Source organism: Pan troglodytes, chromosome 7, assembly GCF_028858775.2.
Source record: "Pan troglodytes isolate AG18354 chromosome 7, NHGRI_mPanTro3-v2.0_pri, whole genome shotgun sequence".
Taxonomy (NCBI): domain Eukaryota; kingdom Metazoa; phylum Chordata; class Mammalia; order Primates; family Hominidae; genus Pan; species Pan troglodytes.
Window position 1 is genome coordinate 18,738,480 of NC_072405.2, and position 72,089 is coordinate 18,810,568.

At 41.7% G+C, this 72,089-nt stretch overlaps 2 protein-coding genes and 2 pseudogenes across 2 annotated transcripts; 2 read left to right on the top strand and 2 right to left on the bottom strand.

Annotated features, from left to right (window-relative positions):
• The first annotated feature begins 10,156 nt into the window (after positions 1–10,156).
• On the top strand, positions 10,157–11,597 carry LOC129388394 (beta-defensin 103A). The gene is made up of 2 exons (XM_055078609.2): positions 10,157–10,432; positions 11,365–11,597. The coding sequence occupies exons 1-2, from the start codon at positions 10,375–10,377 to the stop codon at positions 11,508–11,510; spliced, it is 204 nt and encodes a 67-aa protein (XP_054934584.1). The 5' UTR covers positions 10,157–10,374; the 3' UTR covers positions 11,511–11,597.
• An 8,344-nt stretch (positions 11,598–19,941) lies between these two features.
• LOC129135842 (60 kDa heat shock protein, mitochondrial-like) lies at positions 19,942–21,643 on the bottom strand (annotated as a pseudogene).
• A 1,913-nt stretch (positions 21,644–23,556) lies between these two features.
• Positions 23,557–25,635, top strand: LOC129388399 (defensin beta 4A). Its single transcript, XM_055078608.2, has 2 exons — positions 23,557–23,727; positions 25,393–25,635. The coding sequence occupies exons 1-2, from the start codon at positions 23,670–23,672 to the stop codon at positions 25,527–25,529; spliced, it is 195 nt and encodes a 64-aa protein (XP_054934583.1). The 5' UTR covers positions 23,557–23,669; the 3' UTR covers positions 25,530–25,635.
• A 37,441-nt stretch (positions 25,636–63,076) lies between these two features.
• On the bottom strand, positions 63,077–67,464 carry LOC129135851 (beta-defensin 108B-like; annotated as a pseudogene).
• Between the last annotated feature and the right edge of the window lie 4,625 nt (positions 67,465–72,089).

A 72,089-nucleotide genomic window follows, 5' to 3' on the forward strand; every position in this document is an offset into this window, starting at 1 on the left:
TATCTCAGGAGGTGTTGAACTTGGATTCTTCAAGTTAGGATCAAATTAAATATTTTTTTTCTTCCTGGAAAAAAGGAAAAAAAGGTAAGAAGAAGTTGGAACCTTGAAAAAAGAACAAATAGATTGCAGGGTAGGGAAAGAAACAGCTGTCTCATTTATTTGGCTGAGTAGCCTTTATGGAAATAAAAATAGAGAAAAAGACTTCCTTTTCAAAGAAGCTGTCCCCAGGAAATGGAGAAATGCCAAAAACCACCTCTGTGCACATGCTCGTATCAGAGATGAATAGAGAAGAGGAGGGTACTGATTTCCACTCCTATAATCTTCCGTCTCCAAAAACTAGATAAAGAGATTTCATTGTGTTTTTGAGAAAAACTAAAACACATTTTTGGTTTGCCATTGCACAGAATGGCATGAGGAACTCAAAGTCTGACTTAAAGAAGATGCTCAGTTTTGAGATTGAATTAATGGGCAACTGCTCAAAGATGTGATATTCTTAAATACACTCTGAGATCTGAAGTTAACAAAGAGAAAAAAAATAGTGCATTGATTTTATAAGCAAAGTAACTACAAACACTAAAGAAAAACAATTAACAACATGACAATAGTAAGTCATTACCTATCACTTTGAATGTAAATGGATTAAATTTTCTAATCAAAACATGTAAAGTGGTTGAATGTATCAAAAAGCAAGGTCCAACTATATGCTGTCTACAACAGACTCACTTTAGCTAGAAGGCCTCACATTGGCTGAAAGTAAAGGGATGGGAAAAATATTCCATGCCAGTGGTAATCAAAAAGAGCAAGAGTGGCTGTTCCTACATCAGATAAAAGAGACTTTAAGTCAAAAACTGTAACAAGAGACAAATAAAGTTATTATATAATGATAAAGTGGTCAATTCATCAAGAAAATAAAACAATTATAAATATATAAAGCAAAGATTTAGAGAACTGAAAGGAGTAACAGCAATTCAGTAATATCAGAGACTTCAACACCCCACTTTCAACATTGGATAAGTCATCTAGAAAGAAACACAATAAAGAAACAGTGGACTTGAACAACACTAAAGACCAAACGGACCTGACAGACATATACTGAACATTCTATTCAACAGCAGAATACACATTCTTCTCAATGGCACGTAGAATATTCTCCAGAGTAGATAACATGTGAGGCCACAAAACAAGTTAACAAATTTAAGAAGATTAACATCATATGAAGTATGTTTTACCAACCACAATGGTATGAAACTAGAAATGTCTGTGTGTATGTAGAAGTGTGTGTCTTTTTCTGTAAAGAGGGAGGGATAAGATGTATTCTAGATGTAAGGAAGAGAGAGAAGAACATAAGAGCTCTAATGTTCTAACATAAGAATATGTGGCTCTGATCTGGGATTTCCCTGAAGTTTGCGTGAGCGGGACTTGTGGATCTAGATGTTATCACATCACAGAACTTTGCAAAGGCCATATTGAACTAAAAATTGGCCAGTGTCCTGGACCCAAGATACAAGCAGATGGTAAAAGAACATAATTTCTCTGTTTTAGGGAAGATCTCAAAATAAGCATCATTCAAGTGGTTCCCCAAAGTCCATCAGAGCCAGGCCAGTGAGAGATATTAAGGAATTGGCTACTGCAGTGCATTGGAGCACTCATGTACTATGTAAAGAAGCTGTCCCCAACCTTTTTGGCACCAGGGACTAGCTTTGTAGAAGACAATTTTTCCATGGACCAAGGTGGGGGAGATGGTTTTGGAATGATTCAAGTGCATTACATTTATTGTGCACTTTATTTCTATTATTACATTGTAACATACAGTGAAATAATTATACAACTCATCATAGTGTAGAATCAGTGGGAGCCCTGAGCTTGTTTTCCTGCAACTAAAGAGCTCTATCTGGGGGTGATAGGAGAGAGTGACAGATCATCAGGCATTAGATTCTTATAAGAAACATGCAACCTAGATCCCTGGCACGCACAGTTCACAATAGGGTCCGCACTCCTATGAGAATCTAATGCTGCCACTTATCTGACAGGAGGTGGGGCTCAGGTGGTAATGCAAGTGATGAGGAGCAGCTTTAAATACAGATGAAGCTTCGCTCACTTGCCTGTCACCCACCTCATGCTGTGTGGCACAGTTCCTAACAGTCCAGGGACTGGTACTGGTCCATGGCCCAGAGGTTGGGGACCTGTGATGTAACGGGACAAGAGATTTTTGGATAAATCTTAGTGTTACATGTAGAAACGTGGGCCCTGGTGGTTTAATCATTGAATTTTTCTGAGGAAGTCAGAAAACTGAATTTTTATACAAAATTTTTAGTTTTTTAAATGTTGACACCTAATATCAAAATACGTCGATGGACTATATTTTACTCATGGGCTTCCAATTCAAGACTCTGGTTTAGACGCAGGAATCAGCTTGACTCAATTCAATGAACCATGAAGACTTAGACCTGTAATGACCTCAGAAATCCATGATTCCTTTCCCTTTTGTAGGCAGAATAAAAAATGGAAGGGCTAGACTTGGTCAACAGTTAGTCTAAATTTACGTAGTAAATTTGTAAAAAAACTGGGATTGAAACATAGGTCTCTAAATCTCTTCCATTCTTTGCACTATACCTCACTATATTTGTTATCCATTGCTACATAACAAATTATCCCAAAAATTAGTGGATGAAAACGAGAAACATTGTTATCTCACACATTCTGTGGATTGTAGAAACCAGGCATGGCCCAGCTGGGTGCTTCTAGATCAAGCTCAGTCATGAAGTCGCAGTTAAGCTGTCAGCCAGGGCTGCAGTTGTATCTGAAGCCTACACAGGGAAGGATCTACTTCCATAAACTCACTCACATGGTTATTGGAGGGAGTTAGTTCCCTGTGGGCTGGTATATTAAGAGCCTTAGTGACTGCCTAGCTGTTGGCCAGAGAAGCCCCTCAGTTCATTGCCTTGTAGGTCTCTCCATAGGGCGACTCAAAACATGGAAGCAGGCTTCCACAAGAGCAAGAAGAGTGAGAAGGCATCCAAAACTGAACCCACAGCCTTTTTATAGCTTACTCTCATGACTTCTGAGATTAGGTTATAATCTATTGCTTCATAGACTTATAATCTATTTATTAGAAATGAGTGAATGAGGCCAGCTCATAATCAAAAGGAGCGGCTTACACCAGAGCATGAATAACAGCATTTCACAAAGACAGGAATCCTTGGCAGCAATCGTAGAGGCTTCCTGCCACACTCAGTGTCTCATAAATTTATGCCAGGGATCAGAAAACTATGGACTACTGGCTAAATCCAGTTGCCACCCAGTTTTATAAATACATTTTTATTGGAACAAAGCCACGGCCATTTGTTTATGTATTGTTTATGACTGCTTCTGTACTATAGCTGCAGAATTAAGTAGTTGCAACAGAAGCCACATGGCCAGCAATGCCTAGAAATATTTACTGTCTAGCCCTTTACAGAAAAGGTTTGCTGGCCCCTAATATACGCAATCATAAAACCTCTTGAAAAATAGGGAAGAGGAGATTGAGTCAGAGATGTCAAATTCATCATTTTATTGAATTTTTCTTGGTGCTCTAGCACCATAAATACCATGCTATGTAATTTTATAAGGCAGTTAGCTGGAAATTCTCAAAACAGGAGTAGCCTTGTGGTCTGAGCCAAGTGGGTGAGGTGTAGCTTCCATTCCCCAAGCCCTCTCTCATTTATTCTCCACCACATATAATCATTTACCTTTCCACTGGGAAACCCCACACCAAAAACCTTTGACAGAAACATTGATATAAAATATAACTACAATAACCTGAATAATAAAGCAAGTAGTTAGCATAATCTGTGAGCCTGATGGTCCTGGGCTTCAAATTTTAGAAAGTTATTTCATTTGTCTTAGCCTTAGTTTCCTAATCTTTTTTTTTTTTTTGAAACAGAGTTTTGCTGTCACCCAGGCTGGAGTGCAATGGTGTGATCTGGGCTCACTGCAACCTCCACCTCCCAGGTTCAAGCAACTTTTCTGCCTCAGCCTCCCAAGTAGCTAAGATTACAGGTGCCCACCACCACTTCCAGCTAATTTTTGTATTTTCAATAGACACAGGGTTTCACCATGTTGGCCAGGCTTGTCTCAAACTCTTGACCTCAGGTGATCCACCCACCTTGACCTCCCAAAGTGCTAGGATTACAGGTGTGAGCCACTGTGCCTCCTCCTTCTCCTTAAGTAAAAATTCTGATACCTACTTTATGCCTTTTTTTGTCAGAGAAATGCATTAAAGCACCAATTGCCATGCCAGGTACGTAATAACAGCTCCATAGATACTAGCCACCATGTGCAAATCATTTAATAGTCATCCATGGCCTATTACCACATCAGTCAATAGGCTCATCTCAATTACCAGTTCTGAAGAAAGGATAGTGGCAGATGACCTGTTTTAACAAAAAAGTCCCCTGGGTCACACCTTTTGCCTTGGATGCATCACTTCCCCACCTCTGCTGCCAGCCCATTGATGAGTTGACCTCATGATTGTTTTGTAAGAGCCATCTGTCCCCTAAAAGTCCTCCCTGAGGAAGCAGCCATCAGAACTGTGTAGGCTGGTGGCCAGAGGTAGTATAGGGTGTGTTTTTACTGGGACAGGGCCATGATTAAATAGAAAGAACCTGGTTGGAGTTACACAGGCTAAACAGAAGGTGAGGTACTATTACGCACTTCATTCTATTTGTGGCGAAAATATTGCTGCCAAATGGGTAGAAAAATGTCTTTAGGGTAGCTTTATATGAATTTCTCATACACTTATCCCCTCCTTGATTTTGCCTATAGGAATTAGGAGAGTCAGTCCCCATCTTGTCAAGCATGATTTTAGAAACTCTGGGAAAGGCATGCAACCCCACATCACTGCTAAGCCTATAAATTCCTAAACTAGTTTGAGCCTGTTTTAAAAAGATGCCATATGTTAAGCCTGGCTCTCTCTCCATAGCATGTCTCCCTCAGTGCCTGCTGGCATCACCACTTTAATTCTAATTGATGGGACCGCCACCTACCCTGTCCCCTGAACAGTATCCCTAGGCTGCCTCCTCTCTTAATTCCTTCTCTCATGCTCAACCATTGTATTAACTCTTGATTGCTTCTTCTAGATGGCTCTGGCACTCAGGTCTGCCTTTCTCCCACTGGCATCCAAAACACAGCAGCCCTGAGTTCAGCTCTTGGTCTTCTGGCCTTCAGTCTCGTAAGCCTCTGCTCCACCCTCCATATCATATCTGCACCAAAGCATGATACCAGCATTCCCTAAAGGCAAGGGTTACTGGGGGCCATTGCAGTGGCTGCCTGCCACACTCAGTATCTCACGAATTTATTTATGTTTTGTTAAACCATAAGTGTGTTCAGATTGTTCTCATGTTGTAAATCATTTGTTGTCTTTGCATTAGCTGCTAGTGTTCTCTCCCTATTTCCTTGCTCTTCTGGAAGTATTTCTTCTTTGTGATATTCATCCTGAGCATCCTAGGAGATACTCTAGGATTTGAAAATAATTCTTATTATCTAAAGGGTGAAAGCAACATAGGACTTGAGTATGTACTTTCTCATTAACATAAGGACATAAATGAAAAGACACCATCTATTAAAGATAATAAGAAATGTTCACAAATAGTATATGGCATTCATTATGGAACTTGGTAGAAGCTCCAAGTGTCATGCAAAATGCGCTCTGCAGAACTGCAGAGGAGGGAGGGATCACTTTCAACTGGGGTGACTGTGATCATGAGGAACTGGTATTTGCGTTGGTCCCTGAAAATTATGCAAACCACTTTGTAGAAAGAATTGGCTGATGCCTGTAAACCCAGCACTTTGGGAGCCCGAGGAGGGCAGGTCCCTGGAGATCAGGAGTTCAAGACCAGCCTGGCCAATGTGGTGCAACCCTGTCTCTACTAAAAATACAAAAATTAGCTGGGCATGGAGGCACAAACTTATAGTCCCAGCTATTTGGGAGGCTGAGGTGGGAGAATCGCTTGAACCCGGGAGGTGAAGGTTGCAGTGAGCCAAGACTGCGCCACTTCACTCCAGCCTGGGAGACGGGGTGAGATTCTGTCTCAAAAAAAAAAAAAAAAAAGAAAGAAGAGTCAGAAAGAATCTAGTTTCCAGCATCTATCACCAAGCAATCTGGAGAGTGAAGTTGATATTTACAGAAAAAGTGATGTAAAGATTGGTTGAGAACATTGGGGAAATGGTCCAGACTAGAGATGAAGATGGAAGGTAGCTGCATGCAGGCATAGATAACCACATCCCAAAGATCATATGAAGCCAGCAGAGGCCCACGAGTAAGCATCTGGAATACAGTTAGGAGCATGGGAGCATCAACAGGCCTTTCCCCATTTGGGAAATGCAGATAAGTGTATCAACATTATTAAATTACTGCATGATTCAAATGAAATAAATGCAAGTAAATTGCTTAGCACAGTGTCTAGAACATAATATGTACTCAATAAATCTGTTACAATGACTTGACGATGATCATGAGGAGGAGGATCATTATCATCATCATCATTATGATTGCCATGAAAATGTTAAATTCTTGAAGATGCTCCCTTTTGGGGACTTCAGGGACAGGAGAAGGAGGAAAAGTTCCATGATGAATCAAAGGCAGTAATGGGAAGGATAGGAGGAGACAATGGAAAGCGGATGTCTGTTATATCGTGTTACTGTCAGCTTGTATCTTTTTCCATTAGACTGGGAAATAGTGAAAATTCAGAGCCTAGAGGGTGAATATTGTTTATCTTTCTTTCCTGCACAGCACCAGGTCCTAAGACCCTAATACAGAGCAGATGTCCATGAAGTTCTCTGGACGTTGAATTGAAATCGAGGGATAGGTTTCTGAAAGTGGCCTTATGAGGCACATGTTGCAAAATGGTCAGGTTGGAAGATTACAGACAAAAAACTCACTGAGCTGGGGATGTAAAAGGCTTGGCTGGACTTAGGAAGAGTAGTTTGGACAGATTTCTTGAGACGCTAGGATGCAAAGAATTTAGGGACAATGGGGTGATGGAAAAGGGTACACACCTAAGTATAGACCACTACACATGAGTGTAGACTACCAGTAGTCAAGGGATGACTCTGAGAGCAGGCAGAGAAATGACTGGACATCCTGGCTTCAGGTCACAATGCTGCCATTCACTACAGCATGTCATTCAACCTCTCTGAGCCTCAGTGTCCTCATCTATAAAATTGGAAAAATGTCTGCCTTTATTTGTATAACTTATATAATGGTGGTTGTGACAAGATTAATGGCTGCAAAGGAGAATGGCTCAGCCAAACTTCATCTTAGACTATGTCAAGATGAAGAAGAGTTGACATCCTGGATTCCCGTGCTGGGAGCCCATGCCAGAGTCTTGATATCGTTAACCGAGGGTCACGTGGGTGATACTTGGGTGATACATGGGTCACATGGTAATTTGCAATGTACAAGTCAATTTCACACCATTAACTCATAGGGCTTTCACTGTGACCTAAACAGGAAATGTACTGCTCTCTGTGCTTTGTTGCTGAGTTACAGATGCTCACAGAGCTTAGGTAATTTATTCAGGTAAACCCACGCCATACACAGTAGGGCTGAGTGATGGCCCAGTGACGCCTCACTTCAGACCTGGTGTTTGTCTTCTACATAGCTCTGCCCTTCAGCCACAAACTTGGACCAATCACATCTCGGCTCCACATTTTAAGAACAGGATTTAAAAAATAATAATTAAAGGAAAGTCTGACATGAACAAAGGTGATAAATAACTAAATTTTCTCTTCCTCGCTCAACCTAATCAAAATTGTCGAAATGCTGGCTGTGAGAGCTACAAGGAAACCAAGCACATGGGTACAAAAATTTGCAGGATCTGCAGTTCCAAGCGCTGTGACTCAGAGCCCAGGGGCAGGGAGTGACAAGACCCAGCTCTCGTTAGTGTTGTGAGGCTTCAGACACATGAATCTATTCACCCAACTATTAGACAGCACACGTGTACTTGTTATCATTTGAGAGGCTAAAAGTATTTATGACATGAAAAGGATTATAATAAGCCAAAAAGAGGGCAATTCACAGTTATCAGTGGCTCCCTGGAGTAGAGAAGTAAATTACACAGTCTCTCTCTTCTATTGTTTGAAATTTTACCATAAAAATGCATTACTTTTATAATTTTCTTAAAACACGTAAGTCCCTCTCAAAACGGATTTTGTGTGTCTGGAGTATGTCCAAACTTGAAAAGGCTGATTGTCACAGCCCAATCTCCAATTTCCAGCTCCCAAATTAGTTGACAAGAAAAAGTGGCACTTTTTCCTCCCCAAGGAACCTTTATGAAATAGTGGTGTTGCCATAAAAATGCCTCCCAGTCTATGAAGGAACAGGTTAGACCAGGGGTTCACCTGTGGAAGTCTATTCTCCATGTGGAAAAGCAAGTCATCTCCAGCGTCTGACTGTCTTCACCCCAGGCTGAGGGCTGGTGCTAATCCTCTACAACACCCAATGCCATCGTTATCTCTGACATAGTAAGACTGTGAAGTCAGCACCCATCCCACCCACACTCACCTCCTTCCCCCATTTATAAATATCTCCAATTGCTTCGTCTGAAATCATGAACTTGAGAGGAAAGTTAGATTTTAAAAAGAAGCATCTACATATCTAAAGTCTTAAATCTGCTGATTGAGCTCCACTCTTGGCTCAAAGAGTTATCTTTGAGTTATGATGAGTTATCTTTCTTCTACGTTTCTGCAGCCCTGTGCTTGAAATCTTCCTATGACTCCCATTAGAATCCATCCTAAATTTATCATTTGACTGTCTGCCCATCTACCTGGCCCTACATGGAGCTTCTGGAGAGAAAGAACCAAGACTGGTCCCTCTTGGTATCTCATCCACTTCACCCTCACCTATGCTGAAAACATGATACTTGTCCCTTCCTATAGTATGTGTTCAGAGTTTTCTTACTGAATCTGACAGGTGTGGTGCACCCAAATTCTGAACACACACTCCCAGAACTAACACACCCTTGATCCTTAGTGGATCCGTTATAATTGCATTCACACGAAGCAGCAGCTAGGAGACATCACGGTGACTTCAGCTCCCAATTGAATTGTCATTGACTTACTTAGTTCCCAATTGATAGTCAACCAAATACAACCCATCCATTGGATTCCTGAACATTTAAGTTTAATAGCTGTTTTTTTTTTTTTCTTTTTTAGCATTTTTCCCTCTAAACGTTGAATCTATATGCAGGGGAAATCATCTGGCCCCTGGACTGCCTTGAATGCTCCTGAGTCAAGAGTAACTTGAGGTCTTAAATGTCTATTCTGAAGCCCCTCTTTTGCACAGGGACAGTCATTGACTAGGAGGAGATGCCAGTCTATTAAATCTATCATCCCAGCATCCTCTTTCTCTGATGAAGTAAAATTAAACACCTTCTTTACTCATAAATTTGGTAGGTTTTAGACAATGATGAAGAATCGGACATGGGCCGCACACAGTGGCTCATACCAGTAATCCCAGCAATTTAGGAGGCTGAAGCAGGAGGATTGCTTGAGCCCAGGAGTTCACATCTGGGCTTGAAACCAGTCTGGGCAGCATAGTGAGACCCCATTTTATTTTCTACAGAAAATTTAAAATCTAGCCATGTGTGGAGGTATGCGTTTGTGGTCCCAGCTACTCAGGGGGCTGAAGTGGGAGGACCTCTTAAGCCTGACAGCTCAAGCTGCTGTGAGCTGTAATCATGCCACTGCACTCCAGCCTGCACAACAAAGTGAGACTCTGTCTCTCAAAAAAAAAAAAAAATGAAAGAATGAGACATGTTTCACTCAAATTATAGCACCCCATCATAGGCCAAGGGCCAGGCGGTCAGCTAACCTTGAATGTAGCCCATTTTCCTCCCTTACCTCACTACCAAAAAGCCAGTCCTATTGCCAGGTATTGAATATGTCCAGGGCTGGATTTATTTGGTCCCCAGGAGGGTCTTAGACTCTCCCAGCATTTTAGGAAGAGGAAAAAAGCTCCAAAGTAGCAAAGTACAGACAAGTCAGCCCCTAGTCACATGCCCTGAGACTATTCTCCAAAGGGGGCATTCTTGCCCATGCCAGCCCTATCTGTACCCACACCCCAATCCGACCCACACCCAGACAAGCCCCTGGAGTCCAGAGAGCACCCGGACAGCCACAAATCCATAGGGAGCTCTGCCTTACCATTGGGTTCCTAATTAACTGAGTGAGTGGGTGTGTTCTGCATGGCGAGAGGCATTGGAATGATGCATCAGAAAACATGTCATAATGTCATCACTGTAATATGACAAGAATTGCAGCCGTGGCTGGAACCTTTATAAAGTGACCAAGCACACCTTTTCATCCAGTCTCAGCGTGGGGTGAAGCCTGGCAGCTATGAGGATCCATTATCTTCTGTTTGCTTTGCTCTTCCTGTTTTTGGTGCCTGTTCCAGGTAAGATGGGCTGGGAAATCTAAAGATTGAGCTAATTGAGAATATATAATTCAGAGTCAGTATTTCTCCATCCGTCAGAGTGCTTTGGACCAAGCAGATTTGTTATATGGGAACTAGGCATCACCATTTTTTTTTCAGACAAGAATCATTAAGAGGCCAAGTGCGGCGGCTCATGCCTGTAATCTCAACATTTTGGGAGGCCGAGGTGGGCAGATCACGAGGTCAGGAGTTCAAGACCAGCCTGGCCAAGATGGTGAAACCCCGTCTCTACTAAAAATACAAAAATTATCTGGGCACGGTGGCAGGCACCTGTAATCCCAGCTACTCGGGAGGCTGAGGCAGAGAATTGCTTAAACCTGGCAGGCGGAGGTTGCAGTAAGCCGAGATCATGCCACTGAACTCCAGACTGGGTGACAGGGTGAGAGTACACCTCAAAAAAAAAAAATCATTAAGAAACTAAATAGCTCCCCAAAGGTATCTCTTTCCCCAACTCTTCAAGGGAAGATTATTATACCAGCTGATGAGACATGAATCAGACATAAAATTTTAATATAGCAGGAAAGATTGATTTACTCTGAGAATAGAAGCACAGGCTCCTGTTTTACTAAGTGCGGTGGTTGGAGGTGGAATGTTTGTGCTACCTCTGAGGACACCACAGCCTCAGCACCCCCACTGTTCCTGCGGCAGTCACAGGGTCACACCACTTCCCCGGTGCCACTGTGGGTCCACAGCTGAGCTGCAGCCTTAGAAACATTGTCTATGGGTTGTTTAGTCATACCTTTATTTTCCTCCTGATTTTATAGAAAAAGGAAAAAGAAACAAAAGAATACAAGAAAAGCAAGAGATGAGTTATTTGAGGAATTCCAGAAGCCTTGTATGTGTACTAAAAGCCTTCCTAAAACCTTTCTGTGTGTGCTATTTTGTCATTGCAGGTCATGGAGGAATCATAAACACATTGCAGAAATATTATTGCAGAGTCAGAGGCGGCCGGTGTGCTGTGCTCACCTGCCTTCCAAAGGAGGAACAGATCGGCAAGTGCTCGACGCGTGGCCGAAAATGCTGCCGAAGAAAGAAATAAGAACCCTGAAACATGACGAGAGTGTTGTAAAGTGTGGAAATGCCTTCTTAAAGTTTATAAAAGTAAAATCAAATTACATTCTTTTTTAAAAAAAAATTAGGAGCTTGATTTTTTTTTTTTTAAATCTGGATATTTTGGTACTTGTTTCCAAACAGACAACTCAGAAAATCTTAAGGACTCACCTGTCATTCAAAGAAAGTAGAATCTCTGGAGAAATCTATAAGGGAGCCCGACCTTATTATCCAAGGGTTACCAGGTTCTATTCCTCCTTTGTGAATGTTATGCCCCAGTGAAGTTGGACTATTCACTCTCTTGGAATATGCCCTTTGCTTTCATGTCATCCAAGCCTTGGGCCTTTTCAGTCCCTCTACCCCAAATGGCATCTCTCCACCAAATCTATCTCTAAGGTTTTCATGCATCCCTCAGGGGCTATCCCAATTCCTTCCAAAAACTTTGTCTTCAGAGAAATAAGGAAACTGGCTCTTCCTCAGATATTCACTTTGCTTTCTCTCACCGATGCCTCTGCTCTGGTTGACCTCATGTCTGCCTCACTCCTCCAACTTCATCTCTAAACTTTAAACTGTCCTTCAGGGACTGTCTCACATTTTATCTCCACCTTAAAAACACAGGTGATTTCCCAAATGCTTACAGTCTTTCCTCTGGTTCACCACAGGGTTCTGACTTGAGTCCTCCATCTACAACCCTTGCTTGGTTTTTACATTGTGTACACTGACATATTGCCAATCTCCATATTAGATTTTGTGAGCCTTAAAAGCAAGGAGTTTGTCTTAATTCTTCCTGTAGTGCTTGTAAAGTGCCCTGAGCATGAAGGCTGCTCAACAAGTATTTATTGAATTGAAGTACATTCAAATGATTTATTGATTGAATTATCTTTAATCATTCAAATGATTTGGAGGTACTGCAGTTTAACTATCTAGTGCTCTCTCAACGTTGACACAGAAGGATTCCAGCAAATGGAGTGTGTGGTTTTTCATACCTGACACCAGACCCCAGTTATGGCTCCATGTATGGAGAAAAGACAATACAACAAGGCTCTTAGGAAGAAAGGCTCAAGGGCCCAAAAAGATGAGACTGCTCCTCACTTTCCATCCAAAATGGACTCACTGCTATGGGAATCTCCCTCTGACAGCAGACAAAAGGGAACCTGTCAAGATGCGTGACAGCTGTGTTCAGACATCGGATAATAAGCAGTGCAACAGACCAATTAAGTGAGACTTTCGATTGCCCCCAGCTCACTACAGCAGCAGGGTGCAGACCACAGCACACAGAAGAAGACTCAAACGAAGTCCAGCAATCCTGAAGCATTGAAGAGACTGAAATCAAACTTCCCAAAGCACAGAACACCCCCACTTCCAGGGCAGAATAGCAGAGAGAGGGTACCTAGAAGGAAGCAAGGCCCCGAAGTGTTGGTGGTGGGGGCAGGGACACATGGTAAATCTTCAGTCCTGGGCTGTGTTTTCATGTGAGCACGCTTGGGGTAAGACTTCACAAGGCTAGAGGCAAACAAAAACACCCAAAAGGGATTGGATAACAATTTTAGGAGCACTAAAGGCTGGAAAAATTTTCATTCCCACTAGCAAAGTGGAGAGACTGCAGAGTCCTTGGGCAACTAACACATTAGTAGTAGTGCTATTTGGCTCTAGATTAAATTGTTCTGCAACCACTCTAACAAATTTTTTTCTAAACCATTCTTGAAAGGACCAGACTGATCTATAAGACACTTAAATGTGGGACAGAATAAAGCCTAACATTCTTCAAAGAAAAACAACTAAATCCATCACTCAACAATTTGTGCTTTATAGCACACTGAATCTAATAAAAAATTAGCTGCTATGCAGGAAAATATGGTCATAATCAAGAGAAAAATCATTCAGTAAAAACAGATCCAGAAATGACAAGGATACTAGGATCAGCAAAAAAAGATATAAATGAGCTATTATAAATGTTATAAATATGTCCAAGTTTGAAGAGAAAAACTGTTCATGATGAGTGAGAGATATAAAGAAACAAATGGAATTTCCAGAGATTAAAAATAAACATCTGAGTAAAAGATACTATGAATTGGATTGTGGCATATATTCCAAAATAAAGATCAGTAAACCTGAGTTTATATTACTACAAATGAATGAAGAAATAGTGCAAAGAGAGGAGAAAAGGGCTGGAAAATAATAAGCAGTGACCTGTGCAGAAACATCAAGCAATCTAGCAACTATGTGTGTTTAGACAGCCAGGCGCGGTGGCTCACGCCTGTAATCCCAACACTTTGAGAGGCTGAGGAGGGTGGATCACAAGGTCAGGAGTTCAAGACCAGTCTGGCCAATATGGTGAAACCCCATCTCTACTAAAAATACAAAAATTAGCTGGGTGTGGTGGCGTGCACCTGTAATCCCAGCTACTCTGGAGGCTGAGGCAGGAGAATCGCTTAAACCTGGGAGGCAGAGGTTGCAGTAAGCCGAGATCATGCCACTGCACTCCAGCCTGGGTGACAGAGCAAGACTCCATCTCGAATTAAAAAAAAAAAGTTTTGAGAGAGAGGATAGAGCTAAGGAAGGAATGGCCTATTGTTTTCCAAATTTGGTGAGACTATAAACACACAAATTTACCACATGAAGACATCCAAGTTGAAACATGAAACATGAAGAAAACCACATGAAACATATCATAATCAAATTATTTTAAAACAGTAATAAAAATAAAATTTTAAAAGCAGCCTGAGGGCGGGCACAGCGGCTCATGCCTGTAATCCCAGCACTTTGGGAGGCCAAGGCGAGCGGATCACCTGAGGTCAGCAGTTTGAGACCAGCCTGGCCAACATGGTGAAACCCTGTCTCTACTAAAAAAAAAATACAAAAATTAGCCAGGCATGGTGGCATGCACCTATAATCCTAGGTTACTCGAGAAGCTGAGGCAGGAGAATTTCTTGAACCCAGGAGGCGGAGATGGCAGTGAGCCGAGATCACCCTACTGTACTCCAGCCTGAGTAACAGAGAGAGACTGCATCTCAAAAACAAAAATAAAACTAAAAAGCAGTCTGAAAGGAGACATATTACTTACAGAAGAACAAAACATAAGTGATATCTTCAAAAGCCGAAAGAAAAAAAATGTCCTTTTAGAAATCCACCCCAGCAAAAGTATATTTCTAAAAAAAGGGTAAACACATAATCAAATAATAAGTAAAGGCATTTTCCAGTAACAACAATAAAAGCTAAGAGAATTCCTCACCAGCCAGTCTGTACTATAAAATGCAAAGATAAGTTTTTTGGCAGAAAGGGAAGATGCTAGGTAGAAATTTGATTCCATATGATGAAAAGAGCATGCTGTGAACATTCTAGAAGCTCCTTAAAGAGAGAGATTGTCAGTTCAGTAAAAAGCAAGACCCAACTACATGCTGTCTATAAAAACCCACTTTATATATAAACTTTAAGAACAAACTTAGAGTAAAAATAAAAGGATGGAAAGAGATATAGTATGAAAACATTAGTATAAAGAAAATAGGATTGGCTATACTGGCTCATTGACATAAATTAGGGTAGATTTTAGAGCAAGGGGTATTATCAGTAATAGGGAGAGATATTTTTCCTAATGATAAAGTGGTTACATCACCAAGAACAGATATTAATATTAAATCAGTGTGTGCCCCTAATAACAGAATTTTGAAATTCTTAAAGAAAAATCAATAGACATTAAAGAAATAGACAAATTAGCAATTGCAATTAGACAATTCAACACTTCTCTTCCTGTAAGAGATTTTTTAAAGCAGACAAAATATTAGTAAAGGTAGAGAAGACTTGAGCAACGCTACCATCCAGCACAATCTATTTGAGATTTATAGAACACTCTACCAAATAACAGCAGAATGCATTAAAATATTACCCAATAGAGCTCATACTAATCTATGAAACGTCTCAAAAAATCAACATAGTTTAAAGTTATACAAAAGACAGTGTCTATCTACAGTGGAATTTACAAAACTATCAATACAGAAAGTCATCTGGAAAAATCTCCATATATTGGGACATCAATGAACATGTCTCTAAGTGGTCCAGAGGAGAAATCACAAGATACTTTAGAAAATATGTTGAACTGATAGAAAATGAAACCATAACATACCAAAATTTGTGGAAGTGCCACTAAAGTGGCTCTTGGAGACAAATTTATAATTAAATGCTATTATGATAGAAAGCAGAAAAGCTCACAAATAAACAATTTAAGATTCCACTGTAAGAAACAGTAAGGGAAAAGGGAACAAACTAAACCCAAAGTAAATAAGAAAAAGAAAAAAAAGAGAAAAAGAAAAAGTGAATAAAAAGAAACTGGACATGAAAAACATTAAAAATTAGTAAATAAAAGCTGATTCTTTGAGAGGATCCGTACAATTGTGAGAACTCTCAATAGGTTCGTTAAGGGGTAAAGAAATTACTGTAAGTCTCAGGTGCACACCCAGGCTTCAGGCAGGCAGGAAACAGATTACATCTGCGTTTTAGGGTCATATAGACGAGCCGCCACGAGGTGGCAGTAACTGCGCACTCATTCCCTCACCTCCTGCAACAACAGGCCAGGCCAGGCTCTGGACTCACCACTCAGCTCAGAAGATGGGAGAGGGTGACAGTAGCTCCATGGACTTTGGCTTTAGGCAGAGCGTTACTGTAGCTTTGGGGTTGTAGGAGGTTGAAGAGGGGAGGTTATCAGGACACCATGATGATTGTGTGGCGCTGGTTAGGAACATGGGCTTTGAAGAGAGGGGGATTTTATTTCAAATTGCATCTTTGCCACTTAGTAGCCAGGTGACCTTGAACGTGTCCTCCAACCTTTCCATGCCCCAGGACCTGCCTCTGTAAACTTGTGTAATACCTACCTGGCAGGCTTGTTTCTGAGGATTTAATAAGATAACTAATATAAAAATGGCCATAGCAGGGCTGGCTGCAAAATTCCTAAGTTTCAGTGCGAAATGGAAATGCAGGGTACCATGGTTTAAAGAGCAGAAAAAGAAAGTGTAATGAAAGGCAGTAGGATATTAAGCTTTTTCAAACAAATATTTTTCATTGTTTGAAAAATGTAATAGTTATACAGGAGTAATGACAGAATCTTACAAATCTCCACCAGAAATTAATTTCATAGTTTTAATAGAATAAAAATACTACTTTATTAATTGGATTTAGATGAATCATACAATTTTTCTGGCCCACTTTTCTGTCAAATAATATATTAAGACAACAAACTTTATACCTTGAGCAACTTCATTTTATCTTTTGGGAAGAATCTGCTGAAGCAACTGTTTCTGGAATATATTCCAAGCTGTGACAACATGTGGATAAATTATTTTGAAACAGATTTTAGTATATCTGGAGCTGGTGATTCTTGTGAAACAATTTGTCTCAAAAGATTTAACTCTTTAAACAAATCAGTTTCATGTAAATTTGAATCTAATTTTAAGTGTCAATTTCTCCAGCGGAATTTTGATGCATCTTCTGACATGTTCTGTAAGTTGCAGAGGCCCACAGCAGACCAATATGGCATCATGATTTGTAACTTATTCAAAACCCCTGTTTATGAATTCTATTGCTATGTATATATTAACAAGAAAAACTTAATTTTTAAAATTGCCCTGCTTGTTAATAATTGATTAATCAGAAGGGTTTTTTTGTTTGTTTGTTTTTTGTTTTTTGACAAGGTCTGTATTTTTCAGGCTGGAGTGCAGTGGTATGATCATTGCTCACTACAGCCTCAAACTCCTGGACTCATGTAATCCTCATACCTCAGCCTCCCAAGAAGCTAAGGCTACGATCATGTGACACTGTGGCCAGCTAATCTTTATTATCTTTATTATCATTATTTGTAGAGATGGTGTCTGGTTATACTGCCCAAGCTAGTATCCAACACCTGGCCTCAAGGAATCCTCTGACCTGAACCTCACAACGTGCTGGGATAACAGGCGTGAACCACCATGCCTGGCCCATCAGAAGTTTTATACAAATATAGCATCCTTCTCTGTTGAATCTGACTATTATTACATGTTTAATTTCCATTTCTGAGCCTTGGATAATGCCTTAAAGAATTCTAAACTCTCTGAAGAATTCCAAGAACTTCCTGGTATACTTTATTGCAATGTCCATGGGCACACTTTTGTTTTGTGCTTCTCTCCTCCCAGTTTGCTATCTGAGCACCTATGGTTCCTGTCTCAGTGCTCAGGTCAGGGGGTAAATCTTTGTGCAGAAGCTCCAAGGATGACTCTGAGAATGCACAGGCACAGAGGTGTCAGTGCTGCCTCCACACAGAGACCCTCCATTCACCCCAGGGCTGAGGACACCTGCTGCTGCTGCTGCTGCTGCCACCTCCCATCCCAGTCCAGATGTGCCTGGGCTGCTCCAAGATTGCCTATGCTCAGGACAGCAAAGCTCTAGAACGTCCCTGGGCCTGAGCCTGCCCACCTTGTCTTCCCTCATAGCCACTCTGCCCATGTGCCTGCTCCATTGTCCTCAGTAAGCTTCACTTACAAAACACAAGTTCAAAGAAAAAACTAAGAAAGTCAGGGAGCTATCAGCAGAGCCTGACACCAGGTACCGGCCCTTCTCAGAGCAGATTCCTGTGTCACTGCCCTGCCTTCAAGCCCATGAAGCTGGCTCTGCCTCCAGAATTGAGAACCAGTAAAACTGCTTCTGTTACTTAACATTGAGGATATAATGCAGAGAAACTTTGTTTTCTAAATCATAGAGATGAGAGAGTTTGCTTTCTGGGAGCCTATCTATAAGAATGAGGCTTCCCACTCTTGCCTGGGGAACTGAACCATTTTGCCACAAAGAAACAGCCTGAAATTCTCTCCCCAGTTATAGAGAGAGGTTTGGGGACACAGCACAGGTCATGTTTCATTAAAAGACAGCATAGTGAGTCTATTTGTCAGTTAGACTTGATGGTTCCCATTTTACACACAACCTGGCTTTGCTTTTAGCTCATTAAGAAAAAGAAAAGTCATGTATATTTTACCAAATCTTGACATGTCCCCAAATCCTAGAATTGCTGCATCTCTGGTTTTGGTGAAGAGCCCCATGGTTCTGCCAGTGGATGGTCTTCCTTGCTGAAGCAAGATCATAACCCTACCTTTAAAACAAAGATGACCCTCTATTGGTCCTTATCAAACACACTTCATCACTAGGATGAACACAGCTGTGAAGGAGTCACACTGGGCTGTGCCAGGAGAAAAGAAGCAGCTGCAACCATAGGAATCTTCATGGGAACAGTCAGCCCAGCTGTCCTTGAACAACCAGGCACATATTCCCTAAGCCTTGGTGGCTTCTTCCCCAGGGACATAGGTGCTGCATTTCACAGTGACTTTCCTATTTCAGAGTAATTTCACCTCCTTCTCTAACAAGGCCTCACAAATGTACTGAGATCTAGAGAGGACAACAAGTGAAAAACCACAGTGCTATCGGTGGTTCCTGGGATTGGAACCAGTGTGTAGGAAAAATTCACTCTCTTTTATGGGTGAGTTTTTAAATGTGAGTGTATTACTTTTATAATAATAATGTTAAGCATAGTAGTCATTAAGAATGTATCGATCAGGAATGAAGTCACACGTGAAAAAGATGGCAACCAGTCCCTTAATTCAAACTCTAAGCCCCAATAAGGTTCTTCTCATAGTACCATGACATTTCCTTAAGAATATTTGCTCAACAAATTAAGAGACATGACAACCTGATTTGATGTGCAAATCTAGATTAAACATGTATCCAGAAACATCAACAGCCATGAATCCATGGTTGGAACAATTGGAGAAATGTGAAATATTGACAAGATAATAAATAACATTGAGGAACTAGTTTTCTTAATGTGTGTAAATTGTATTGTGTTTGATGTGGGAATGTCTGCTCATATGTAAGAGATTCTGCTGAGATAATTACAGTGAAGTGTCATGATGTTTGCGTCTTTCTTTTTTAACTTTAAACAAATTTTTAGTACACAAAGGTTGTCACATAATTGGAAGTTTCTCTACTTTGTACACAATTATTCTCACTCTGCACAGAAAGGCTGCTTAACTTCTCATTTGGTGGTTGCAAGCACTAAAATCCTGATTTTAACAGAATAGACTACTATTCATTTTTACTAAAAAATGCCTCAGTGATTTAAGTTGAAAACAGTACATCAGTACATGGCTCTTGTACTCAGTGTCAGGAATGTACAAGATCTTTCTATTCAAAAATACAAACTAAATTATCTGTAGGCATGGATGACAGCTGTAAACCATTATGTATTTTGTCAGTTGAAACCAGTAACTGATGGTTATAGTGGTTTCTTAAACATCAGCCAGCCTTTTCTTCATTTTCTCCAACTGACTTCTCTGAAGTTATTGGTGAGGAACACTGCCTTGGGCTTCCTATCACAATTCATTAATAAAGGTAAAGCACTATTCTAGGAATTAGAACAGGCCACCTCCCATTCCACACATTGCACCCATTCCAGGGCTGTTCCCTTCTTTAGGAATTTCTGTGACTACAACAGCTGCTGTAGTTAGTAGAGAGGCCATGCCAGCAGCATCCAATAAAGCAGTTCTCACAACCTTTGTTGGGTCAATAATGTCTTTTTCCACCATATTCATGACATCTCCTAACACAGTATCATAACCAACTTCTGAGGAACTTTGCATAATTTTCTCAGCTATCAAAAATCCATCAATACCTGCATTCTTAGCAATTGTCATTGCTGGAATTTTGAGTGTTCTTTTAATAATTTCTACACCAATTATTTTATCTTCATTAGCTGGAGTGAATGAGTCCAAGGCTGGAATGCATCGAAGCAGGGCACAACCCCGTCCCTAAACAATGCCTTCTTCAACAGCAGCTCTTGTAGCATTAAGTGCACCTGTAACTCTGTCTTTCTCTTCATTCACTTCAACATCACTTGTCCCACCAACCTTCAGCACAGCTACTCCATCTGAAAGTTTCTCCATTCAGTTTTTCCTTTTCGTATTCACTAGTTGTGACATCTGACTGGTCAATGATTTCTTGAACACATTTTTCAATTTGAGACTTGTTACCTTTTCCTTTTAAGAGCATGGCATCATCTTTGATCACAGTGACCTCTCCAACTTCTCCTACGTCACGAGGCTGAACGTCTTCAAGATTTAGTGTCAGCCCTCTTCTCCAAACACTGTACCACCAGTAGCAATAACCGTATCTTTAAGCTGGTTCTTTCTATTGTCACCAAACCCTGGAGCTTTGACTGCCACAACCTGAAGACCAACCTTTATCCTATTCAGGATGAGTGTAGTTACAGCTTCTCCATCAATGTCTTCAGCAATTATGACCAAAGGCTTACAGTAAGCATTGGCAATTTCAAGAGCAGGTACAATGGACTGGACACTAGAAATTTTCTTTTCATGCAACAGAACATAGGCATCCTGGAATTCACATTTCTCACCTTTTGATGTATTAATAAAGTATGGAGAAATATATCCTCGGTCAAATTTTCATGCCTTCAATAATTTCTAATTCACCAGTCAGTGTTTTTCCATCCTTTACTGTGATGATGCCCTTTCTTCCAAACTTTTTCATTGCATCAGAGATGATGTTACCAATTTCTTTGTCTCCATTTGCAGAAATTGTAGCAACCTGCGCAATTTCTTCAGGTTTGGTCACCGGTTTAGACTGCTTTTTAAGTTCTGCAATTATAGCATCAACAGCTAACATCATACCTCTCTTGATTTCCACTGGATTAGCACATTTGCTAACCTTCTGGAAGCCTTATTTGGAAATAGAGCATACCAGTACATCAGCAGTGATAGTGCCATCCCCCAGTCTCTTCATTTGTGTTATTGGCAACATCTTGGACAAGTTTAGCTCCAATGCTTTTATATTTATCCTTTAAGTCAATTGACTTTGCATCAGTCACACCATCTTTTGTTACTTTGGGACTTCCCCAGCTATGTTCAATAATTACTGTTCTTCCCTTTGGCCCCATTGTAATGGCTACAGCATCGACAAAAAGTCTACACTTTGAAGCATTAAGGCTCGGACATCAGCACCAAATTTTACATCTTTACCATCACTTCAAGTGAGGTGAGGAGCCAGTAGCCTGGACACTGGTCTCATCTGGTGAAAGACTGTGGGTAATGGAAGCATTTTTGTGGGGTGGTGGCAGGACATGCGCATGGCGAGGCAGGTCATTAGCAGCAAGTGAGAGCTGCCTCTTACGTTCTAAAGGTGACATAGAAAATATACAAAAATAAATAAATAAATTATTAATTTAGGCAGAGCACATAAAGGCTTTATTGCATATTCCATTTCTCTGTATGCTTTCTTCACCAGGAAGAAATAGTTTTAGTGTCAGGAATGAATGAGTCTGCCCCTCAATTCCAGCCTGCTCAACACACAAGGAAACAAAGCCCTGACAATCAGAGTGACTCCCTGGTGACTAAGCTCCAGTCCTGGATGCATATTTGTTTAGCAGTTCTGACAGCATCTGACCCAGCCCTCTCTTTGCATACCCCATCAGAGCCTTCTTCTTTTTTTTTTTCTTTGAGACTGAGTCTTGCTCTGTCGGAAGCGATTCCCGTGCCTCAGCCTCCCAAATACCTGGAATTATAGACGTAAGCCATCATGCCTGGCTAATTTTTGTATTCTTCATGGAAATGGGGTTTTGCCATGTTGGTCAAATTGGTCTCACACTCCTGACCTCATGTGATCCACCTGCCTCAGCCTCCCAAAGTGCTGGGATGACAGGTGTAAGCCACCATGCTAGGCTCAGAAATTTCCTTTTATAAAAATGTCATTAAGGATCTTGGCTGCACAATATTGTTACCAGCTTCCTTTAAATCCACCTCTGGCCTGCCAGGAATCAGGTTTCTTCAGAACCTGATATTTTAAATGAAGAGGTCAGGCAGGTCATGAGGAAAGCCTCATTGTCCCCATGTCTCTGTCACTGCTGTACCCCTGAGACATCACAGACATGGACACTGGGGCCTGCTTGTTTCTCAAACTGCCCTTAGATTGAAAGAGCGAGGAACCAGGATGAATGCCACTCATTTTCCCGAGAAAGGCCCTCTCCTGAATGCCCGGGATGGGGCTCTGTCCATTGCCTGGGGCCGCCAATTGCTACTCTGGGTTACGGAGGAAGGACAGGGTCCTGAGAGACACCAGAGACCTCACACAGCCCTGAAAACATGGGGCTCCTTCAAAAGTGTTTCCCATCACCAACAGGGAGACCACGTGGAGGCCTTGCAGCCCCACTCGGTGCTTCTCCACCAAATCCCAATGGCAGTGAGCTCCCTTCACGCTGACGTCTGTGGAAAGCAGAGAAAGCCCTGGCTCCCAAAGCCCTGAAGTCCTGTGGAGCTGACATTCCCTGAGTGACGGTGTGAATGGAAGGAACTCAAGTGCGGGTGGTAGGCCACCTCCTGGCCCAGGCCTGGGTGAACTCTGAGGGGACACATGTAGTCACAATCCCACCCTCCCATTCTCCTTCTCAGAGGAAGGAAGTGGGCATCCATCTGCCTCATCTCTCTCCCGTGGGGAAGATGGGGAGTTTCAGGGGAACTTTCACATAAATTTCACCAGCTCAGATCTCCTGTGAGGATGGGGCCCACCATGCTCCCGGTGCTGCCAGAGGCCCTGAGCCCCTCCAGGGTCCCTGGGTTTGAGCCAGCCCTGTATCATCCCCAGGAGCTGAATGTCTGAGAAATGGATAGAATTAGATGGAAAGAGCTCTCAATTTGGCCTGAGACTGTCCCCAGATACTCAGGAAAAACAGGACGTCCCACAGAGTGGGCAGCAGGTGAGTGGCAGGTTATAGGTCCTGAGGTTGAGTTTGTTCTCACGTGAGACAGACCCAGCCCCTCACTCCATTCACACACTGGGTTTTAAATGGTTCAAGATAAGATGAATTTTCTGGTCCCAAGAGCAGGAGGAAGGGATTTTCTGGGGTTTCCTGAGTCCAGATTTGCATAAGATCTCCTGAGTGTGCATTGTTCTTTGAGGACCATTCTCTGACTCACCAGGTAAGTGGCTGAATCCTAATCTCTGTAATGAGCATTGCACCCAATACCAGTTCTGAACTCTACCTGGTGACCAGGGACCAGGACCTTTATAAAGTGGAAGGCTTGATGTCCTCCCCAGACTCAGCTCCTGGTGAAGCTCCCAGCCATCAGCCATGAGGGTCTTGTATCTCCTCTTCTCGTTCCTCTTCATATTCCTGATGCCTCTTCCAGGTGAGATGGGCCAGGGAAATAGGAGGGTTAGCCAAATGGAAGAATGGCGTAGAAGTTCTCTGTCTCCTCTCATTCCCCTCCACCTATCTCTCCCTCATCCCTCTCTCTCCTTCCTCTCTCTCTGTGTCCCCTCTATCCTTTTCTCCTGCTTCTCTCTCTTCTTCCCTCTCTCTCTTTTTTTCTGTCTTTCTTTTTCCTCTCTCCCTAGAGCATGTCTTTCTTTCTTTCTCTTTCCTTTCTTCTACCCACACTTTTAGACTGAGTAGACTGAATGCCCTATTTAATTGAACCAAGCATTGCTTCCTTCAATAGAAAAGGAGTTTGAGAACCCAATGGACACCTCACTCGTTCTTCTAAGCCAATATGAAGGAGCCCAATAGCTTGTAAATCTCATCTATTCACTGCTTTCCATGCTACAACTGCTAAGACTATGGTTGAAACCTGTTAGGTGACTTTTTAAACAAAAGGCAGAAATTTTTATTTTATCTAAAAAAAGTAGTATAGAATGCCATTTTCTAAATTTTTATATTTAAAGGGTAGATACTGCAACCTAGAGAATTCTAGATAATCTTAAGGCCCAAACTATACTGTGAGAACTACTGCAGCAGACACTCTGCCCCCAGGACTTTTCTGATCAGAGGCCCTGAGAACAGTCCCTGCCACTAGGCCACTGCAGGTTCACAGGACAGGGACAGCCCATTGAAACCAACTTTTAAACCTGGATGCCTAACCTTCATTTTCTCCTTGATATTATGAAAATAAAATAAAAACCATGAAAGGATAAAAGAGGGAGAGTGGAAGGGAAGGATGGAGAAAGGGAAAAAGAAAATTTGAGAATAAATCCTAAAACAATTAATCTAATAGATATCATATTGTGAAATCCTCATTTTACCAATCTTATTTATGAGTCCTGGGTTTTGTGAGAACAATGGGGTTCTGAGAGGCACCACAGACCTCATATTTTCCAAAACCTAGAACAGTATAATGAAGGAAGGCAGGGAGGCAGGGAGGCAGGGAGGCAGGGAGGCAGGCAGGCGGGGAGGGAGGGAGGGAAGGAGGGAAGGAGGGAGGGATAAAAAAAGAAGAATGAGGTTGAAACCAGGACTTAGATATTAGAAACAAGCCATTACAAAATTTATTTCTATGGTTAATTGTGGTTTTCAACTGTAAGTTACTTGGTGTTAATTTCCTATTAAACAATTTCAGTAAGTTGCATCTTTTTATCCCATCTCAGATCAAATACTTAACAGACTAAATGATTTGAAAAAGCAAAAGTTTACTGGCTTGTGTGTGTTAAAATGGAGGTATGGTGGCTTTGATATTATCTTCTTGTGGTGGAGCTGAATTCACAAGAGATCGTTGCTGAGCTCCTACCAGACCCCACCTGGAGGCCCCAGTCACTCAGGAGAGATCAGGGTCTTTCACAATCAGGTTCTACAAAAATAAACATCCCCCAAACCACAGCAGTGCCAGTTTCCATGACAGAAACTTAGATCCAAATGACTGACTCACGTCTCATTATCATGATGGAAAAGCCCAGGCTTGAGAAAGAAGCCCGCTGCGGATTTACTCAAGGCGATACTGACACAGGGTTTGTGTTTTTCCAACATGAGTTTTGAGTTCTTACACGCTGTTTGCTCTTTTTGTGTGTTTTTTCCCTGTTAGGTGTTTTTGGTGGTATAAGCGATCCTGTTACCTGCCTTAAGAGTGGAGCCATATGTCATCCAGTCTTTTGCCCTAGAAGATATAAACAAATTGGCACCTGTGGTCTCCCTGGAACAAAATGCTGCAAAAAGCCATGAGGAGACCAAGAAACTGCTGTGGCTGATGCGGATTCAGAAAGGGCTCCCTCATCAGAGACGTGCGACATGTAAACCAAATTAAACTATGGTGTCCAAAGATACGGAATCTTTATCCTAGTAATTTTGGTCATTGGGTGATGTTGGTTTGGGCAGGCCATCTCTAATATCCTTGAAACACCTTTTTCTGCTCTCCAGGCAGGGGTCAGAGATGCCACAGTGGGGCTTGGAGTGCTTTCCAGGGTCACAGGCATCTGTATTCTTTGGATTCCTTGACCTTCCCCATTTATTCCCGGCATTTTCCTAAAACGTGTGCTTTGCTCCTCCTGCATCCTCCCCTTGCATGCCCTCACCTACCCCACATCTTCCCTAAAAAAAGCAAGCCCAACTCAAAGACCAGTTCCCTCATGGAATCATAGTGGATCTGCCAAGGGAGGGGATGCCCAGTCCTCTGTTCTTCACAAGGACTCCCTTCTCCTGGCTAAGGTTTCTTATGCAATTATGCCTCCTACGGAGGTGCGTGAATTTTCAATTCTCCATTTAGCTATGAGATTTCTACTAGTGTGGACTTTGTCTTATTCATTTATGTGCTGGCCATTCATAAACTATTTCATTAATTGGATGGCAAAATGCAGTTGTACAAGGGTTTCCTTACATACAAACTTAATAGGATCCAAGTAAATGCTGTTAAAAACAAGTCTCTTTGAGGGCACAATTAAATGAGGACAATATGGCATGGGACACAAGCAGAGGGGAGCAAACCTCAAGAAGAAAGACGCATCGACTCTAAGGGGGAGCATCAAGATAGCTCCCTGGCCCTGCTCTCTCTCCTTGGGAGGGTTTGGTCCTTAAATCATGAACTCTGTGGGTGTATCCTAGACGCATAAGAAGCTCTCTATTTCTTCACATTAGCTCTGCACTGAATGTGCATATCATCTACGTCTGGGAAAATGCACCTTAGTTCCAAAATAATCCATTGTCTTTCCTAATCTCAAGATTGAAAAAAGTAACCAGACCTTGTTAGAGTAAAAGCATTTTTATCTGGATATAGATTTTATCCAGACGTGATGACAGAGCCAGGACTAGGGCGAAGCGAGGGAGGCTCTGGCCTCAGGTATAAAATGTAAGCACTAAGATATCCTGTACTTAAGATAGATGATCTTATAATGCGATAGATTTTTAAAAAATAATATTCATGAAAAAATCACCATAATTAACAAACTCTCCAAAATTTAAATCAAGACAGGGTCTAATCCTGTGATTGTCCAACTCAGTCGCACTCACCTACCTTGATGCCAGGATAGTCAGACCCTGCCTTTATTTAGTCATTTAATATTCATCGTGTATACATTGTTATTTTGAATAAATTAGTGGATTTCTTGATTCCTGGAAGCATATATCATTTGACTGTATAAAAGAAGTGAAGCTTCACACACACACAAAAAGTAAAAGTCACCATGACAATGACATTCATTCCTATGTTCTAGGGGAAACAGCACAACTCTCTTAGGAAGAAACTCTCCTTTTATTTAAGAAGGCCCTTTAATGGCTGTTTAGGTCTTGGAAGATAGGACACCTGACTGCATCTGTGAAATAGAGATACAATTCATAAGCGCTAAATCATTCTACAATTCTAAAAATAAAATGTTAAAGGTTTCTTGGCCCTCAGAGATTAACAATGAAAGGAATTCTGGGTTCCAAAAGAGCAGGTATACCTGTAACATCAGGGCACAAAGTAGTCTGTAGAGGTTATTACCAAGAGTGGCTGAACTCTTTAGCTAGAATGCACTCTGATTTCTATTCTTATTTTTAACAGTTCTGTGCATTAACCACCGTCATTATCCTTATGTTTTTGCAAAACTGTGTCTCAATCAATGGCTGTGTATTTGAAAATTCTTGGAAAAGGGGGAAAGCCTCAGTAATTCTTAATGCGAAGCTACAAAGAAAATGGGTAGTTGGTTGTAGGAGTGAGGTGGAGGTGGCCAGAGAATGTCACACAGAAGACAGAAATAAGAATTTGCACAAGATATTAGGAGCATAAGCACCTGTAGGGAGTTCTGAGAAACATTTGGCTGTCTACACTAATGAGGAATGGGAGCTGGAGCTGTTTAATTTGGATGGTCAAAAATAGGATAACTCCGGGAGTTTACAGAATTCACAGAATCCATTCCAAACAAGTGAGCTTGCAAGTCATACTCTAAGTCCCTGAACCTGTGAACTCATGACATAACAGAATAAAATTGTTCCCATTTCATCGTGCCTGAAGACTCATAAGAAAAAAAAAAGGTATTAATTTTAAATACTGAAGCTCATTCATCATTTTATTGAATTCACCTGGCTACAAAATTAGCAACTGATCTTGTTCCAACTATATTTAAAGCAGATGAAGAAACTCTCCAAAGAACAGGGTTTGTCTGTGACTAGTCTAGGTAGAGTTTACTTTCGACACATCCTCTTGGTGTTTTCAGAGCTTTTTGAATATGTGGAATAATATCATTGCTTTGAGCAGATTTTCAGCCATTAGTTCTTCAGTTATTGCTGCTGTCCCTCTCTCCTTTCTCTTCCTGGAAATAGAATTGTCTAGATAGATAGAGAATTGGTCCAAAAGTAATTGTGGTTTTTGCCTTTAAAGGTAATGGCAAAAACTGCAATTACTTTTGCACCAACCATACGTATGTACACAAACACATATGCAATATGTGTGTATTGCATATATATTCAATACAAACACACAGACACACATATACAAAGCATCCTTTTACTGTGTCTTCACATATACATTTATGCCATTTTTTGTATTTTTCATTATTTTATATCTCTGCACTTCAACCTGAAAATTTTCCACTGACTTGTATTCTTACTTTTTTTTTTTTTTTTTTTTTGAAACAGAGCCTTGCTCTGTCACCCAGGCTGGAGTAAAGTGGTGTGATCTCAACTCAACTGCAACCTCTGCTTCCCAGGTTCAAGCAATTCTCCTGCCTCAGCCTTCTGAGTAACTGGGATTACAGGTGCCCTCTACCACATCCAGTTAATTTTTTTTTTTTTTTTGTATTTTTGGTAGAGATAGAATATCACCATGTTGGCCAGCCTGGTCTTGAACTCCTGGCCTCAAGTGATTCGCCTGCCTTGGCCTCTCAAAGTGTTGGGATTACAGGCATGAGCCACCGCGCCCAGCCCACTGACCTGTGTTTTAATTCTTGGATCCTCTACTCTGCTCTGGTCACTTTGCTATTAATCCCATCTATTTTGATATTGACTTCACATATTGTATCAAGTACTAGAATTCAATTATTTAATATTTTTACATAAGACAGGAGAGTCTATTCAAAAATGAAAAGGGTCAGACATGTTTCAGATGCCCCAGCCTTCTTGGGATATGGGCTTTTTCATGCTAACATCTGTCTCTTAATGAATCCAAAATGGAGGAGTGTTTGCTTTTAAAAGAATACATTTCAGTGAAGGTCTTGATCAAAGAGAGATAATTAAAAAAACACTAAAGAAACATCAAAAAGATCTAATTGTAGGGTATCTGGGGAATGATAACACATCCAGGAAACTTTTTCTGAGAGACCTGTGATAGAACCTTAAATGTACTTTTCTTTGTTTTGCTCTCATATGTGAGCAACTTAGAAGAAACATGTATTTGTTTGTATTAATCCTACATGACTAGGGTTGACAGATTTAGCAAATAAAAGTATAGGGACACTCAGTTAAATGTGAGTTTTAGATAAACAACATCCAGTTTATTGTGGCATTATCTATCTCATACTATTTGGGATTAAATACACTAAAAAGTTCTTCATGGTTTTTCTGAAAGCCAAATTGAACTTGGCCTCCTATATTCATCTAATAACACTATGAATCACTGAAAACATTTTTTCTTTAAAGATATTTTTCTTGGCGAAAGTATTTATTACGTCACTGAATTTTATTTTACTAGGTGTAGCAGGCGTAATAACGGCATCCCAAAGATGTCCATGTCCTTATCCCTAGAACCTGGGATTATGTTACACTTTATGGCAAATAAGAACTAAGACAGCAGATAGAATAGTTGGCTAATATGCTGACTTTAAAACCGGGAGATTAACTTAGATCATGTGAATGAGACCAACGTAATCCAAGAATCCTTAAATGTGGAAAAGAAAGGCAGAACAGTCAGTGTCTGGGTGATGCGATGTGGGAAAGACTCAACAGCCATTGCTGGATTTGAAGATGAAGGAAGGATCCACAAACCAAGGAACATGGGCAGCCTCTCAGATTTGAAAAGGCAAAGAAGAAAAAAAAAAAAAAAAAGGAAAGCAAACAGCTTCTTAGAACCTCTGGAAAGGAACAAGGTCCTACGGACACTTTGATTTTTCATGTTTGATCCCCCAAACAGCAAGATAATTTGTGTTGGTTTAGGTCACTAAGCTTATGACAATTTGCTTAGAAACAGAACACAAATACAATTGCTCCTCAGTATCCATGGGGGATTGGTTCCAGGACCCCCTGTGTATACCAAATGCCTCAGATGCTCAAGTCCCTGATATAAAAGAGTAGTAATTTCATATAATCTTCACACTCCTTGCATATACTTTAAATCATTCCTAGATTTCTTGTAACACTGAACACAATGTAAATGCTAAGTAAGTAGGAGTTATGCTGTATTTCCTAGAAAATAATGGCAAGAGAAAAAGGCCTGTGCATGCTCAATTCAGACACAATGTTTTCGTAGAATGTTTCCTGATGTGGAACACACGAACAGGAAGGGCCTACTGGTTTCAAGTTATAAACTGAGCACAAAATTAGTAACACAAAAAAGCTAAGGCTACATTTCTGTAATGGAGAACAAAGATGAAAACCTACCAACATTTTACGGAATTTTATGTATATCTTTCTCAAATTCTGAAGGCTTATATGAAAAGACAATGAGGCTCTCGGGAAGAAGGGACAAAGACTGAAAAAGTTGAGCCTGTTCCTCAGTTTCCATCCAAACGGACTCACTGCTATGGGAATTGCCCTCCTACAGTAGACAAGATGGAACTAGTCAGCAGGTGTGAGACAGCTGTGTTCACATATTGGATAATAAGCAGTGCAACAAACAAATAAAGTAGGATGTCCTTTTGCCCCTAGCTCTCTATAGGGCCAGGTTACAGGCCACAGCACAGGGAGGAAGACTCACATGGAGACCAGCACGCTGTAGCATTGAGGAGACCAAGGTCAAAGCTCACACAGCACGATACGCCCTGTGTCAGTCTGTGTGTGTTGCTCTAAAGGAATACCTGAGGTGGGATAATACTTCAGGAAAGGAAGTTATTTGGCTCACTATTTTTGGCTGTGTGAGAAGCATGGTGCCTGCATCCGCTCCTTGTTAGGACTCCATAAGCCTTCAGTCATAGTGGAAAGACAAGTGGGAGCAGGAATATCACGTGGTAAGAGTGGAGCGAGAGGGTGCAAGGAGGTCCCAGACTCTTTTAAACAACTACATGTTGTATGAACTCGGAGCAAGAACTCACTCATTTTTGTGATGAAAGCAGTTAGTCATTCATTAGGGTTTCACCCCCACAACCCAAACACTTCCCACCAGATTCCACTTCCAACACTGAGGATTAGATTTCAGCAGGAGGTTTCGAGGGGACTAACATCTGAAAAATATTATTCTTCCTCTGGCCCCTCAAATCTCATGTCCTTCTCACATTGCAAAATGCAATCATCCCTTCCCAATCACTCCCCAAAGTTTTAACTACTTCCAGCATTAACTTAATCAAAAGTCCAAAGTTCAAAATCTCATCCCCTGAGACTCAAATTCCTTCCGCCTTTTAGCCTGTACTATCAAAAACAAGTTATGTACTTCCACGTTACAATGATGGTACAGGCATTGGCTAAACACTACCATTCTAAAAGGCAGAAATTGGCCAATAAAAGGGATTACAGGCCCCACACATGTCAGAAACTCAGCAGGGCAGCTATTAAACCTCAAAGTTCCAAAATAATTCCTGATTCCATGTCCTTTATTCTGCTGTGAGGGTGGGCTCTGAAGACCTTGGGCTGCTCTGCCCCTGTGGCTTTACAGGGTGCAGCCCACATGGCTCCTGTCACAGGTCAGAATCTGATGCCCATGGCTCTTCCATGCTGAGGGTACAAGCTGTCAACGGTGCTACTATTCTCAGGTCTGGAGGGCAGTGTTCCCCTTCCCTCAGCTCCACTAGGCAATGCCCCACTGGGGACACTGTGTGGGGAATCCAACCCCACGTTTCCCCTTAGCACTGCCCTGGTAGAGTTTTTCTCTTGGTACTCTCCCTCGGCAGCAGTTTTCTGCCTGGAGAACCAGACTTTGCCACACATCCTCTGAAATCTCAGTGGAAGCTGCCAAGCCTCCTTCCTTTTTGCACTCTGCAGACTTGCAGGCTTAGCACCACATGAACGCTGCCAAGACGTTCTGGCTTTCACCCACTGAAGCAGTGGCCAATCTGTACATTAGGCCCTTTGAGCTGAGGCTGGAGGCTGGGCAGCCAGGATGTGTCTTGAGGCTGAGCAGGGCAGCTGTGCCTGGGTCTGGCCACTGAAACCATTCTTTCCTCCTAGGCCTGTGGGCTGTGGTGGGAGGGAATGCCTCAAAGTTTTCAAAAATGCCTTGTAAGCCTTTTCCCCATTGTCTTGGCTATTAGCACTTGGCTCCTTCTCAGTCATGCACATCTCTCTAGCAAGTGGTTTCTCCACAGCCCCTTACAGTCCTCTTCTGAAAATGCTTTTTCTTTCTCTACTAAATTTCTAGGCTGCAAATTTTCCACATTTTTATGCTTTGCTTCTTTCATGCGCGTCCGTGTGAAGAGACCACCAAACAGGCTTTGTGTGAGCAACATGGCTGTTTATTTCACCTGGGTGCAGGCGGGCTGAGTCTGAAAAGAGAGTCAGCAAAGGGAGATAAGGATGGGGCCATTTTATAGGATTTGGGTAGGTAAAGGAAAATTACAGTCAAAGGGGTTTTGTTCTCTGGTGGGCAGGAGTGGGGGTTGCAAGGTGCTCAGTGGGATTGCTTTTTGAGCCAGGATGAGCCAGGAAAAGGACTTTCACAAGGTAATGTCATCACTAAAGGCAAGGACCGGCCATTCACACTTCTTTTGTGGTGGAATGTCATCCGTTAAGTTGGGGCAGGGCATATTCACTTCTTTTGTGATTCTTCAGTTACTTCAGGCCATCTGGGCATGTACGTGCAAGTCACAGGGGATGCGATGGCTTGGCTTGGGCTAAGAGGCCTGACATTCCTGCCTTCTTATATTAATAAGGAAAATAAAACAAAATAGTGTTGAAGTGTTGGGGCGGTGAAAATTTTTGGGGGGTGGTATGGAGAGAGAATGGGCGATGTTTCTCAGGGCTGCTTCAAGCGGGATTAGGGGCGGCGTGGGAATCTAGAGTGGGAGAGATTAAGCTGAAGGGAGGTCTTGTGGTAAGGCGTGATATTGTGGTGATGTAAGAAGAAACATTTGTCATGTAGAATTATTGGTGATGGCCTGGATACGCTTTTGGATGAATTGAGAAACTAAATGGAATAACAGAAGGAGAAAAACAGGTATAAAAGGTCTAAGAATTGGGACGACTCAGGATATCTGATTAGAGAGTGCCTAAGGAGACTCATCATAGTCCTCCCAGCAAAGATTATTTATTTACTTCAAGAGTTAAAAGCGGCAGTTTGGGGATAGCAGCAGGAGATATCAGCTGTGATGGCTTGGAAAAACTGTGTAAAACGGCAGTGTAAACAAGAGCAGGGCATGTATGAGTAGTTGAGAACGGTGAATAGGAGTATGACTAGACAGAAGATAGTAGGGATGACAAGTTTTTTGGGGCACAGTTTAAGTTGGTCTGGTGTCTGGAATGAGACTGGGGCCTAATAAAAAGGAGCATCTATACAGGAGCTTAAATGGGCTGTACCCTGTAGCATTCCGAGGACAGGCCTGAATTCTGAGATGGGAAAGTGCTAAAAGTATTGTCCAGTCCTTTTTGGTGGCTGAGCTTGGTGAGGTGTGTTTTAAAAAGACTTTTAGTCCGTTCTACTTTTCTTGAAGATGGAGGACTGTAAGGGATATAAAGGTTTCACTGAATACTAAGAGCCTGAAAAACTGCTTGGCTGATTTGACTAATAAAGGCTCATCTGTTATCAGACTGTATGGAGGTGGGAAGGCTAAACTGAGAAATTATGTCTGACAGAACCAAAGAAATGACTGTGGTGGCCTTCTCAGACCCTGTAGGAAAGGTCTCTACCTATCCAGTGAAAGTATCTACCTAGACTAAGAGGTATTTTAGTTATCTGACTCAGGGAATGTTGAGTAAAGCTAACTTGCCAGTCCCGGGTGGGGCAAATCCTCGAGCTTGATGTGTAGGGAAGGGAGGGGGCCTGAATAATCCCTGAGGAGTAGTAGAATAGCAGATGGAACACTGAGAAGTTATTTCCTTCCTTGAGGATAGATTTCCACGATGGAAAGGAAATAACAGGTTCTAAGAGGCGGGCTAGTGGCTTGTACTATAGTATAACCTGCTTTTGCTGGTGTGTGGCAATTAGGCCTGGTGGAACTGCCATCAATAAATAAAGCGTGATCAGGGTGAGGAACAGGAAAGAAGCAAATATGGGGAAATGGGGTGAATATCAGGTGGATCAGAGAGATACAGTCATGGGGGTCAGGTGTGGTATCAGGAATAATGTGGGAGGCCAGATTGAAGTCCGGGCCAGGAACAATGGTAACTGTGGGACTTAAAGAGTGAGTACAGCTGAAGGAGCCGGGGAGCAGAAAGTATATAAGTCAGGTATGAGGAAGAAAATAGATTTTGGAAGTTATGAGAACTGTAGAGAGGGAGTTGAGCATAGTTTGTGATTTTGAGGGCCTCTATAACTATTAAAGCAGTGGCAGCCACTGCACACAGACATGAGGGCTAGACTAAAACAGTAAGGTCAAGTTGTTTGCACAGAAAGGCTACAGGGTGCTGTCCTGGCTCTTGTGTAAGAATTCTGACTGCACTAACTATGCCTAGGAAGGAAAGGAGTTGTTTTGTAAGGGATTGTGGTTTGGGAGATTAATCGGACATGATCAGCAGGGAAAGAACATATGTTTTCATGAGAACTATGCTGAGATAGGTAACAGATGAGGATGACATTTGGGCTTGACTGAAGTAATGGGGGCTGTCTATGAAGCCTTGCGGCAGTACAGCCTAGGTAATTTGCTGAGCCTGATGGGTGTCAGGGTCAGTCTAAGTGAAAGCGAAGAGAGGTTGAGACAAGGGGTGCAGGGGAATAGTGAAAAAGCATCTTTAAGATCAAGCACAGAATAGTGAGTTGTGGAGGAAGGTATTGAGGACAAAAGAGTGTACGGGTTGGACACCACAGGGGGGATAGGCAAACCAATTTGGTTCATAAGGTGCAGATCCTGAACTAACTTGTAAGGCTTGTCTGGTTTTAGGACAGGTAAAATGGGGGAATTGTGAGGAGAGTTTATAGGATTTAAAAGGCCATGCTGTAGCAGGTGAGTGATAACAGGCTTTAATCTTTTTAAAGCATGCTGCGGGATGGGATATTGGTGTTGAGTGGGGTAAGGGTGATTAGGTTTTAATGAGATGGTAAGGGGTGCATGATCGGTCGCCAAGGAGGGAGTAGAGGTAGCTTATACTTGTGGGTTAAGGTCGGGGGTTACAAGAGGACGCAAAGGAGACTTTGGATTGGGAAGAAGGGCGGCCATGAGATATAGCTGTAGTCCAGGAATAGTCAGGGAAGCAGATAATTTAGTTAAATTGTCTCGGCCTAATAAGGGAACTGGGCAGGTGGGGATAACTAAAAAGGAGTGCTTAAAAGAGTATTGTCTAAGTTGGCACCAGAGTTGGGGAGTTTTAAGAGGTTTAGAAGCCTGGCCATCAATACTCACAAGAGTTATGGAGTCAAGAGAAGCAGGCCCTTGAAAAGAAGGTAATGTGGAGTGGGTAGCCACCGTAATGATTAAGAAGGGGACGGAATTACCCGCCACTGTGAGAGTTACTCGAAGTTCGGCGTCCGTGATGGTCTAGGGGGCTTCCGAGGCGATCGGGCAGTGTCAGTCTTCAGCCACTAAGCGGAGAAGATCTCTGAAGGAGTCAGTCAGAGAGCCTTGGGCCAGAGTTCCAGGGGCTGTGGGAATGGCTGCCAGGTGAGTTGAACAGTCCGGTTTTCAGTGGGGTCCCACACAGATGGGACGCGGCTTAGGAGGAATCCCGGGCTGTGGGCATTCCTTGGCCCAGTGGCCAGATTTTGGCCTATGTAGCAAGCTCCTGGGGGAGGAGGTTCTGGAGGACTGCCTGGCTGCTGTGATTCAGGCATTTGGAAGTTCTTGTGTGCTGGAGATGTGGCTGGGGTTTGTCTCACAGTGGAGGCAACGAATTGCAACTTTTTTCTGTTATTGTACACCTTGAAGGTGAGGTTAATTAAGTCCTGTTGTGGGGTTTGAGGGCCAGATTCCAATTTTTGGAGTTTTATTTAATGTTGGGAGCAGATTGGGTAATAAAATGTATATTGAGAATAAGACGGCCTTTTGACATTTTAGGGTCTAGGGCTGTAAAGCATCTCAGGGTTGCTGCCAAATGAGCCATGAACTGGGCTGGGTTTTTATATTTGATGAAAAAGAGCCTAAACGCTTCTGATTTGGGATAAAGAAAAAGGAGCATTAACCTTGACTATGTCTTTGGCTCCAGCCACCTTTTTAAGAGTAAATTGCTGGGCAGGTGGAGGAGGGCTAGTCACGGAAGGAAACTGTAAGCCGGACCAGGTGTGAGGAGGGGAGGTGATAAAAAGATTATAGGGTGGAGGAGCAGAGGCTGAGGAAGAATTGGGATGTAGCTTGGCCTGGTGAGGAGCAGCCTGGGGAGGAAGGGAGATGTCAGATTGGTCTGTAGAAAAGGAAGATTAGAAAGACTCAGCGGCACTTGGGGTTGGTACTGAGGGGACAGGCGGGAGGGAAAGAATGAAGATTTGGTATGAGTTGCACTGGGCACAGAGACTAGGAGGGACTGATGTGTAAAAGAATGCCTGGACATCAGGCACCTGAGACCATTTGCCTATTTTACAACAAGAATTATTTAGATCTTGTAGGATGGAAAAATTCAAAGTGCCATTTTCTGGCTATTTGGAACTACTGTCGAGTTTGTATTGGGGTCAAGTGGCATTGCAGAAGAACATAAGGCATTTAGGTTTTAGGTCAGGTGTGACTTGAAGAGGTTTTAAGTTTTTGAGAACACAGGCCAAGGGAGTAGAAGGAAGAATGGAGCATGGAAGGTTGCCCATAGTGAAGGAAGCAAGCCTAGAGAAAAGAGAGAGTAGAGAAATGGAAGGAAGGGGTTTGGGGGTTCTTACCTTCCAGAAAAGTGGGAAAAGGGGTTGGGGCACAGAGATAAGAGGTCACGGCATGGAAATAAGGGATTGGGGTGCAGAGATATGAGGTTGAGGCACTGAAATAAGGGATTGGGGCACAGAGATAAGAGGTTAGGGTGCAGAGATAAGGGATTGAGGCACAGAGATAAGAGGTCGGAGTGCAGAAATAAGGGATTGGGGTGTAGAGATAAGAGGTTGGGGCATGGAAATAAGGGATTGGGGTGCAGAGATAAGGGGCTGGGGCGTGGAAATAAGGGATTGGGTGTTCTTGCCCCATAGAAAAGCGGGACTTGCCGCCAAGGGTGAAGAAGAAGGGGTTGAGGGGTACTTGCCCCTCTCCCAGAAAAGCAGAGAAGGGGTAGAGACAAGGCGAGAAGGAGTTGAGGTACTTGCCCCTTCCCCAGAAAAGCGGGAATTGCCGCTAAGGGTGAAGGACCAAGGCAGGTGTTCCTGCATGGTCAGACACCCTTGAAACGTGGGTGTATAATCAGAGAGGCATCCCTGCAATGATTAAACACCAAGGGAAGGCTGCCTTCCCAGTCCGTGACCAGTGCCGGAGTTTTGGGTCCATGGAAAAAATGTGTCTCCTTTGTCTCTTCCAGAAAATGAAAGGAATTGAAATTAAGAGAAGGGAGAGATTGAAGAGTGGAAAGGAGAAAGTGGTTGAGGGACAGTGAGAGAGGTTGCAGGAGAGAGTAAGAAGAGGCCGCTTACCTGATTTAAAATTGGTGAGATGTTCCTTGGGCTGGTCGGTCTGAGGACCTGAGGTCATAGGTGGATCTTCTCACAGAGCAAAAAACAGGAGTACAGGGGATTGATCTCCCAAGGGAGGTCCCCCAATCCAAGTCACGGCACCAAATTTCATGTGCGTCCGTGTGAAGAGACCACCAAACAGGCTTTGTGTGAGCAACATGGCTGTTTATTTCACCTGAGTGCAGGCGGGCTGAGTCCAAAAAGGGAGTCAGTGAAGGGAGAAAAGGGTGGGGCTGTTTTATAGGATTTGGGTAGGTAAAGGAAAAATACAGTCAAAAGGGGTTTGTTCTCTGGCGGGCAGGAGTAGGGGTTGCAAGGTGCTCAGTGGGGGTGCTTTTTGAGACAGGATGAGCCAGGAAAAGGACTTTCACAAGGTAATGTCATCACTTAAGGCAAGGACCGGCCATTTACACTTCTTTTGTGGTGGAATGTCATCTGTTAAGGTGGGGCAGGGCATATTCACTTCTTTTGTGATTCTTCAGTTACTTCAGGCCATCTGGGCGTATACGTGCAAGTCACAGGGGATGCGATGGCTTGGCTTGGGCTGAGACGCCTGACAGCTTCTCCTTTAAGTATAAGTTCCAAATTTAAAGCATTTCTTTGCTCCTGTATCTTATTGCAAGCTTGTAGAAGCAGCTACATATCTTGAATACTTTGCTCCTTGGAAATTACTTAGACCAGATGCTCTGGCTAATCACTCTAAAGTTCAACTTTCCACAAATCCCTAGGACGTGAACACAATGCAGCCAAGCTCTTGACTGGGGTGTAACAATGGGGACCCTTGCTCTAATTCCCAGTAACTTCCACTTTTCCATCTAACAACTTGATAGCCTGGACTTCACTGTCCATATCTCTGTGAGCATTTTGGTCACGTACATTTAACAAGTTTCTAAAGAGTTCCAAACTTTCCCTCATCTTCCTATCTTTTGCTGGGCCCTACAAACTCTTTCAACCTCTGCCAGTACCCAGTGACAAAGCCACTTCCATATTTTCAGCTGTCTTTACAGCAATGCCCCCTGCACTGTACCAATTTTCTGTGTCAGTTTGTTTTTACTCCTATAAAGGAATACCTAATGCTGGGTAATTCATAAGGAAAAGAAGTTTATTTTGGCTCCTTATTCTGTAGGCTGTATGAGTAGCATGGTGACATCATCTGCTCCTTTTGAGGCCTCAGAAGGCTTCCTTTTGTGTAGCAAGGGGAAGGGGGAGCAGGAGTATCACAAGCCAGGAGAAGGAGCCAGAGTTGGGGAGGTGCCACACTGTGTGAAACAACCAGATCTCCCATGACTCAAAGAAGGAACTCACAGATTATCTCCAGGACAGCACCAAGCCATTCATGAGGGATCCACCCCAATGACCCCAACACCTCCTGCCAGGTCCCACCTCCAAGACTGGGGATTACATTTCAACATAGTATTTGGAAAGTACAAACATCCAACCTGTATCAGACCCCAATTTCCAGTGCATATATCAGAGAGTGGGCTACTGAAAGGAAGCATTGATCTTGAGTGTTGGAGAAGAGAAGAATGCCTTCACTCTTGGGCTATGTTATGATGTGTGCACACTTGGGCTAAGACTTCCCCAGGCCAGAAAAAAGTAAAAACTCCATAAGGGAGTGAACGGCATTTTCAGGAGGACAGACAAGTCTTGAAAACTTTGCATCCCCACAGCAAAGTGGAGAGAACTCGGAACCTCAGAAAGCCATCAGCAAGTAGTGGTGCTAGTTAGCTCTAGATTAAACTGCTCTGCAACTGCTTCAAGAAATTTTCAAGCCATTCCTGAAAAAACCAAATGAACGTATAGAACCCCCAAAATGAACCAGATGATGTCTAGCATTCTTTGGGGAAAAAAAACAACCAAAACTGTTACTCAACAATTCAAGCTGTCCAGGCGTGGCAGTTCATGACTGTAATCTCAGCACTTTTGGAAGCCAAGACAGGTGAATCACTTGAGGGCATGAGCTCGAGACCAGCCAGGCCAACCTATGCCTACTAAAAATAGAAAAATTATCTGGGCATGGTGGCACAGGCCTGTAGTCCCAGGTACTCAGGAGGCTGAGGCAAGAGAATTGCTTAAACCAGGGAGGCAGAGGTTGCAGTGATCTGAGATTGCACCACTGCATTCCAGCCTGGGCAACAGAGCAAGACCCTGTTTCCAAATTAAAAAAAAAAAAATAGGCTTTATAATATACTGAATCCAATCAAAAATTTCCAAGCATGAAAAGAAGTAGGAAAATACAGCCCATAACTAGGAGAAAAGTCATTCAGTAAAAACAGACCCAATAATGACAAAGGTACTAGGATCAGAAAAGGGAACGTAAAGGAGCTATTATAAAAGTTATAAATATGTCAAAGGCTGAAGAGAAAACCTTTTTGATGAGGAGGAACACATAAAAAGAACCAAATGGGCCTTCCAGCAATAAAACAAAATGATCATGAGAACAAAAAATTTTCTGAATTGGATTAATGACATATGACAGTATAGAAGAAAGGATCAGTAAGCCTGAGTCTACATTAACACAAACAAATGAAAAAAATGAAGCAAAGGGAGAAAAAAAAAACTCTGGATGAAAAATAAACAGTGCACTTCGTAGAAATATCAAGCAATCTAGCACCTATGTGTGTTTGAAGGCAGAAAGAAGTTCCAGGAGAAAGCATAAAGTTAATGAAATAATAGCCTATTTTTATAAATTTGGTGAGACTGGAAACATACAAATTCGCTATTGAAAGACATCCAAGAAGAATAATTATTTAAAAAAAAACAGAACAAGAATATCATAATTATACAAGTTCATTTTCACACTGCTATAAAGAACTACCTGAGACTGGATAATTATAAATAAAAGAGGTTTCATTGACTCCCAGTTATGCAGGATTAACAGAAAGCATGGCTAGGAGGCCTCAGGAATCTCACAATCGCGATGGAAGGTGAAGCAGAAGCAAGCAAGTCTTCCACAGTGTCAGACGAAAGAGAGAGGGAGAGAGAGAGAGAGGAAGAGAGACAGAGCACAAGAGTAAGCACAGAAGGAAACTGCCATTTATAAAACCATCACATCTCTTGAGAATTCACTCACTATCATGAGAACAGCAAGGCAGAAATCACCTCCCCATGATCCAATCACCTCCCACCAGGTCCCGCCCCCCCGACACTGGGGATTATGGGATTATAATTCCAGATGAGATTTGAGTAGGGACACAGAGCCAAACCATATCAATAATCAAATTGTTTTGAATCAAAAATAATGAGAAAATCTTAAAAGCATGCTGAGAGAAGACACTGCTTACAGAAGTAGAAAAAATAAAGTGACATATTTAAGTACCAAAAGAAGAAAAATAAGTCAACATAGGACCCTGACAAACAAAAATACATTTCTAGATTAATGCTAAACACATATTCCAGTAATAAGTAAAGGCATTTTCTTTTCCTTTTTTTTTTTTTTTTTTTGAGACGGAGTCTCGCTGTCACGCAGACTGGAGTGCAATGGTGTGATCTCGGCTCACTGCAAGCTCCGCCTCCCGGTTTCATGCCATTCTCCTGCCTCAGCCTCCCGAGTAGCTGGGACTACAGGCGCCCGCCACCATGCCCGGTTAATTTTTTTCGTATTTGTAGTAGAGATAGGGTTTCACCGTATTAGCCAGGATGGTCTGGATCTCCTGACCTCGTGATCCGCCCACCTCGGACTCCCAAAGTGCTGGGATTACAGGCGTGACCCACCGCGTAAAGGCATTTTCTAATGACAATAACAAAAACTAAGAGAATTCCTCACTAGCAAACTTGTAGTATAAAACAAGACCCAAATACACGCTGTCTATAAAAACCCAATGTCTTTATCAAATATAAGGACAAAGATAGGTTGATAGTAAAGGGACAGAAAGAGTTATAGTATGGAAACATTAATCTAATGAAAACAGAATTAGCTGTATCGGCTAACTGACTATAAATCAAAGTAGATTTTACAGCAAGGTGTATTATTACTGATAAAGAGCCTATGTTTTCCAGTGATAAAGTTGTTAAATCACCAAGAACACATATCATTATTATTAAATTAGTATGCACCTAATAAGAGAATCTCAGAATTTTTAAAAAGAAATTGATAGAACTAAGAGAAGAAGTTGAAAAATTAAGAATTACCATTGAATATTTCAACACTTTTTTCTTTGAAATAGTTTTTTTTAGCAGCAAAGTATAAATAAAGATAGAGAGAACTTGAACAACAGTATCATCCATTATGACCTATATAAGCTTTACAGGACACTCCTCCCAATAACAGTAAAATGCATTAAAATATTATCTAAGAGAGCTCATATTGGACTAAGAAACAAAAAAATCAAAACAATTTAAAGTCATATGAAGCATAATGTCTATCCACAGTGGAATGTATGAAGTTGTGACTAAAGGAAAATAGCTGGAAAATTCCTCACATATTTGGACATTACTCAACATATTTCTAATGAGTCAAAGGAGAAATTTAAAAATATTTTCACATGACAGCAAATGGAAACATAACATACCAAAATTTGTGGCAATACAACAAAAGCAGTGCTTGGAGGGAAATTGATAACATTAACTGCTATTATGATGGGAAGTCGAAAGCTCAGAAATAGACAATCTAATATTCCATTGTAAAAAACCTGGGGAAAAAAGAACTAATTAAGCTGAAAGTAAATAGGAAAACGAGTGAATAAAAAAGAATGTGGACACAAAAGAGAATATTAAAAATAAATAAATGAAAGCTACTTGCTTGAGAGAATGCATAAAATTGTGAGAACTCTCGATAGGTTCCTTAAGGGGAAAAAGGAAATTACTGGAAGTCTCAGGTGCACACCCAGGCTTCAGGCAGGCAGGAAACAGATTAGATCTCCGTTTCAGGGTCATGTAGTCAAGCCGCCACGAGGTGGCAGTAACTGCGCGCTCATTCCCTCACCTCCTGCAAGGCCAGGCCAGGCTGTGGACTCACCGCTCAGCTCAGGAGATGGGAGAGGGTGACAGTAGCCCCGTGGACTCTGGCCTTAGGCAGAGCGTTACTGTAGCTTTGGGGTTGTAAGAGGATGAAGAGGGGAGGTTATCAGGACACCATGGTGATTGTGTAGTGCTGGTTAGGAACATGGGCTTTGAAGAGAGAGGGATTTTATTTCAAATTCCATCTCTGCCACTTAGTAGTCAGATGACCTTGAACATGTCCTCTAACCTTTCTAGGCCCCAGGACCTGCCTCTGTAAACTTGGGTAATAACCCCCTGGCATGTTTGCTTCTGAGGATTAAATGAGATAACTTGTATAAAAATGGCCACGGCAGGGCTGGCTGCAAAATTCCCAAGGCTCAGTGCAAAATGGAAATGCAGGGTGCCTTGTTCAAAGAGCAGCAGAAGAAAGTGTCATGAAAGGCAGGAGGATATTCAGCTTTCTCAAGCCAGTATTTTTTATCGTTTGAAAAATGTAATAGGGATAATACTTCTAGAAGAGTAAGAACAGAATCATATAAATCCCCACCAGAAACCAGTGTCACAGTTTTAATAGAATAAATAATAATACTTTATTAATTGGATCTAGATGAATGAAACAATTTTTCTGGCCAACTTTTCTATCAATTAGTTTATTAGGTCATCAAACTTTATACCTTGAGCAACTTCATTTTTTCTTCTGAAAAGAATCTGCTGAAGCAATTGTTTCTGGAATATTATCTAAACTCTGACAATATTGGGATAAACTATTTTGACACAAATTTTAGTATATCTGTAGCTGGTGGTTCTTGTGGAGCTATTTTTTTCAAAGGATTTAACTGTTTAAGCAAATCAGTTTTATGGAAGTTTGAATTTAATTTTAAGTGTAAATTTCTCCAATGGAATTTTGATGCATCTTCTGACATGTTCTGTAAGTTGCAGAGGCCCACAGCAGACCAAATGTGGCATCATGATTTGTAACTTACTCAAAACTCCTTTTTATGAATTCTATTGTTGTATCTTTAACAAGAAGAACTGAAGTTTTAAAATTGCTCTACTTGTTAATAATTGATTGATCAGAAGTGTTCTTTTCTTTTCTTTTCTTTTTGAGGTAGGGTCTCCATCTGTTGACATGATCATGGCTCACTGCAGCCTCAGACTCCTGAACTCGTATGATCCTCCTACCTCAGCCTCCCAAGTAGCTAGGACTACGGGCATGTGCCACTGTGCTCAGCTAATCTTTTTTTTTTTTTTTTTTTTTTTTTTAATGTTGGGGTCTAACTATACTGCCCACTGTAGTGCCTATGGTGGTCTCCAACAACTGGCTTCAAACAGTCCTCTAACCAGAGCTTCACAATGTGCTGGGATAACAGGTGTGACCCACCGTGCCTGTCCCATCAGAAGTTTTGTGACTATCATTATATATTTAATTTATATTTCTGAGCCTTGGATAACTCCTTGAAGAACTCTAAACTCTCTGAGGAATTCCAAGAACTCCCTGGCATACTATTTCACAATGTCCATGGGCACACTTTTGTTTTGTGATTCTCTCCTCCCAATTTGCTATCTGAGCACCTATGATTCCTGTCCCGGTGCTCAGGTCAGGGGGTAAATATTCGTGCAGAAGCTCCAAGGATGACTCTGAGAATGCACAGGCACAGAGGTGTCAGTGCTGCCTCCACACAGAGACCCTCCTTTCACCCCAGGGCTGAGGACACCTGCTGCTGCTGCTGCCACCTCCCATCCTGGTCCGTTGCCATCTTCCTTCCCAGTCGAGATGTGCCTGGGCCGCTCCAAGGCACCCGTGCTCAGGGCAGCAAGCTCCAGCATGTGGCCTTCATGTCACTGGGCCTGAGCCTGCCCACCTTGTCCCCCCTCATAGCCACTCTGCTCATGTGCCTGCTCCATTGTCTCAGTGGGCTTCACTTACAAAATGAAGTTCAAAGAAAAAAAACTAAGGTCAAGAGGGTGTCGGCAGAGCCTGCTACCAGGCACTGGCCCTTCCGAGGGCAGGTCCCTGTGTCACTGCCCAGCCCTCAAGCCCATGAAGCTGGTCCTGGCTCCAGAATTGAGAGCCAGTAACACTGCTTCTGTTATTTATCATTGAGGACACAATGCAGAGAAACTTTGCTTTCTAAACTTATAGATATGAGAGACTTTGCTTTCTGGGAGCCTATCTAAAGGAATGCCCACTCTTGCCTGGGGAAATGAACCACTTTGCCACAGAAAACAGCCCCTGGTTTGGGAAAAAAACCCATATCTGTGCTGGTGGATAGTCTTCCTTGCTGAAGCAAGATAATAACCCTACCTTTAAGACAAAAGTGCTCCTCCCTTGATCTTTATCAAACACACTTTATCACCAGGATGAACACTGCTCTGAAGGAGTCACATCGGGCTGTGCCAGGAAAAAAGAAATAGCTGCAACCATAGGAATCTTCATGGGAACAGTCAGCCCAGCTGTCCTTGAGCAACCAGGCCCATGTTCCCTAAGCCTTGGTGGCTTCTTCCCCAGGGACACAGAGGTGCTGCATTTCACAGTGACTTTCCTATTTCAGAGCAATTTCACCTCCTTCTCTAACAAGGCCTCACAAATGTCCTGAGAGCTAGAAAGGACAACAAGTGTAAAACCACAGTGCTATCGGTGGTTCCTGGGATTGCAACGGGATTGTAGGAGAAATTCACTCTCTTCTATGGGTTAGTTTTTAAATGCAAGTGTATTACTTTTATAATAATCATGTTAAGTACAGCAGTCATTAAGGACATATCAATCAGGAGTGATGCCACACATGAAAAAGATGGGAACCACTCTCTTAACTCAAACTCTTATTTACATATAAGAGTTATGTAATAACTCCAGTAAGGCCCCTTGCCACGTACCATGGCATTTCCTTAAGAACGTTTACTCAACAAGGAAAGAGGCGTGAGAACCTAATTCGATGTGTGAATCTGGATTGAACATGTACCCAGAAAACTCAACAGCCACGAAGCTATTCTTGGAACAATTTCAATGTCTATGCACTGACTTCTGTTTTGCAATAATTTACTGACACTTTGCTTCCTGAGCACCTACGGCTGCTGTCCCAGTGTTCAGGCCAGGGAAATTTTCTTGTTAATGTGCATAAATGATAGTGTGATTGATGCAGGAATTTTTTTCTTATTTATAAGAGATCCATGCTGAGATAATTAGGGTGAAATGTCATGACATTTTCCTGTTACTTTCAAAAGGTGACAGCGACATAGAAAGTATATTTTTAAAATTATTTATTAATTTAGACAGAGCACATATGTGCTTTTTTTTTTTTTTTCATTCAGTTTTTCTATTTGGCTTCCTTGGCCAGGAATAGTTTTAGTGTCAGGAAATGAATGAGTCTGCCCCTCAATTCCAGCCTGCTCAGCACAGAGGAAAACAAAGTTCTGACAAAGGGAGTGACTCCCTGCTGAGTCAGCTGCAGCCCCGGATTCAGATTCCTTTAGCAGTTCTAAGGGCACCCAACCCAGCCCTCTCTTTGCCTACCCCATCGGAAACTTCCTTTCATGATAAGAAAGACATTAAAGATCTTGTTCATAGAATCCATTGCAGCTTTCTTTAAAAACACCCCTGGCCTGCCTCAAACTGTGAATTCTTAAAGTGTGACATTTAAAATGTAGACCATGGCTCAAGGCTCATTGTCCCCATGGCTGTCACCGCTAAACCTCGGTGTCATCGCTACACCTGACACTGGGGCCTGCTTGTCTCTCAAACTTCCCTTGGATCCAAAGAGGGAGGAACCAGGATGAATGCCACTTATTTTCCCTTGAAAAGCCCCACCCCTGAGCATCTGACACCAGGGGCTCTGTCCATTGCCTGTGGCCACCAATTGCTACTCTGGGTTATGGAGGAAGGACAGGGTCCTGAGAGTCCCCAGAGACCTTGCACAGCTCTGAAAACACAGGGCTTCTGCAGAAGTGGGTCCCATCACCAACAGGGAGACTGTCAGACCTCTGAGCCCAAGCTAAGCCATCATATCCCCTGTGACCTGCACGTATACATCCAGATGGCCTGAAGTAACTGAAGAATCACAAAAGAAGTGAAAATGGACTGTTCATGCCTTAACTGATGACATTACCTTATGAAATTCCTTGGCCTGGCTCATCCTGGCTCAAAAGCTCCCTCACTGAGCAACTTGTGACCTCCACCCCTGCCAGCCAGAGAACAACCCCCTTTGACTGTAATTTTCCATTACCTACTCAAATCCTGTAAAACGGCCCCACCCCTATCTCCCTTCGCTGACTCAGCCCACCTGCACCCAGGTGATTAAAAAGCTTTATTGCTCACATAAAGCCTGTTTGGTGGTCTCTTCACATGGATGCACGTGAAAGAGACCACGTGGAGGCCTTGCACCCCCACTCCGTGCTTCTCTACCAAATCCCAACAGCATTGAGCTCACTTAGCACTGACATCTGTGGAAAGCAGGGAAAGCCCTGGCTCCCAAAGCCCTGAGGTCCTGTGGAGCTGACATTCCCTGAGTGATGGTGTGAACGGAGGGAACTCAAGTGTGGGTGGTAGGCCACCTCCTGGCCTGGGCCTGGGTGGACTCTGAGGGGACACATGTAGTCACAATCCCACCCTCCCATTCTCCTTCTCAGAGGAAGGAAGTGGGCACCCATCTGCCTCATCTCTGTCCCATGGTGATGACAGAGAATTTCAGGGGACCTTTCACATGAATTTCACCAGCTCAGATCTGTGAGGATGGGGCCCACCATGCTCCTGGTGCTGCCAGAAGCCGTGAGCCCCTCCCAGGTCCCTGGGTTTGAGCCAGCCCTGTATCATCCCCAGGAGCTGAATGTCCCAGCAATGGATAGAACTAGATGGAACTGGCTCCCAGTTTGGCCTGAGACTGTCCCTAGACATTCAGGAAAAACAGGACATCCCACAGAGCAGGCAGGTGATCTCCAGTTCACAGACCCTGAGTCTGTTCCCCTGTAAGAAAGACCTTGCCCCTCATTCCATTCACATCCCAGGTCCCAAATGGTACAAGACAGAAAGAAGCCCTGGTCATATGAGCAGAACGAGGGGATGTTCTGGGGTTTCTTGTGTCCAAATTTGCATAAGAGCTCCTGGGTATACTTTTTTCTCAGAGGGCCATTTGTCTGATGCCCCCAGTAAGGTGGTCAGTTTCAATCACTGTAATTACTGACGTGGTAGGCAATACCTGTTCCAAATTCTGCCCAGTGACCAGGGGCCAAGACCTGTTTAGATGGAAGGCTTGGTGTCCTCCCCAGCCTCAGCTCATGGTGAAGCTCCCAGCCATCACCCATAAGGGTCCTTATCTTCTCTTCTCATTCCGCTTCATATTCCTGATGCCTCTTCCACATGAGATGAGTCAGGGAAATAGGAGGCTTGGAAAAGTGGAAAAATGGGGTAGAGGCTCTCTCTTGCCTCTCTCTCACCTCTTTCTCTCTCATCCAAGTACTAATTAGGCCCACTCCTGCTTAGCTTACAAGATCAGAGGAGGTCAAACATGTTCAAGGTGCTATGGCCGTAGACACTCTCTCTCTTTTTCTCTGTCTCTCATGTCTATATCTCTCCTTTGTCTCCTTTCTCTGCCTCTTGTATTTCTCTCAGTGTCAGGGCACTCCCTCTCTCCCTGTCTCCCCTACAGCTTGACTCCCTTTGTCCCTTTCTCTCTTTCTTCTACTATCACTTCTAGACTGAGTAGATTGCATGCCTTGCTTTGTTGAACCAAACTCCATTTCCTTCAATATGAAAGGAGTTTAAGAGCTTCATGGCTGCCTCACTCCCTCTTCTAAGCCAGAGGGGCCCAGTAGCCTGTAAATCTCATCTCCTCCCTGATCTTCACTCTATGACTGCTAAAACTATGGTTGAAAACTGTCAGGTGACTTTTATTTTTCAATAAAAGTGAGAAATTTTGATTTTATCCAAAGAAGTAAGTACAGAATGTCATTTTTTAAATTTTTATATTTAAAGTGTAGATTTGAGTGACCTAGAGAATTTCAGGTAGTGATAAGGCGCAGCCTGTACTTTGGGAAGTTGTGTTTGGGACACTGGCCCTTCGTCTTTTCAGATGGAAGGCCCCGGAAAACACTTGCCCTCTGTGGCTGCTCTAGGTTCACAGAACAAAAATGCCTATTGAAAGCCACTTTTAAAATGGAATGCCTAATTTTATTTTCTCCTTGATATTATAAGAATAAAACAAAACGGTGAAGGAAGAAAAGGAGAGTGGAAGGGAGGAAGGGAGAGAGAAAGATACTTTGAGACTAAGACCTGAGATATCTAATCTGATAGAAATTACATAGAAAAAGCCTCATTTTATCCATATTGTTTATGGGTTTTGGGTTACAGAGGAGCAGCAGGGCTCCTGGAGGCACAGACACTGGGCGATATTCCACCACTTAGGAGAGTATGAAGGAAGAGACAAAAGGGAGGATAGGAGGAAAGGAAGGAGGGAGGACAAATGGAAGGGTGAGCTTGAGAACAGAATTTAGAGATTAGAAACAATTCATTACAAAGGTTTATTTCTACTGTTAATTATTGTTTTTAATTGTAATCTACTTTCTTTTATTTGTCTTTTTTTATTCAGAGCTCCCCTCCCCCTGCCCCTCCTTGCCCCTCCTTGCCCCTCCTTTTTTTTTTTTTTTTTTCTTTTTTTTTTCTGAGACAGAGGCTTGCTCTGTCACCCAGGCTGGAGTGCAATGGCATGATCTCAGCTCACTGCAACCTCTGCCTCCCAGGTTCAAGTGATTCTCCTGCCTCAGCCTCCTGAGTAGCTGGGATTACAGGTACCCACCACCATGCCCAGTTAATTTTTGTATTTTTAGTAGAGACAGGGTTTCACCAGGTTGGCCAGGCTGGTCTCAAACTCCTGACCTCAGGTGATCCCCCCACCTAGGCCTCCCAAAGTACTGGGATTAGAGGCGTGAGCCACTGGGCCCGGCCCTAAGTTACTTTCATATTAAATTCACATTAAACAATTTCCACCATTTGAGCCACATCTTTTTCTTCCATCTCATTTTAAAAACTTAACGGACTTCATGATTTGGAAAGCAGAGGTTACTGGCCTGTGTGTGTAAATGGAGGTAGGGTAGCTTTGAGGTTATTTTTGTGTGGTGGAGCTGAATTCTCAAGAAATCCTTGTTGAGCTGCTACCTGAGCCCATCTGGAGGCCCCAGTCACTTAGCAGAGATCGGTCTTTCACATTCTGGTTCCAGGAACTAAACATTCCCAAACCACGGCAGGGCCAGCCTCCTTTTAAGAAACTTAGGTTCACGTCATCATTCACTCATGTCTCATGATCATGATGGAAAATCCCAGGCTTGGAAAAGAAACTCACCAGAGATTTATTCAAGACAACACCAACACAGGCTTTGTGCTTTTCTGACATGGGGTTTTGAATTCTAACACCCTATCACTCCTATTGTCCTTTGATTTGCTTATTGTTTATTGCTTCTGGGATTTTTTTCTTTTTTTTCTTTTCCTTTCTTTAGGTTTTTCTAAAGATATAAGAAATCCTGCCAGCTGACACAGGAATAAAGGTGTGTGTGTGTTCTGAATATTTGCTCTAGAAGCTTGAAACAGATTGGCACCTATGGCCATGACAGAATAAAATGCTGCAAAAAGTAACGAGGAGTCCAAGAAGCTTCTGTGACTAATGTGGATTCAGAAAGGGCTCACTCAGCAGAGACGTGCCACATGTAAACCAAATTAAGCTACGGTGTTCGAAGACATGGAATCTTTATCCTAGTAATTGTAATTGTGATTGTGTAATGTTGGTTTCGGACAAGCGAATCTCTGACATCCTGGGAATGTCCTTCCCAGCTCTCCAGACCAGGGGTCAGGGATGGCACAGGAGGAGTTTTTTGGGTTGCTCCTCCAGTAACCCAAAACCAACAGGAGCAACGGGATGTTAGAATTCAAAACCCCATGTCAGAAAGGCACAAAGTCTGTGTCAATATCATCTTGAATAAATCCACGGTGAGTTTCTTTTCCAAACCTGAGCTTTTCCATCATGATCATGAGATGTGAGTGAATAATTATGAGTCATAAGTTTCTGACAAGGAGACTGGCACTGCTGTGATTTGGGGGAGGCTTAGTGACAGCTGTTCCCTTTAGGTCCCTTCACCTTCCCCAATTATTCCCATTGTTTTCCTATAACTGTGCTTTGCTCCTCCTACTTCCTCTCTTTGCGTGCCCTCACCTACCCCACATCTTCCTGGAAGACTGTGCCTCATTAATGTCCCAACTCAGAGACCTCTTTCCTCCTGGAATCAGGGTGATCCACTAAGGAGGGAACGCCCTATCCTCCTGTTCTTCACAAGCACTCCCTCCTTCTGGTTTAGCCTGCTTATGCAATTGTGCTTCCTGCTCATGTGGATAATTTTTTACTTCTCCAATAGTCTATGAGCTCTCTACAGGTATAGACTTTCTCTTATTCATGTATGTAGTGGTCATTGAGGAAGAGGTGTTACTTCATAAATTATTATACATTTAATGGCAAAATTGAGTTGCACAAAGCATTTCCTCACATCTAGACATAATTTTAATTCATGTAATAGCTCTTAAAAACAGGTCCTTTTTGAAGGTACAGTTAAATGAGGGCAATATAGCACAGAACACAATGAGAGGAGAGCAAACCTCAAGAAGAAAGACAGTATAGACTCTGAGGGGAAGCATCAAGATGTCTGCCTAGCCCTGCCCTCTCTCGTTGGGCAGTTTAACTCGTTTGATAGTTAAATCGTGAACTCTGCAGGTATACCCTACATGTCTATGAAGCTCTCTGCTTCTTGATATTAACTTTTCTCTTAATGTGCATACCATCAACCTCTAGCTAAATGCATTTTTGTCTAAAATAATCCATTGGATTTCCTAGAGTATCAAGATTGGAAAAAAAAAATCAGACCTAGAGATTTTTTGTAGATCCTTTAACCAGGCCAAGAGGTGAGGGAGGCACTGGATGCAGGTGCAGAATTTGGGGATCAAAAAATTCTGCACTCAAGATAAGTGATCTTATAATGCATGTTTTTTTTTTTTTTTTGTAAAAAAAAAATTGATTCAAAAGTAACACATGATCTAGAAAATATTCAAGTTTTCAATAAGGACAGAATCTAATCCTGCTATTGTCCAACTCAAACTTACCCACCTCACCTTGGTCCCAGGCCTGTCCGATAGTCTTATTTATTTAATCATTTCATTTAGTTTTTATAATATGTGACATTTTTAGTTTGAATGAATTTGTTGCTCTCCTGGTGCCTTGAAGTTTAAGTAGAGTTTACATTATATATCCCATGATATTTGCAATGTCCATATACTAAAAAGTTATTCACAGACATTTTTCTCCTTAAAGACAATTTTTGTGGCCAAAGTATTTATTTGCTACACTGAGTTTTATTTTACTAGGTGTAGTAGGCATACTAATGGCCTCCCAAAGATGTCCATGTCCCAATTCCTAGAACCTATGATTATGCTTCTTTACATAGCAGATAAGAATTAATGTCAGCAGACAGAATTAAAGTTGCTAATCAGCTGACTTTCAAATAGGGAGGTTATCTTAGATTAGGTGAATGAGACCAATGTAATCAAAAGGATCATTAAATTTGGAAAGAGACAGAACAGTCAGTGTCTTCATGATGTGATGTTAGAATGACTTGACAGGCATTGCTGGCTTTGAGATGAAGAAGCCACAGGCCAAGGAAGTTGGGCAGCTTCTAAAGCTTGAAAATGCAAAACAAAACAAAAAAGCAAACAAAGATTCTCACTTAGAGACTCTAGGAAGGAACACAGTCTTGCTGACACCTTGATTTTGGATATTTTATTCCCCCAAACTGTAAGATAATTAATTAGCATTGTTTAAAGCCACTAAGGTTAATGACAATTTACTACTTCAGCAGTAATTAACAAATATAGTTGCTCCTTGGTATCCGGGGGGGATTGGTTTCAGGTCCTCTGTGGATATGAAATTCCTCAGATGCTGAAGTCCTTGATATAAAATGGCATGGGTATTGTCATATAACCTTTGCATTTCCTCCTATGTACTTTACATCATCTCTAGATTACCTGTAAATCCTAAATCGATGTAAATGCTAAGTAAATGGGTGTTAACTTATATTGTTTAGGGAATAATGACCAAAAAAAGCCTGTATATGTTCAGACCAGACACATTTTTTTTTCCTGAGTATTTTCAGATCAACACAGAGGGTCGACTATATCCTAGTTTCAAATCATGAATTGAGCATAAAATTAGTAACACAAAAGACCTAAGCCTACATTTGTTTAATGGAGAAAAAATGATGAAAAACTCGCAACAAGTTACTGAACTTTCTATGTTTTTTTCCTAGAAATGAGCAAGGCTCATATGATAACTCTTCCTCCCTCAGAAGGCACTCTGAGCTCGGTATTACATGAATAGCCCATTTATTTCAGATCTGTAGCTTGCAATTTATTGTGAACAGATTCAGTCTTAAGTGAGGGTGAAAGACATATGTCTCCATTCCGTGATTTCATATCTCCAGGATATTCCTACACCAAAAGCACTTCCTCCATAGAATTTGCAAAGAGTAAATATGTACTGTCAGAGATTTATTCTTATGGTTCAAAGTCTAATTCTTTATTAATCAATCACACACCTACAAAGTGCTATTCTTAAAAAAAAACAAAACAAAACAAAACAAAAAACCCCAAAAACAGCAAATTACTGCCTTGCAAAACATCAGGTTGCCTTTAATGCCTTCAATCCTCATCTGAGTTCCAGAAGTGAAAGATCATAATCCATAAAAACCTGAGGTCAAAAATGTACGTTCTTAGAATCTGCATTTGTGTAGAAAGTGTCAGACTCTTAAGAAGGTAGCAATCTTGGCTGGTCACTTGGCTGGTCAGCCACCAGCTATGAATGTCGGTTACCTGCTCTTCACGTTGCCATTTTTATCCTTGTTGCCTGCTCCAGATAAGAGGGAGCTGAGAAACAAGAAGGTTGACATAAATTGAGGTTAGATTGTAGTTTATTACTAATTCTTTCTCTAGACCAGATAGACTATTTGAACAGTTTGTGAAAACTAAGCACCTTCCCTTTAACATTGAAGGTACGTATAGCTTTAGAGGAGGTTTCAGAGTTTTATGTGTTCATGGCCCAACCTAACAGACTGAAATTACCTGTGATGATCCCATCACTTTTTCTTGGCAAGACTGGGGTGCCTATATTTAAGGGATAAGTGCCATTTTAAATGGAAGTAAAATGATTAATTTTATTTCAAGAATAGAAATTCTGGCTATCTCTTCACTAGTATATCCTTTTATAATTAAATGGAAGAGTTTTGGGGCACCTAGAGAGGCTCATAATATGCCTGGGGCACTTTATACAGTGAACCCTTGCCATAAGTGCCCCATGTGGTCTCTTCACTGTTCTCCATCACAACTTTGGCTTTCAGATGACTTTAGCTTCGCTATTCCTTTATTTTGTCCTGGCATGTATTGAAAGAGAAGTTAAAAAGAAAAAGACAGGGCACTGAAAGAGAGAGAGAGAGAAAGAATGGTAAGAAAAGACAGAAGGGATGGAAAAAGGAAGAAGGAAAGGGAGGGGGAAAGGAGAGGGAGGAAAGCAGGGTGGGAGGAATAAAGAAAAGGGAGGGAAGGAAGGAGAGAGGAAAGGAGGGAACAAAGGTGGGAAGGGTAAAGAGGGAAGAAGAGAGAAAGGGTCGTAGATCGCATTTCCTTGCTTACTCATAGACAGTACTTGTATTAGTCCATTTCACACCACTATAAAGAACTGAGTAATTTATTAAAAAAAAAAAAGGTAGGCTTAATTGACACACATTTCCGCAGGGTTGGGGAGGCCTGAGGAAACTTACAATCATGGCAGAAGGCAAAGAGGAAGTAGGCACATCTTACATGGCAGCAGGAGAGAGAGAGAAGAGGGAAGTACCATTTTTAAACCATCAGATTTCATGAGAACTCACTCACTATTACAAGAACAGCATGGGAGAAACTGCCTCCACGATCTAATCACCTCCCACCAGATCCCTCCCTTGACATGTGGGGATTACAATTGGAGATGAGATTTGGGTGGAGACACAGAGCCAAATCGCATCAGGACTACAGCAATTCTTTCTCTCACCTAATCTATCTCTTATTCCCTTCTACTGCATCTATACCAACTAAAAGAAAAACACTTATTGGACACACAAGAGCTGTCATCTTTTGTATTTGCCCAGCTTTTCAGGGAAAGCCTATGAAAGGGGTGCTACACAGTCCCCACATCCTACCACCCTTCTTTCCCTCACTGCCACTCAAACCTGACTTCTGTCAATAGGATCACAATGCCTTCTGCGTGACCTCACTAAGGCCTGCCTCTGCCCGTTGATATGACCCTTAATTATGTGGTCACTGGAGCTGCTCTCAGGTGTCCTTGCCCCAAGGGACATACAGCACACAGCCTGTGGAGGGTGGAGGAACCAACTGCAAGGTGGGTTTCCAGTAGGGCCAACTGGGGTTAAAGAAGGGGTGGGAGGCAATAAAGAGGCTTGCTTTCAGGGTGTAAGTGTAGGAGACAGGAATGTAGAAAACAGATTTCAGCCTCCACTTTACTTTCTAGTGGTATTATTATTATTATTATCAGTATTATTATCACCATCATTATTTGCTGTGGTTTGAGTGTTTGTGTCTCTCCCCCAAAATTCATGCTGAAATCTAATCCCCAATGCAATGTATTAAGAAGCGGAACATTTGGGAAGTGATTAGGGAGCACTGACCTTTACCCACTTGGCCCACTATGACCCACCTGATGCAGACTTTCCCCCTTTGTTAGGGAAGTGCAATTCAGACAACCTTTTATGCACGACCCTGTTCATTCTCTAAACCTCAAGCTCTATTGCTGTCAAACAGACAGAACTAGTTTATCTCACTAGAGATGTGTTCCTTTATTCAAAAAATATTATCTTTCTTTTTTAGCAAGAAAGACTGTAAAATAAGCAAAAGTTTTGATTGTGGATAGTTCAAATCCCAGCTCAATCACTAGTTGTATAACCTGCATTGACTTGCTCAGAGAAAATTCCTATCTCATATAAAAGTTATGTCAACTAAGATACCACTTTCAAGATTCGTGGTACGTGATAGGTGTTCAAGAATGTTCATTCTTACTGGAGTGACAGAGGAGTTTCTATATTATTTTATTAAATTATGTAAACTTAAGTTATGCTAACATTTAATAAGTGAAATTCTGTGTGTTCCTACAATTTTAGGCCTTATCTAAGACCAACTTTCTCCCACACCCAAAATGGCCAAAGTTTCCCTACCAGCCTCTAATTCCATGGGCCCTAAAAGGAAAAGTTGTCCTTATTAAGTTTTAAATTTTAGGGATTTTTTGGAGACATTCCAGGCCTTATGGAGGAAAGTAGTATCTTGTGTGATTTCAGGTATCCAGAAGTTGACTTAAAAGTTCCTCTTACTGGTTAGGTTCATTTGCATTTCTCTAATGACCAATGATGATGAGCTTTTTTTCATGTTTGTTGGCTGCATAAATATCTTTTTCTGAGAAATGTCAGTTCACATCCTTTGCCCACTTTTTGATGGGGTTGAAACTCTTGTGGTGATCCTAGTTAAAACACAAATCTGTGTGGATAGGTATTGGGTAGCAATTGACTCCTCCTAAGATTTTTTATTTTTCTGAGACAAACAGTAGGAAGTTGACACTATAGCCATCACCAAATAAACAGGAGACACTGGAGCTTTGAAAGGTTGAATTATTTGCACAAGATCACTCAGTTGATGAATGGCAGAGCAAAAGTTTTGAAACCAGAGTTATCTGACTTTAGAGCTCTTTTATTCTTAGGTACAAAAAAAAATTGTCTCTATTTTTGCAAAGACCACAGCTTACATCAGAGCTTGGCTGATTTCTCTGATGTCTACATCTCAGCAACAATCTACCTTTTGGCTTCTCAACACATACTGATTATTAATGTAGGGTGACCAGTGTTAGAGAAGTCGAAAGGTCTGCATCCCTGAGTTTCCTCCCTGCCTTCCTTCCTTCTTTTCTTCCTTCCTTTCTGCCTTAGTCCATTTGGGATGCTATTAAAAAGTAACATAAACAGGGTGGCTTATAAAGAGCAGAAGTTTACTTCTCACAGTTCTCGAGGTTGGAAGTCCAAGATCAAGACACCGGCATAGGTGTCTGGAGAGAGCTCGCTTCCTTCTCTGTGTTGTTATGTGAAGAAAGGTACAAACGAGCTCCTTCAGGCCTCTTTTTATAAGGGCAGCAATCCCATCACAAGGGCTTCAGCTCCATGACTTAATCACCTCCTCAAAGCCTGCACCTTGTAATATCATCACCACCTTGGGGGTTGGCATTTCAACAGATGAATGGGTAGACACAAATATTCAAACATTCAGGCCACAGCACTTCCTTACCTCCTTCTTCCGTCCATCAATTTATTCATTCATGTATTGATTCTTTCATTCAAGTTTCATCTGTTTAAACAAATACGTGAGTACCTCATCTCTGCTAGGTACTTCTCAGGGGCTGAGGAAGTAAGGTAATCAGACAGTGCCTGTTACTTTAGAAGCTCACAGTGTAGAGAAGGAGAGAGATGTAGAAACAATATAAAGCAACACAGATGTGGGGGGGAAAGAGACAAGGAGGAATTTCAGTGTTTTACCTTGTATACTTTCTGCTGTTTAATTCCTTTACCATAAGAATGCATTGCACTACATAGATTAAGAAATTCTTTGGCCCCTAATGTGTCACCTAGTTGTAATCTATGCAAAACTTTGACATGGTAAGAGCCTGCCTAGAATTATCGCTTTTAACCAGGTAGCAGAAAAAAAAAAAAAAAAAAAAAAAAAAAAAAAAAAAAAAATCAAACATTGAACTCAACCAAGGAAAAAAGGTAATTTCCATTTACAGAATTTCTTCTCCTTTTTTAGCTTCTAAAATGGGTAGTTTTCCAAAAAACTATATGCTCTCATTTATAAGTGGGAGCTAGGATATGAGTACAAAAAGGCATACAGAGTGATATGATGGATTTTACAGACTCAGAAGGCCGCAGGGCTAGGGATACAAAACTACATATTAGGTACAATGTACTCTACTCAGGTGACAGGTGTACTAAAATCTCAGAATTCACCACTATATAATTCATCCATGTAACAAAAAACTATCTGTACCCCAAAAACTACTGAAATTTGAAAAGAAGAGAGAGAATTTAACCTCTCCTTAATGATTCATGTAGCACTGTCGATCTTGAAATAATGTAATGTCAGTGGTATTAAATATTGGTTAATTTAATCCATAGATGTGTGGAAAGAGGCAGTTGACAGAAAGTAATCTTGCATGAATTCAAAATGCAATTTTAATCAAAATGCAATTTTAAAATAGATGCACTTACATGGTCTGGCATTAAAAATAAACTTCTTTATAGAATGGAAGAAATAAAAAATTTTTAAAGGGTGGTTTTCTTTATATTTCCAAAGGGAAAGTTGATAGATGCAGGGACATGAAATGAATGAGGATAAATGAATAAATGGATGAATCCTCAAAATCACTATTTTATAATAATTTAATCTGGGGAAAAAAAGGCACCAAACCTCAGAGCCATAAGCAGAAATGAAAATCCACCAGAAAATGCAAAATTATTGTGAAGACTTTCTATTTGAATAGGAGGCAACTTGGATCTGTAATCATGAGTCCATAGATGGAACATTCTCAGGTTACACCCATGCCATAATTTGAACATTTGAATCAGGAATGCAAGCTTTTTCTCTCTAGCTGAATTGTTGTCGTTGTTGTTGTTGTTCTTCTTTTTAAATTTTGCAGTGATTTACTTTGAGTGGAGTCATTTGCTCTTGAGAAGAAGCATCACCACTAAAGGATGCTTTATTTTATTTCTGAAAGGCATTTGCAGGTAGCTCAGCAGATCTGTTTTGCCACTTTTGTATCATGCCCTTGTGTGCTTAGCCACATACATGTAGAAATTGGCTAAAATGAAACAAAAGTGCAATAAACTGCTGCTTCTGGATTTAAGTATTAGTTACCCAAAATTATTTCAAAAAAGATCCATTTACTCTATGTATGTTCATTTTTTAAAAATTTCAACTTATTTTAGATACAGTAGGTACATGCGCAGATTTGTTACATGGGAATATGTTATTATGCGGTGGTTTGGAGTATGGATCTCATTACTCTGGTACTGAACATAGTACCAGATAGGTAGTTTTTTAACCCAACTCCTCCCTCCACCCTCTAGTAGTTCACAGTGTCTATAATTCCCATATTTATGTCCATGTCTGCTCAATGCTTAGCTCTTATTTATAAGTGAGAATGTGCAATATTTGGTTTTCTATTCCTGTGTTAGTTTCCCAGCTGAATTCAAACTCATTCCCAGATGACTTGGCCTCCTCAATTGATGTACACTGAAGAAAGAGCCACCTTCAGGCTGCAAGGTCATCGTATAATCCTGACCACTCATTTCCCATCATGACGCTGCTGTTCCTTCTCTTTCTCTTTCTTGGATGTCTGATACAAACAGCCTCAGGTAAGCTACAAGTCCACCTGGAGGATGATGAAGTGGATGCCCTTGGAGCTGACGTAGGCCAAATTGATTGATCAGCCAATGATGCACTGAAATATGGAATAACTGAACAGCTGCATAGCTGAGAAAAACACAGCATGTACAACAAATTTCATTTTACAAATCAGGAGAGAGAAGCTTAAAGAAATTTAAAATTTTTTCCCAAGATTACATTCATCTAGTTGTTGCAATAGATACCAGACATAACTAACAATTGTGATAGATAACATTAATAGTAGGCATCACAGCTTACAAACCATTTCCATGTGAATCAAAGCAATGGCAACGACAACACTAATACTAATAACAAATAATGCTGACCACTTTCTCTTTACCAGACATCACGGCAAAGATGTGTTGTGTTTTTTTGTTTCTTTGTTTGTTTGTTTGTTTTTGAGACAGAGTCTAGCTCTGTAGGCCAGGCTGCAGTGCAGTGGCACAATTTCAACTCACTGCAACTCTGCCTCCTGGGCTCAAGCAATTCTCCTGCCTCAGCCTCCCGAGTAGCTGGGATTACAGGCATGCGCCTCCATGCCCGGCTAATTTTGTTTTTAGTAGAGATGGAGTTTCTCCATGTTGGTCAGGCTGGTCTTGAACTCCCGACCTCGGGTGATCTGCCCCCCTCAGCCTTCCAAAGTGCTGGGATTACAGGCATGAGTCAGGTGGCTTTCTCAAGTGCCAGCAGTGACAGTGGTGAGCTAGGTAGATAGGCATGCCCTCAAGACCCTGGGAGGCATGTGTAGCATCAGCAATTGCAGTAGTCATAGCAGGTCAACTCTCGTGACCCCAGATGGCATGTGCAGACACCAACAGTCATGGCAACATGATGGACAGAGTAGTCCTCAGGCTTTCACCTGGTGCAAATATGTGGGCACTGGTGGCAGCGGTTATGGCAGGCTGGGAAGTCCTATCCTTAGGCTCTCAGGAGACACACAGGTACTTGATGGTGATAGGCATGGTGGATTAATCCCCAGGCTCCCAGACAATGTGCACAGGCACCACCAGGCTGGGTGGGCTCATACTCAGGTCACAAGAAGGCATGCACAGGTGCCAATGACAGAGAGCAGTGTGGGTTGATCCCCAGCGTCCTGGACAACGAGCTTGGGTAGTGGTAGTGACAGCAATGGGTGGGATGGGCCTGTGCTCTGGCCCTGGAATAGTGCCCAGGCAGGCGAGTCCCCAGGTCCCCTGAGGATGCCTGCAGGTGTGCAGTGGCCCTGCTCCTGGGGGTCAGGATTGCTGTCAGTATCAGTGGTCCTGGGAAGGTGACTCTCCACTTGTGAAGAGTGCCTGCTTCAGCTCCCTTTGCACTGGGGGCAGCCTCCCTAGTGAATGGCACAGCCACTTCCCTGGAGTGTAGGACACTGTGTAGGCTAGAGTGATGGGGACCAAGCTACACTGGTGAGTTCAGCTGGTATTGTGACTCTGCAGGCCTCTGGATGGACATGAGGGAATGTCACTGAGGGTCCAGAGATGTGGAGAAGCAGGGGCTGTTGGGCCCCAGGGCAGGATGTAGTCTTTTGGGGGCTGGGCTCTCAAATTGGCACTGTGCCACAGCTGCCTGTGTCTGGGGGTGGGTGCAGACGATCCAGTGCCAACTCCTTCTCTGGGACAATGACCACCACATAGACTCCAGGCAGCTCCCTATAGTAGTCTCAGGGCCTGCGAGGGCTGAGAGACTGTCCCTTGGCTAGGATTGCAGTGTCCACAGTGGGAATATGGACCACTGGAGCTGTCTTTTTTACCTTTTCACCACACTGGAGAGCCTGTCCTGGCTTTAAGCTGATTCTGGCTGGGATGCTGCTTCATTTTCCTTTCCTTCCATACCTCAGAGATTCCTTGTCACTTTGCTGCTGTATTCTAGTGCCCTCTTTCATGCCCTCTTAAGGTATGATTATCTACTTGCTGTTTTGGTCTTTCTTTGGGAGGACACAGTGCCTGGTACCTCTAGTCAGCCATCTTGAAGACCACCTCCTAGCAATGAGAGGATAATATTCTATGTGATGGCTTTAATATATGTGTCCAAACTGCTTCTTTTCTAGGGAAGCACTTACTCTAAGAAATAAATGTTATATAGTGCAAAAATATATTAAAGGGTCCATTGGTGATGCAGTTTCAAGAGTGCACTGAGGAAAACTTGGCACTTCCATAGAGTTGAGTTGGTTGGAATATATCTCAATCTCTGAGATTTTGAACCCAATGTTTTGAACTTTTTGAGATTTCAAGTAGTCCATGTGACATAACTTAACATTGTTTCTTGGCCAAATCAGGCATAGTGAAAAATAAAATCCAGCTAATATACTTTTAAATATCTTGATTCTATACTCTTTCAATGACCAAGGGGAGGCCCCCCACTACTTTACACAAAAAAGAAAACTCTATGAATGAGAATCTCTTCACACAAAGCCACTAAAGTTGTGTCTAAATGGAGCAAAATTGTGACAGGTGGTAAAAGCACTCAGTGGCTGTTGTAGGCAGAATAATGTCCCCTCTGTCTCCCACCAAAGCTATCCACATTCTAACTCCTGGGTCCTGTGAATGTGCCACCTTGTAAGGCAAAGGGGAATTGAGGTTTCATGTGAAATTAAGGCTGTTAATCAGCTGACCTTAAAATAGGGAGATTATCTTAGATTATCCAGGTGGGCCCAATGTAATCATGAGTCCTAAAAAATGGAAGAGTGGGGAGAAGATGAATTCAGAATGATGGAATGTGAGGACTCAATGCTCCATTGCTGGCTTTGAAAATGGATGAAGGAAGCTATGGTGCCCAGGAGTAACCTGCCATTGCTGGGATAAAGGTGCAGGAAGAAAACTGCAGAGCTTCCAGAAGAAAGCTCAGCCCTGCTGACACCTTGATGTTGGCCCACTGAGATCCATCTGAAACCTGCAGCCTATAGAACCGTCAGATAATGCATTTGTGTTGCTTTAAGCCACTAAGTTTGTTGTAATTTATGATAGCAGCCATAAGAAGCCAATACAGTGTTTTAAAAGATGGAAGAAAATGCTGAATGATTATGCCCAGTGAAAGCTGGGAAGTAAAGGAATTCCCTGAATCTTGGCCAGGCATACATATACAGACCCAGGGAATTGCCTCCGAAAAGGGTGCTGAAGAAATTGCCTTTAATCTGAGTGCAACTCTTTTTATAATTTAGATTTCTGGTGAAGTCTGGTTGACGTGATTGTGCAATTTTCCCATGTGCTGCACCTTTATCAGGGAGAGACAGACCCCCGCAAGGCTGCATGGAATAGGATGGCGCATTTTCCCAGTAAAAAAGGGGAGTGGTCTTCCCACACGCAGGGTGAAGGGTTACAGTGCTAGACAAAAGCAATAGGTATGGTTGAAAGTTCCCCCACCCTGCTGTAGGTCATTTTCAACTAAGAGCTCATCTAGATGGGATAGAAGGATACTGGAAACCAAATAGTAATCAAGTCATAACATGTAATATAAACTTATTTTTTTCTTTTCTTTCTTTTTTTTTTTTTTTTTTTTTTGAGACATTGTCTTGCTCTGTCACCCAGGCTGGAGTGCAGTGTCGGGATCTCGGCTCACTGCAGCCTCCACCTCATGGGTTCAAGTGATTCTCCTGCTTCAGCCTCCTGAGTAGCTGGGATTACAGGTGCCCACCACCATGCCTGGCTAAATTTTTTGTATTTTAAAAAGAGACAGGGTTTCACCATGTTGGCCAGAATGGTCTTGATCTCCTGACCTCACGATCCACCCACCTTGGCCTCCCAAAGTGCTAGGATTACAGGCATGAGTCACCGCACCCAGCCAGTAATATAAACTTTTAAAAGAGGTTTTGTGCTGGTTGGTTTTGGTTTATTCTTTTTTGAGGATTCAATAATAATCCCTGTGAGAAAAATGGAGAGAGGGAAAGGGAGACAGGGAGACAGGGAGAGGCAGAGAGAAAAAAGAGAACCTAAAACCTCCAGAAAACAACAGGCTTCAGTCCTTTTTGGGTGTAGTGCTCTCAATTCTTGGTTGATGCCCCAGAGGCAGGCAGCAGGGTCAGCTATTTAAACATCTCCCAACATGGATTTCTGTTTCGAGGCAAAAGTCCCGACAGGAGCCATTTGGACTATCACAGATCTCCTTGAATTTGCCCCTGGCTACATGCAGAAGAGGGTTATTGTAACCATTCATCAGTCTTTCTTTACTTTGTATTGAATTATATGGACGTAGGGGGCAGTGCCTGAAAATAATCTTGTGTGGATTTGTGTGTGTGTGTGTGTGTGTGTGTGTGTTATTTGATTTCTTAAACACTTAAAAATCTGCTATCACACAAAAATTTGGATTTTTTGATGTTCTTGAAAAATCTGAGAATATTGGGTGCACCTACATGACAAAAGGCTGGAGGTGAGTAGCCCGCTCCCCTTTACAAGTTCTAGAGCATGCAAGTTTCAGTTTATTTCTTCCTTATTATCTTCTAACACTGATGGGAGATTTCAGCCTTTTAAAAAAATATAATGTCCTGTACTATGGATTTTCCTGGAGTGAAAGAGAAGAAAATCTCTTTTGGCTCATCTGTTTTTATTCCTACACACACACACACACTCTCTCTCTATATATATGATAGATTATAATAGATGTATCTTTCAAAAGTAGAACTGAAATATAGACCTAAAAGATAATATACTTTAATTGTTAGAGAGGATATTTTTCTTGTGGAAGGGAACAATATTCCTATGTGTTTAATACACAAATATATCTGTGCCAGTACTTGTTACACCCTGAGACTTCACTCACTACTTATGTCTCTGGCACTGGTCTTTGAGGTTGCAATTTTTCTCTAGAAACCATTGCATATATTAAGAGTGAAACATTCAAAGTCTTCTTAAAGGCTCAAAAACTATACTTGTTGAAAACATTGAATAGTATTTCATTTATGTCCTAAGATATCACTGCTCTGGGAATAGGCCACACACTCTGAGGTATTTAGTTTGAAAAGTGTTTTAATTCTGAACAGTCTTTGTATGTAACACAGAGCACCTTTTCCATGATAACTTCTTGGCAATAAGAGAGGTATAAAAACCAGCACATTTTTTTTTTTCTATTCTGGAACACAAAAGCCAATTCTAGAATAGCTTTCAATCAGTACAGCAATTTTAATAAACATTCAATAAATGCCTATTTAATTGAACTGAAATCCAAATGTATTAGATTCAATTAAACTTTTCAATGGTCACAAAGCAGTTAGTGGATTGATGTGAAGACCAAATATATGCAACATCATATTTATATCTGTAATGCAAATTGGGAAATACAGGTCATGCTTTTCTGAAGACAATGGTAATTCTAAATGTTGACCACTTGGTAGAAACAAGCTGAAATCTGAGTTTTTTGATCCCTGAGCTTTCCATCTCTTCCTTTTATCTGTAAGTAGTCAGCTACTATGTATAGTAGTACCCAAGCCCACTGGCCTTCTGCTAAAATTGGCCCTTTGCAGCTGGAAGAGTCATAAGAGATTAGTATAGTGTAGAGGATGAACCACTGACCTGACTTGTGATATGTGATAAATCACTCTTGAACATCCCTCTGTGGTAGTACTTCTTGCATTCTACTACAGGTGGTGTTTTCCCATCTGACCTCAATTCTTGATAATGAATTTCTTGAGGGCAGGAATAGTATCTTATTCTCCTCTGTATGTATATTCCAGAATCTGATTAAAGTCTTGGCTTATAATAGCTATTCAGTAAATGATTGTGGAATAATTGATTAAAATACAGCTATTTTCTAACTTGCAATATGTTTGTGCGGAAATTTGTTGTTACTCTCAGTTCACAGCTCTTTGAATCATGTGTACTATTTTACTATACCTGATTCTATTGAGCATTATATTTTCAAACCACTTTTCAAGAAACTTAATACAGAACTACCATTTGACCCAGTAATCTCACTACTGGGTGTATATCCAAAGGAAAATAAATCAGTCTTGTAAAAAGACCTAAATTTGTATGTTCATCACAGTGGTATTCACAGTAGCAAAGGTATGGAATCAAACTAGGTGTTCATCAACAGTGGATTGAATAAAGAAAATGTAGTACATATATGTCACTGAATACTATGCGGCCATAAAAAGAACAAAATTGTGTCCTTTTCAGCAACACGGATGTAGCTGGAGGACTTTATTCTAAGCAAATTAGCTCAGGAACAGGAAGACAAATACCACGTATTCTCAGTTATAAGGGGGAGCCGAGCAATGAGTGCACATGGATATAAAAATGGGAACAAGAGAGATTGGGTCTTACCAGGAGGGGAGGGAGAGGGAGTAAAGTCTGAAAAGCTACCCTTTGGGTACACCCTACCTGCGTGACAGTTATTCATACCCCAAACCTCAATATCACACAATATACCCATGTAACAAATCTGCACATGCACTCCCTGAATCTAAAATAAAGGTTGAAATTATTTTTAAAAATTGAAATTACAAAAGGCTTTTTAAAATTATGATGTACCATTGTTCATTTGTAAGAATTCAAGTAACATTAGGGATTTTAAAAATCTTTCGTTTTCATTTGTTCTTTGCTTGTAAACCTTGTGTATTGCATGTTGTGGACACTGTGTCTTTTCCAGTCATTTGCTTTAGGAACAAAAGATAGAGTTACAATGAACATAGGCTGTCTTGTCTAGTCACTTACCTTAAAGATGAGGAAATAAGCTGATGGAAAGGAAGAAACTTGCCCAAGATTACCCAGTGATCGAGTGAGGCAGATGATAGGGACAGCACTAAGGCTTGGTATTCTGAGCCTCATTCTATTTTCCACTCTTGCCCTCTCTCTGTGTCCTCCTCTCCTCTCTAGCCTTCTACAAAAAGTTGGCAGTTCTGCTTCAATGTCTACCTAAGGACATCCAGAGGAGATGCCACCTTTCATTAGGCTGCATTCTTTAGCACCATCCTGTGTTTTCTTCTCCAGTCTTGTTGCATCCCATTTTTGACTGTGAGTAATGCTACTGCCTGTGCTGTTCTATCCAATTAGTTGCTTCTATTTTGATTGAGTGACAGTGAAAACAAAACAAAACAAAATTTGTTTATCCAAATTTGGAATTTTTAAACCTTGATTAAAAACATTGATTTTCTGGGGTTATATATGTAAGACACATATTTTAAAATATTTTTAACTGATTAAAAAAAATCAAACCCATGTATTTAGCCAGGGTGACTATTTAACAAGTATTAGTGAGACAGGACTTCAGTAATGCCACAAGGATAATAATCTTATATCAGTCCCCGATGTTGTGTGCTACCGAGTTAATATAATTGGATATGGTATCACCTTTTTTCAGGCTATAGAAAGTCATACAAAGGAACAGCACAACAGAACTCCAGGGTAGGATGTATAGGGAAAGCCAGGATATTAAAACAAAGCATTGACTCTGACATTTACCCCACTGTTGGGAAAAGCAGTTCAGTTTCCAGGGCCTTAATTTTTTTCTCTATAAAACAGCAAAAAAGAGGCAATAAGTTGCTTATTCATCCTTGAATACACATGTTCAGGAGTTCCAGAAAATTTTCGAATCTACTTTGGGTGTCTGGTAACCACCTTGGGTAAATCCAAGAAGTCCTATACACACTTCTCCAAAGCATGTCTGTGCAAAGGGGCCTTATACCTGTAATTAATGTTCGCATGCTGAATGCAGTAGGCTATGCTCTGGTGTGGGATCATCCCTGGTTCCTGTGTTTAAATTCTACATTACAAGACTAGATGCTGAGAAGGAAGAGGGAAAGCCAGGGATGGAGATGGAGACTTAAGGGGAAAAGTCAAGCCCCAGGGACCAACAGTATTGGGGAGCAATAGGTTAAAGATTTCTTAGATTATAATAATATTTTCAAAGAGACTTCTTCCACCAATCCCTTCTGTCTGAGCCTACCACAGCTTTGGCATAGCTCTTATGCCAGTTCTTAGGATAACTAACTTTTGCCGAAAGAAACTAGAGGAGTTTGGAGACAAAAATTTAGTAGAATAATGCCTGATTTTTAATTTTTGAGGTCTAGTAACTGCTAGTAAACTTGCCTAATTTGGAGATGGAATAAGAGGGTTTGAAAGACTTGAAACACCACTGACTTCATTTAACTGAGTTGCTATGGAGAATTAACGAATTAGATGGCTGCAGGCCTCTCAGCCAATGAGTCTTCCAGATTTCCTGAGACCCCCTTTTCTGGTCATAGGTGATGGTGATTTCTCTTTGAGTATTGAATCCATGTAAGGTGTTAGGCACTCTACTCTTACCAAGTTTATTTTGTTATCTGGTAGAACTTGGCTCATAAAGAAGAAAATGGTGAAAAGGAGGACAGCAATCCTCACGGCTGAAGAAAGAAGAAAGTTTGGCTTCATTTCCAGGAGGCAGAGAAAACTTCCATCTGAGGCTCTCTAGCACCAGTGGAATGTCTCTATTTGGATAATAAAAGTCTTTCTGTACCTCATTAGGGATATTCATAGATAGAGGTGTTCTATGCACGCAAAATTGCTTTTATGGGAAGACTGAGAATCCTTTTTTTTATTGGGCAGCCAGTTCATTAGAATGATGTGGGTGCACAGTTTTGGCCAGAAAACCTTGTTAGATGGGGACATAAGCTACAAACATTTTCGCAAAAGATGAAAGTTTATGAACAAACAACCATATATATTGTTACAATAAATTAGACTGTGTTGAGAAACCAGTTGGTTTCATTAATGACCAGACATTTTGTTAGTGAACACTTCCCAGACTTTACTAGCTAAGAATTAATCACCCCACTTGCTCCTGGTCTGAAATTCCAAAGTGCTTTGTCTATGTTACAGTACTTACTGCCTTGTATGTTAGATTAGTGAATGTATATTTGCCTCATCCACTACTGTATGAATTTCTTGCTTGCTAGGACAAGGCTATATTCCTCAGAACTGAGGAGGGAGTTGAATCATGTGGCTATTTATTCTCAAATCCTCTTCACCAAGTGGAACAAAACAACAGCGAAAGACCACCGCCCATGGAGGCAGGAGGTCTGGATTTGGGTTCTAGATCTCTAGATCTATTACTAACTGGAGGTATGGATATAGTCAGGAAAATTGTCTTCCTTAGGTGCTTCCTTGATAGCACCTATAAAGGTCAAGATCTATTGGATCTAGATCAGGGGATTCTCAATCATTACTATGCAGAAAATCAACTGGGAGAGTTACTTTGCAATACAGATGCTTAGTACCGTCTCATGATATTTTTATTTTTTTAAAAAAATTGGTCAAGTATTTTTCATTAAATAATGTAAACTTTCTTAGTCTACATCTAATAAAACTCCCACCAGCATACAAATACATTGAATGGTATTAGCAGCAGAATCTTTAAATAAAGTAACCATACACAACTATTAGGCCACCTTTTTTTCATTGCTTATTATTTCATGCTATTTGTCACCATTGTCATCATAATCAGCCTCATCCTACATTGTTGAACACCCATCATGGACCATATGGCATAAACATTTTTCCTACTCATAAAGGAGCATATGTTCTCTATATGTATATAAAATTAATGTCTGAACAAAGTGGTTTAAACAAGGCAGAAGTTTGTTTCTCCCTCACTTAAATCTATAGTTCTACCTACCATGGCTAGTACAGATACTTGCCAAATTCATTAGGGACACAGGCCCCTTCCAGCTCTCTGTTCTGCTATACTTTAGAAGAGGTTCTAGTTTGGCTGCTAAATCCCCACCTATCATTTTTGAATTCCAGGCAGCAGGAAGGAAAAAAGCCAAGAGAGAAAAACAAGGGAACTTCTACCCCTCCTTTTAAGTTTTTTAACCAACCCCCTCTTGTTTTTTTTTATCCAACTTTGTTGAGCTATGATTACATTTAAAAAGCTGTACATATTTAAGGTGTACATCTCAGTGAGTTTGGGGATAAGTATACACCATGAACACATCACTACCATCAAGATTATAAACATATCCTTCCCCTCCCTAAGTCCCCCCCCTTTATTATTATTTTTTTTTTTTGGTAAGAAATATTGGTAAGAATACAAAATCTACCCTTTTAGCAAATTTTAAGTATGTAATACAGTATTCTTAGCTGTAAGCACTATGCTGTAAACGAGACCTCCAGAACTTACTTACGTGGTGTATCTGAAACTTTGTGCTCTAACCACATCTACCCATTTCCCCAGCACCACGGCCCCTGGCAACCACCATTCTACTCTCTGCTTTTGTGAGTTTGTCTATTTTAGATTTCAAATACAAGTGAAATCATATAGTAATTGTCATTCTGTGGTTGGCCTATTTCATATAACGTAATGCCCTCCAAGTCCATCCATGTTGTCACAAATGACAGGGTTTCGTTATTATGTAACACTGAACAATATTCCATTGCATATATGTATTAGCCATTTATCCTGATACTGTCTCTCCACCTGCCTCCCAACAGGCCCCAGTGTGTGTTGTTCCCCTCCTAATATCCATGTGTTCTCACCGTTCTGCTCCCACTTGTAAGTTAGAACGTGCAGTGTTTGGTTTTCTGTTCGTGGGTTAGTTTGCTGAGAATAATGGCTTCCAGCTCCATTCATGTTCCTACAAAGAACATGATCTCATTCCTTTTTATGGCTGCATAGTATTCCATGGTGTATACGTACCACATTTTCTTTATCCAGTCTGTCACTGATGGACATTTGGGTTGATTCCATGTCTTTGCTATTGTGAATAGTGCTGCAATGAACATATGTGTACATGTATCTTTATGATAGAATGATTTATATTCCTTTGGGTATATACCCAGTAATGGGATTGCTGGGTCAAGTGATAGCTCTGGTTGTAGGTCTTTGAGGAATCACCATGCTGTCTTCCACAATAGTTGAACTAATTTACATTCCCACCAACAGTGTAAAAGTGTTCTTATATCTCAACAGCCTCATCAGCAGGTAGTTTTATTTTAAAAATTTTTGAGAAACCTTCATACTGTTATCTGAAATGGACATAGTAATTTATATTTCCACCACAAGTATACAAAGGTTATCTTTTCTCCACAACCTCACTAATACTTGTTATACATCTTTTTGATAATAGCTACTCTATCAGGTGATATTTCATGGTGGTTTTTATTTACATCCCCCTGATGATTAGAGATGGTAAGAATTTTTTCATATATTTGTTGGCCATTTGTATCTGTTCTTCTGGGAAATGTCTACTCAGATCTTTGCATATTTTTTTTTTTTGAGATGGAGTCTCGCTGTGTCACACAGGCTGGAGTGCAGTGGCGTGATCTCGGCTCGGTGTAAGCTCCGCCACCTAGGTTCATGCCATTCTCCTGCCTCAGCCTCCCAAGTAGCTGGGACTACAGGCACCCGCCACCATGCCCAGCTAATTTTTTGTATTTTTTTTTTTCCAGTGGAGACAGGGTTTCACAGTGTTAGCCAGATCTTTGCTCATTTAAAAAAAAAAATTCAACTTTTATTTTAGATTCAGGAGATGCATGTGCAGGTTTTTACATTGGCACATTGTGTGATGCTGAGGAGTATGAATAATCTTGTAACCCAGATGGAAAACATAATACCCAATAGATAGTTTTTCAGGCCTTTGTCCCCACCTTCCCTTCCCCCTCTAGGAGTCCCCAGTATCTGTTGTTCCTATCTTTACATCCATGTGTAACCAATGCTTTGTTCTCACTTATAACTAAGAACATATGGTATTTGGTTTTCTCTTCCTGCATTATTTTATAATAATGGCCTCCAGCTGCATCCATGTTGGTGCAAAGGACATAATTTTTTTATGGTTGTGTTGTATTCCATGGTGTACATATACTTTATTTTCTCTATCCACTGTAACATTGATGGGCATCTAGGTTGATTCCATGTCTTTACTATTGCAAATAATGCTATAATAAATATATGAGTGCACACGTCTTTATGGTAGAACAATTTATTTTCTTTTGGAAGCAAGCGTCAGTCCCCGTGGCTGCTGTCAAGGGCCAGTGTTGAGTGCCTGCAGCTTTTCCAGGCTCAGGGTGCAAGCTGTCAGTGGATCTACCATTCTAGGGTCTGGAGGATGGTGGCTGTCTTCTCAGAGCTCCAATAGGCAGTGCCCCAGTGTGGACTCTGTGGGGGCTCCAACCCCACACTTTCCTCTGCACTGCTGTAGTAGACATTCGCCATGAAGTCTCCATCCCAGCAGACTTGTACTGGACATACAGGCTTTTCCATACATCTTTAGAAATCCAGGCAAAGGCTTCTGATATGGTTTGGCTCCGTGTCCCCGCCCAAATCTCACCTCAAATTGTACTCCCATAATTCCCACATGTTGTGAGGGGACACAGCGGTGATAACTGAATCATGGGGGCAGTTTCTCCCATGCTGTTCTCGTGGTAGTGAATAAGTCTCACGAGTTCTGATGGTTTGATAAGGGGAAACCAGTTTTGCTTGGCTGTCATTCTCTCACTTGCCTGCTGTGATGTAAGACATGCCTTTTGTCTTCTGCCTCCCCCCAGCCATGCAGAACTGTAAGTCCAATTAAACCTCTTTCTTTTGTAAATTGCCCAGTCTCAGGTACACCTTTATCAGCAGTGTACTCCTGTACTTTGTGCACCTGCAGGTTTAATACCGGATTGAAATTGCCAAGGCTTGTGGCTTGCACCCTCTAAAGTGGTGGCCCAAACTATGTCTGGGGCCCTTTTAGCCATGGCTGGAGCTGGAGTGGCTGAGACCTAGAATGCTGTGAGCACTGTCCTGTGCTTGCACTGGGCCCAGCCCACAAAACCATTCTTCCCTCCTAGGCCTCCAGGCCTTTGAGGGGAGGGGCTGCCACCAGCCAAGGTCTCTGAAATGTCTTTGAGGCCCTTTCTTCATTGTCTTCTATTAGCATCTGCTTTCCTTTTAGTTACCCAAATTTCTGCAGCCTGCTTGAATTTCAGACAATACCAGTGGTCTTACAAGTACTACATGACCATTATAACACTTCCTGACTTCATTTCTGCAATATATTTTATTTTTTTACATCATGATG

Coding starts and splice junctions, on each gene's coding strand:
- LOC129388394 (XM_055078609.2), top strand. CDS start 10,375: ATGAGGATCCATTATCTTCTGTTTGCTTTGCTCTTCCTGTTTTTGGTG. Junction 10,433..11,364: donor GTTTTTGGTGCCTGTTCCAG/GTAAGATGGGCT, acceptor TTGTCATTGCAG/GTCATGGAGGAATCATAAAC.
- LOC129388399 (XM_055078608.2), top strand. CDS start 23,670: ATGAGGGTCTTGTATCTCCTCTTCTCGTTCCTCTTCATATTCCTGATG. Junction 23,728..25,392: donor ATTCCTGATGCCTCTTCCAG/GTGAGATGGGCC, acceptor TTTCCCTGTTAG/GTGTTTTTGGTGGTATAAGC.